This window comes from Cololabis saira, chromosome 7 (genome assembly GCF_033807715.1).
Source record: "Cololabis saira isolate AMF1-May2022 chromosome 7, fColSai1.1, whole genome shotgun sequence".
In the NCBI taxonomy this organism is placed as follows: domain Eukaryota; kingdom Metazoa; phylum Chordata; class Actinopteri; order Beloniformes; family Belonidae; genus Cololabis; species Cololabis saira.
The window spans coordinates 14188264-14259486 of NC_084593.1; the positions used below are offsets into that span (position 1 = coordinate 14188264).

Here is a 71223-nt window from a genome sequence, read left to right on the forward strand (position 1 = left end):
ATCCAACAAGTTACATTTTGCTCATTTGGCTGCCATCTGCACTGTTTAGGTTACGTGACAGCGACAATATCTAATTCATAAACAGGTTGTTTCATGTAACTTTCACATTGTTTGGTTGCAAATCAGTAGACTGCAGACTGATCAAACCAACAGTAGGAGTTATTCAGGATTATAATAAAGCATTTCACAAAAGGACATAAATCTACTCCTGAATGGCAACACATGCACTCCTCTGACAGCACAACCAGTGGATTTAGTAGTTAGTATGAAAGTGAGGTGAAATTTATTGACTGGTCACACACCTCATTGGAGGACATTCTGGTTTCTCAAAGATCCTGCAAAAGAAAACATCAATGACCCATGAATGTGTGAGGAAATTTAATTTTGATTAAAGTAAAATACAAAAAAAACCCCCAACCCCACAACAACAACACTTTATGAGCAAAACAACAAACTTCTGTCTGAGTAATTTCTTATCAGTTTTCTCACTTTTCATCAAGGGTTTGTCTGAAGTTCACTGGATGATCAACTGACCAGTCACTCTTCATGGACAGGCAGCTGGGTTCAGGTTTAGGAGACTTTTGCTTCACCTCTCTGTTCCTGTTGAGGGCATATCCGTGTGTCATTCCAACAAATCACAGGCAGAGAAGTAGGAGATATTCAGGATTATAATGAAGCATTTCACAAAGGACACAAATCTACATCTGAACGGAAACATGCACTCCTCTGACAGCACAACCAGTGGAGGTGGAGGAGCACTTCTCCAACTCCAACCCCCGACGGATGTGCCAGGGCATTCGGGTTATCAGCGACTTCAAGCCCTGACCTGTCTGACCTGCACCTCATAACAACAGTATTTATTAATCTGCACTGTGTTTATTTCACTGCACAAGCACTTCTGGTTAGATGCTAACTGTTGCCCTGTACTTTAACATGTGCAATAATAATAAAGTTGAATCTAATCTAATCTAATTTAGTAGTTTTTGGTCTCTCAAAGATCCTGACAAGAAAACAATCATACATGAATGTGTGAGGAAATTTAATTTTGATTAAAGTAAAATGCAAAATATGTAAAAACAAGAACAACATCGTATGAGCAAAACAACAAACTTCTGTCTCAAAATACTTAAAAAAATAATTAAAAAAATAGTTTTCTCACTTTTCATCGAGGGACTGTCTGAAGTTCACTGGATGATCAACTGACCAGTCACTCCTCATGGACAGGCAGCTGGGTCCAGGTTCAGGTTCAGGTCCAGGTTCAGGTTCAGGTTCAGGTTCAGGTTCAGGTTCAGAATAGTCTGCCGGTAGCTGCTGCTGCTGCTGCTGCTGCTGCTCCGAACTTCAACACAGAGAGTGAATAAAGGTGGACTGAGTTTTGTCCTCTGACATAAGGAACAATCCTGGACAGTGAGAGTCGACTGTCTCACCGCTGACGTTTGTTCGGACTCCCATGTTCCCCACACAAAGTGGGTCCAGAGGAAGGAACTCCCTCCTCTCCGTCCTCAGACTGATTCATCGCTGAGTCCAGCCCGTCACATCAACACAAGCACCTGCTGGGAGAGTTCAGACGTTACTTTTCCTTTTTCCTCTCAGTCACACAACAAACACTCACCACCCTCACTCGAAGACGCCGTTCACGCAAATTCTTTAGTAAAAACACCAACATAAATCCCAATATAACACCTCAAAATGCATCACATTGCAAATCAAAGCACCTTCAAAAGAACTGCAGATCCCAGAGAACATTAGATAAGACGCAAGCCTGCGTTCAACAACAATTAAACCATTAATTTTTGAAGTTATTCAGTTTAAAAACAGCAATGTTTTTAAACATTCATAACAGCAATGTGGCTTTATGTCTGCGTTTATTCAAGAATATTTCTGAAGAGCTCATATGACTTTGCATCAACTTTTTCTGCTCCCACAGACCAGGGAAGGTACATTCATTTGTAAAGCACATTTCATTCACAAACGCAACTCGTTTATTTTCAAAAGACATGAAGATCTAATAAAATTTTTTTTTTTTAAATGAAAAAAAATGCTAAAATTAGACTGACAAAAACAACACAAGAACAGATTAAAATATAAGAGAGAAACACAACGTGAAGGTTCAAAGGTTTATGAGTCTTTGTGCTGTTTGAGTCCATTAAAATGGAGCGTTTCTAGGGTTTGGTATTTTCAGTTTCATTTTTACTGTTAATGCTTAGATCTGCCCTTTAAACATGTCGCTGAAAGCCCAACCCCTTTGCAAGTTTAGCGATAAATACTTTATGAGCCACGATATCAAGTGCTGCACTTGGGTCAGCTGGACTAAAAAGATATAAACTTTATTTGCAGACACTGGGTCCAGAATACAAAACGAAATACAAAGACACAGACATTAAAAACAAGAGAAAGAGATTCACTTGTGCCATTCATATTAGTTAAAAACATACAAACATTTCCTTGTGCCATTCAAATTAGTTAAAAACATACAAACATTTCCTCCAGTGTTTCCAGAAACAGGAGGAGAACCTTGTATTGCTCTGTGTCGTGTCAGTTAAGGCCATAATTAAAACATTCTTTGACTCCTTCAGTCTACACATAAATCTAAACATAAAATTCCTCAGTACAGCATGGAAAGTGGGTACATCACTGGTCACAAACATTTCACTTGCACTTGTCCATCTTAGAAAAATTCTAAAAGCATCGTTGTATGCCACCTGTAGCTTTTTCATTTTAGCACTGGTATAATGGCACCACAAGTGAGCGGTGTATAGCGGAGTGCAATATGTTTTAAACAGTGCTGTTTTAACATTATCTGTACACATGTGAAACTTACGTGCCAGCATATTGGCTTGGCCATATAGTTTACAGCACTGACGCTGCAAATCATCATCGTCACTGAAATCATCCCTGATTATGTGGCCCAGGTATTTAAACTTCTTTACAACCTCTAACACTTCTGCCAAAGAAAAAGAGGGAAAGATAAGCTTCTGATCGTCCTTTGTTTTGCAGATCATGACAACACTCTTTTTAGAATTGAACAATATATCAAATGAAAAACCATATTTAGTACAGACCTGTAGTAGCTGCTGTAGGCCAGCACTGTACGGAGACAGTAAGACTAGATCATCTGCGTAGATCATATGATTGATAAGATGTCCCCCACCATGCAACCTGTTTTACACTCATTGAGCTGTTTGGATAAATCATCCATGTATATGTCATGCTGAGTGTCAGGCTGTGTTTAATCATTTTATTGTTTTGGAATTTTAGTGTAACATTTTATTTGCATGCATGTTTTGTTGCTTTGTCTAGTTATTGTTTGAAATGTAACTTCTGTTTTTGAGTTGGCATGCAATTACCTTTTTGTTTGAGTTGATTAGACACAGCTGAACACAATCAACTGAATCCTGACAGACAGCTGCAGTGGCCAATAAACCACTGCAGGCTGGCCCCCCTAGACCAATGGTGAACGAGGGGAGGGTTTCCTTCCCCTTATATATTCAAGGCAGACATTCAAGCTTAGAGATTTGAACGGACGGACAGAGGCCCATGAGGGACGAGAGTGGAGGAACAAGAGTGGATGGACTGTGGTGGCTGGACGGAGAATGGGCAGAGCTGAGGAGGATGGACGGATGTATGGGGGCCCAGGTGGTTGGGGAGCCCCCGGCGGACTCGGACCGGGGATCCCTGTTGGCGTGGGCCAACAGGGAGGGGGCACTGAGAGGGCACTGGAGGACAGTGAGCCCAGAATGACTGAGACTGTTCATCTTTAACCTTTTAACCTTTTATGGATTGGCCATTGAACAGTTCTATTTTTAGTGACATTTTCCCCACCCCAGATTTTACAACAGTCTTTTGCACAATAAATGTTTGTTGCTGCACCCCTGCTTTTTGTTGTGGGTTACTAAGCGCTGCTCACCCTCGAAAGTATTTAATTGGGGACTTGAACCACCCCTGTGACATATAAATTAAATAATAAAGGCGATAAAATCCCCCCCTGGTGCACGCCATTGGACACCAGAAAGGGTATGGATGTTCTCCTTCCCCACCTAGCCTGCATAGTTTGGTGAGAATACCAAAACAGTAGGATCCTTATAAGATATGAGGGGACACCTCTCTCCTGTAGTTTTAAGAACAGTTTACCGTGGTGAATACGATCAAAGGCACTTGAGGCATCCAGAAAACACATAAATATTGTACTATTATGACTTCTATACTGGCTGACAATTTCCTTAAGTGTATAAATACATAGGTCCGTGCCATGTTTTTTCTTGAAACCAAATTGGTTGTCGGTGGTTGCTGTATACTCTTTAAGCCTGTCCATAAGAATACCCTCTAGTACCTTAGACATAATGCTCGCCAGTGCAATTGGTCTGTAGTTGTGTATGCTGCTTAACTTTCCCGTTTTGTTTTTAACTATTGGTACTAACAATACAGACAGCAGTATTCCGTGCATCACAAGCCCAGAGAAACACATTGCCAGTAGCACAGAAACTCTATGGCTAGCATATTTCAGATGTTCTGCAGTTGTCATGTCATGACCACATGATTTGTTAAAAACTAATTTTTCAATAGCATAGCTCACCTCATCATGTCTGACAATCATTCCATTGCTGTAAGTAATATCACCAAGATTGAAAGCATCACTCTTAACACAATTAAAAATATTTTCATAGTGCCTTCTCCACAGCTCAGCAATCTTATCATCAATACTGGAGTGCATCGGCATCTTACTGTTGTTGAGAACCTTCACCTCCTTCCAGAACTCAACATTGTTTTTCTGTAGCTTTTCAGCCATAGAGTTCGCCCTCATGGCTTGTTCATTTCTTTTAATATACTGCAAAGCGTACTTATATCTAGAATTTTCAGTCTTCTTGCGTTCACACTCAGGGCCATGCCTAGGCTTTCCTGCTAATACCCAACATTTAAAAGCTTCTTTAGCCTCTGCATGCTGTTCTTTGACATATACATTCCAACCTGGTCTCATGTTATCTCGTCTACTCTTTTTTTTTGCAAGTGGATTGCCTCCCCTAACCAAACAATTTACTATATCATCATACATTTTACACAGGTCATTATAATTATATAATATAATTACAATTAATGTTCCCACATGAAATGGCATTAACAGATAGAACCATCTTATTTAAGTATACATCAGTCAGTGCCTTGTACTGCTGTAGATCATTTTCAGACAGGTTTGCCCAGTCCAATTTTGGATTCTGAATAGGGTAATCATAACTGGCTAGCTCAGGTAAACTTTTAACATTTACAGTCACAGAGAATGGTATATGATCACCAGTGGCCAGCCCATATAGGATCTCAATATTCTCTATACTATCGTGAGCATCAGCTGAAGATATACAGTGATCCAACCAGGATGTCGTATGCCACGCTTCACTAATATAAATATAGCTGTTAACTGGCAGCAGCACCTTGGTAGACAGAATAAACTTGTTGTCTTTACAGAATGTAATTAAAAGTTTACCAAATAATGAGTTGCTATCTGAAATGTCAGCATTCCAGTCTCCCAGAACGTATACATGAATATGCATTTGCTTTAATATATGAACTAATAAAAGCAAGCCTATTAAGGTATTCATCCTCATTCTTATAACATTCATAAGGACTGTATACATTTAAAATAATAAAAACATTCTTATTGAGCAGAACGTTAATGCCTATGCACCAATCAACCTCCAACCTAATCACACTGACAAGTGTATCAAGTTTCTTATGCCACCCAGCCGGGAATTCTTCCACGCAGTAATCTAGTGCTTAAGTCCGTTAATAAGATTCCTTTAATAACTTTCTAATTTCTAATATTGTATCCTGCAGAAAGGCCGTTCACTTGGTCAACTAATTTTCTTCAAACTGCTATAAAACACATTTAAACATCTGCTAAGACTGATACAATTATCCAATGGTGAAAGAATATCATTTTTATCCAAGACGTCGTCAAGCAGGAATTTGTACAGCATTTAAAAGGCCACACACGGTTACATATTTACACCTTTTCATAAGAAAAAGCTTAAACTATCAAGTATTTAATAAGTCAAGCTACGGTTCTGCATCGTCCCCGCCTCCTCCACTACAACAGCGCACCAGGTTACAGCTCGACTAAGTGGTGTTAGTGTAGCGTGGTACAAAGTGAAGTTATCCTCCACAACACATTTAATTTGAAAAAGTCGAGCATCTGCACATCGAAACATCGGAACAATAATCATGACCATTACCTTGTATTTCCATACAAGTTGTCTTATCTGGTACATTTAATATCAATTATGTATATATCTTAACAGGTCTGGAATGGATCGCTTCACCGCGTATAGCACAAGGTACTTTTCTCATGACCTCAGTTTTATTTCCCAGTTTTTCCTTTAGCATTATGGGCTGGGTGGTGTTAAAAGCCCTCAAGTTCAAAAAGAGGATCCTGACTGTGCTGCTTTTCGTTTTAAAGTGGACCTATTACGGCATCTGATACCGATTTTAAACAGGCCTTGAATGTCTTAAAAATAAGCTTTTGATTGTTTTTGCTAAAAAATTAGAAATTCAGCCTCTGAGCCATGTCTTTATATTCCCATTCTCTAACCTCATTATCTATGAGGGATTCTGAGTGGGCTATGATAATAAGGCTCTGTGCTGATTGGCTGCCTGACGCGATGACGCGATACACCGCTACGGAAAAATGGCGGAAGCTCCGGCCGGGGGAGTTAGTTGTGGGCGTGGTTTCACACATCGCTCCCGTCGTTACGTAACGACGGGAGCAGAATCTGAACGGCTCGTAGATCCACATCACACTGGATGGCTCATCCGTGCGGCTGTACAGACACTGCAGAATTTGGTTGCTTTCCTCCTTCTCTGAGTTGGCAGGCTGAGAGGAGACCACTTTATATATGTTAAAGCAAGAGAAAACGTGTTTTTCATGATAGGTCCCCTTTAAGGTAGTAGCGGGTTCAGCGAAAGACAGTGGAACACAGACCTAATTATAAACTGTATTTATGTTTAAGTACTCTGGATGCTGTGTATTGTGGTGCACTGAGGTTCACAAAAGGCGGCCTTGAAATATGTACCTCCATTTGCTTGGAACAACCTGCAAAAACCCCTGACTTTGACTGAACTGGTTTCACTGGACATCGGGTCGCCTCGTCCAAGTGTAGAGGCTTTCTTTGATGAGCCTGTGCACTAGGCTCATATCGTTATGTTGCTTTCATTATACACATCTATACGTATCTATTTTGTTTTCTGGCCTCTGTCATACGCCTGACTGAAAAATGTGGTCCATCTAGTTGGTAAACTATACAGTCAGGTTGTTTTGAGGTCTTTTTAGTTTGAGATGCGTTCTCACAAACCAAACAAAACCAACCAAACCAAACCAAACACGAATGATCTGATTCTTAGAATTCCTTTTTTTTTGTTCTTTGGATTTCATGTTTAACTCCTTCAATGTCATGTCTCTGAATGTAAGAGGTATTAGGGACGTAACCAAAAGAAAAGCAGTCTTTGTGATTTGCAGAAGAATGGAGTCAGATTTAATATTACTTCAAGAAACTAATTCTTGTGAATCAGATACAACATTTTGGAAATCCAGTTTATTTTAGTCCAGGGTCGAATCAAAAAGGTTAATTTATTAGATCTACAGCCAAATGGTGAAAGGAAGGTGAGAGGAATACTGGTTACTTTTTGCTCTTGAAAAAACGAAATGTTAAAAGAAAATCCTTAACAGCTCTTAATATTAATGGACCGTTGTCCAAAGTGCCAGATCTAATCAATAAATACATTTCTTAATTTTATGAAAAAACTATCAATCTAATTTCAAAGCAAATAATTGCAATGATTTTCTTTTAATTAGGAAAGACTTAAAATCTCACTGATTCTGACCATTCAGTTACAGAAATCCAAAATGCCTCGTTTTCAGTGACGTTGATGGTTCATCTGCAGAGTTTTACATTCATTTCTGGGAACTCAGCCAAAAGCCATTACTGTATGTACAACTAATGCATTAATAATATGGAGATGGCATCTACAATGAAGCAGGGGATCATATCTCGTATCCCCAAACCCCATAAAGACCCCTTAATAATTAAGACTTAGCGTCCTATAGCTCTCTTAATTGATTATAAGGTTCTGGCCTTAACGTAAGCTAACAGAGCAGAAACCCTCTCTCACTTATAGTGCATCCGTCCTCATCTCTTTCTGTCAATGATTTCACAGCAACAGAAGTTTTCTAGACTTCATTTGGAAAAACAAATCACACAAAGTTAAGAAAGGTGCACTTTCAAATAGTAAAGCAGAAGGAGGTCTTGCAATCTTAGATTATTTTTACACATCAACACCTTTAATGTTAACTAACGTTAAAGAAAATTTAAAAAAATTATAAACTCAGAATTGATCTGGTTTTTCGTAAAAAAATCATATCTTTAATAACATGGGAGGCCTGAAATGTAACATTTCACCTTTTCATCAGCAAGCCCTTCTTAGAAACTGACTTTTGTCCACAATTTTCACCTGACATGCAAAATGTTTCAAGTTTGCAAACTCGATTCCTTATATTACTCATTTTCTGTCAGAACTAAGATCTCTGACTCCCTCAAAGTAAATAATAATAAAAAGAGCAATATGTTTTTCTAATAACAAAGATCTGATTCTAAGAACAAGGCAAGTCAAAGGCAAGGCAAATTTATTTATAAAGCCCATTTCACACGACGAGCATGGACTCAATGTGCTCAAATACATAAACAAAATAACAAACAAAATTACAGGTTTGCAAAAGTGCGATCACTCAGCCAACCTTGTAGAGTTTACTCAAACGCCTGTGCAAAAAGGTACGTTTTTAGTCTGCTTTTGAAAGAGGGTTGTTGGAGCAGACCTTAGTTCCTGCAGCAAGGAGTTCCAGAGAGTGTAGTGGTGACTGAAAGCACCGTGAGAAGATCTAGTGTGAATTCTAGGTATGATGAGAAGACTCTTATTTGATGATCTAAGGGATCTGTCCGGTATGTATTCGGTCAGCATGTCAGCCATGTAGGAGGGAGCTAAGCCATTCATAGATTTAAAGAAGATAAGAAGTACTTTAAAATCTACTCTTTGTTTAAAAGGGAGCCAGTGAAGAGAGGATAAAACAGGAGTGATGTGTTTATACCTCTTGGTTTTTGTTAGAATTCTGGCTGCAGCATTTTGAATAAGCTGGAGTTTATGTAACACTTGCTTTGTTTGTCCTGCAAAAAGTGCATTGCAATAATCTAATCTACTGGAGATAAAAAGTTTGTTGCCATCCAATACTTGATATCTGTAATGCATTGAATGAGGTCATTGACTGGGCGCCAATGATTGGCAGTAACAGATACATATAATTGTGTGTCATCAGCATAAGAATGATATTGAATATTATGATGGACCCAAGTGGTAAATTGAAAAGTAGGGGACCTAGAATTGACCCTTGTGGGACTCGATATTGAATGCTGACCTTATCAGATTCATAGCTGCCAACCGAAAAGAAGTTAGATATGATGAAAACCAGTTAAGAACTGAGGCCTCTGAGGCCCAAACACTGTTCAAGGCGCTGAAGTAGAATGACATGGTCCACAGTATCAAAAGCTGCACTAAAGTCGAGAAGTAACAGAATAGAGACTTTGTTGTTGTCTGTATTAATCTTCAGATCATTGATAACTCTGACGAAGGCAGTTTCTGTACTGTGGTTTTTTTCTAAAACCAGACTGGTAAACATCAATCAGGCTTTTATATGACAGATACCTGTGTAATTGCTGGTAGACAACCTTCTCCAGAATTTTCCTCAGGAATGGAAGGTTTGAAATGGGCCTGTAGTTCTCAACAGCGAATGGATCAAGGTTACTCTTTTTTTATCAATGGTGTTATAATAGCATGTTTGAGACCTGAGGGGAAGATTCCAGACTCTAGGGAGGTATTTACAATTTTGAGTACATCATCACCAATACAGTTAAAAACATATATTTTTTTTTAAATATATTTTTATCCCGGTTTTTTCCCCCCATTATATCACCCAGTGCTCCTACCTACGGTACAGGTCATTGCTATCCTCTATCAACCCCGGATTGCCTTTGTAAAAGGTAATCCAGAGCAGGCTCCTGGCTGGGAGCCAATCAGATTGGGAGACATTTTAATGTAATTGATAGCTCAAGGGCAAAGTGCACACTTTGCAAAATGAAGGCACTTGTTCCTGAAAATAACCAAACATATAGCCTGCCATTAGAGAAAACATCCATTTCGCACATTTATAACAAATAGCATTACGTACACGCGCCAACGGGCATCTTAAAGCTCAAATCCGAGCAGCTTAACAGGGAATGTAGTGCTTACCTTTCACCCATACTGTCTTGCCCCCTACAGCATCCTCTGGGCTCACCGCCACCAGCGCTGTCACACATTAGGTTGGAGGAGAAACCAACTGACGGTGATTTCATGCAGGCTCACAGGTAAAACTGCCACCTGAAGAACTTTGCGCCCGACTGTGTCAGATCAGATCCAACCGCACCCGCATCTGTGAATGATCAACTTGTCTAAGGAAACAGAAGGCTCCTTGTCTGACCCATAAAGTCCAGCTGTGACCTATGGATACATATTCAGTCTAAATTGCGTCTCTACTGGGACCTAAATCCCATTAATCAGCACACAATCAAGAGGAAGAGACACCAAAAAAAAAGACTTGCATGCCAAGCTTAGGGCAAAGATTTCCTGTGGGCTACATAAACTACTCAGTAAATCCATCTAAATTATTACAGATAAGATCACAGTGTAAATGTAAAATAAAAAAAAACTCACGTCTGAGCCACAAAGTCCGTGTTGAAGTCAAACGCTCAAACTCTGTGAACACCTGAAACTCAGGTGGAGGAAAAGGTGAGCTGGAGTCACCAGGGCTCCACCTGCTACAGCTGTCATGCAGGAGAAATGAAATTCCGTTCCACTTGTACTTGGACTTTTGGAATAACAATAAAGTGAACCTTGAACATTGACAGACAGGAGGAGGAGCAGGTCCTTCAACTTTAACTGCTTAAATAACTTCTTACCTGGAGACGTAAACATGCAGGTTTTCTCATACTGTACTTACAAATCACGTCAATCCAACTGCATCTTTATTGACATATGAACTATTGAGTCATTATTTATCTAACACTGTTTGAACCATGTGGACATCACTATTTATGCATATTAGTGTAACATCAATAGAGTTTGAATTGTAAAATGATCATTTCCCTCAATTTTTGTTTCAATTTTACGTTATGACAGTTTGGGAGAGAAAACAGCTTGTTGCAGAAATGTATTTGTCACCGAGTGAAGTGGACTGGACATAATCATTATTCTCTGATATGAAATCAAAGAGAGTCTTTTTCTCTTGAGGTTGAAATGATGATTACCTTTCACACATCAAGTTTAATGTAGGAAAAGTTAAGTTTATTGTAGGAAGATCTTGGATAATAGCCACTTATGAGTTTGTTGACATTTCCACGTGAACCGAAAAAAAAAGTAATTGCGGAACAATTCAGAGTACTAAGTCATGAGATAGCCCTGCGTTGTGGACAATAGAAGCACAGTACATTTAACTTGTGATGAGTTTAAATATAATATAAAGAATATAAAAAACATAGCAACATTTACACAGGCAGATGTAAGACAACAAACAAAGAAAGCATAAAACGTTTGGCATGGATTTCATGCACACATTCATTTTACTTATTTGATCAAGATTTAATTGATTAAATATTACTATTACTGAAATATTACTCAAAAAGGCTGATTTTAATCAAAAGTGAACTTTTCTTTTTACATGCTTGTTAAAGCCTTAAAGTCTTAAAAAAAATGTATTCTGTCCACTACATCAATGCACCATTGCTACCTTGGAACTGTTTTTTCTGGCCCGGAGTCAGTTCTTTGTCAGTGGAAACACAAAGCCCGGTTCCAAACTCAGCACTGGCCCAGAACCAGAACCAGAACCAGAACCAGCCCTGGAACCGGTTTGGTGCAAAAGGGTTAAAAGAGGATCCTTACTGTGCTGCTGCCCGTTTTAAGGTACTAGTGGGCTCAGTGAAGAACACAGTGGAACACAGACCATAATTATAAACTTTATTTATCATAACTACTTGTTGGCGCTACTGCAGACAGATAAAGTCAAAACGTAAGTGACTTGCATTTAACATAGAAACTAATAAGAGACAGTAATGTGTCAGTTATTATAGTCATTGTAAATCCAAAGTAAAATGGATGCAGGATGAATATTTTACAAATCACATATCAAACCTTCAAACATACGTTTAAAAAGCGGAAAATAAGTGGACTGTTTATATTTTGACTTATTTTACAAATGGGTTGACCCCCGCAAGCAATGAGATCAGGTTTGTCCTGAACCATCTGGTCAGCAGTGAAAACTTTTCTAAGACGTAGACTCTTTGTCTCTCTCTACGCAGAGAACACAGTCTGACATAAGAGCCTTCGCTGTGATACCAGACTCCAAAACCAGGATGAAGAGGCTCCGTGAAGGTGGTGTTGAAGGTGTGGAGGTGGATCAGTGTGTCAGAGACGACGCTGTAGAAGGACAGCGTGCCAGCAGGATAGTCCACGTACACGGCCACCCTCTTAGAGATGATGGAGCCGTGGGAGAACAAGGAGGGGGAAAGGATGGATGTTTCCCTTTTATTGTAACCGAGAGAATAACCAGCGTCAGAGCAGTCCAGACTCCAGGAGTGACGGTTCCTTCCGAACAGGAGTGCAGGAGTGCAGAGACTGGTAGGAATGGTAAACTTTATGACCACTTGTCAGACGACTGTGAGATTTTGAGACAACTGAGACACAGAGAACATGTGGGAGTGGAGGGATGTCCATGACGCTGCATTTCAGAGACGTAAAGACAAAATAGCTGCTACACCTGTCTTGAAATACTATGACCAGGAAGAAGAGTTAACACTGCAGTGTAACAATTGATGTTAATGTTGTGTTAAGTTGATGCTGTGTTGAAAAAGAAAAAAAAAGTGTATTTATGTATAATTTAATTGTTGAAATGTGGGTTTTGGAAAACAGTAAGGATAATTTAAGTTGCACAGGAATCCACTGAGGATATTTTGATTTATTTGTTCCAAATGATATTCCTAATTAATATTACTGGATGGTGATGGAAATGCACTTTATTATTTTTAAGACCAAGTGTGATGGTCATATGTGATATATGTTCAAGAAGAGAAGAAAGGACTTAACTTCAAAACAAAGAAGAAAAGATGTAACAATAGGATTGTTGTTCCTAGTTTAAGGTGGCCAGGGGACACATTTGAGTGTGACACTGTATACAAAGTGATGCTGGCATATATACATATATATATATATATATATATATATATATATATATATATATATATATATATATATATATATATATATATATATATACGGATGCTGGTCAGTACGACATGTTTGTAAGACGTTCCTACAATGAAGTTATAAGTAAGCATGGATATTGCTTTAACGGTCCATTCTGTATGGTTTAGTGTGAATACAAACGGAACAGAATGAAACAACCATAGCCATGATTATAAAGTGTAAGGAAGACATAACAAAAACGCCCATAAATACACGTATTAAAGTCCTCTATGATGATTAAAAATCACAAATTGGATGATCATTTACAAAACGTCAAATAATATTGAACAAAATATTCAATTGAAGCATGTTATGGGTTGTTGGGGCTGTAGTAATTATCCTCCGCCAGTAGATGGCAGTATTGAGAAGAGTAAACAGGTCAAGAAGGGTCATTACAGTTGAACTGTTGCATTTATACTTCTGTTAATTTTATTCAGAAGCAACAACGAGGCCAGTTTAGTTATCAGCTTTATTCACTTTAATGTCATAACTGACGTGTTAATCATTCGTCAGATTTTCAGACACACAAATACATTTTAAAAGAGAAAGCAATGGGAAATGCATCTCAGACACAGTTTTGGTGTAAAACTTAAGCAGTATTTCAAATTGCTGATGAAGTTAAAGTTAAAAACGTGTGCAATACCATAAATATTATTGAATGAATACTTAAATGACCCCCAAAGGGAAATATATTGTTGCATTACAAAACTACTAATAAAATTTAGATGCCATGTAATCATAAAAGAAGGCTGTGTTTTTACTGCCCACATTAAGTCTTTCGTAGATTAATGGTCTTTTTTTTTTTCCCCACGGAACAAATTTTTGATGCCGTAACCACTTGAGCAATATTTACCTGCAATTCCAGACAGTCTAGTAAATACTCAATTTGTTCTTTAGTAAAATAGTTATTTCGGTAAGACACTAAACGCTTGTAGCTTTCTTCTAATGCAGCAACTCATTACTTAGTCAATGGTGAAAAAGGTGATACACCCATGATTCTTAGAGCTGAGACTGAATCTGGATTAATTGTGATGTAAATAATGACTACTCCAACATACTGACTGAGCAAATTTCTGTCGTTTTTTTATCTTCAGCTTTATTTCACACTGTTGGCACAGGCATATTCCAAGATAACAATTCAAGGATTCACCAATCCATTATCTATACCCACTTATTCCAATGTGGGGTCAATGGTATCTCCTGCAGATTGTGATTAAAAAAAAACAAAACAAATAAAACTCTGCGTGGAACTAAATGTTGTGAAATGTATTAATGTTTTATATAAGAACATTTTAACAACAAAAATAATTCAGGCAGTAGACATTGAAAATGTTTATTAAAACAATTTCTCTTTTACAAGAATGACAGATCTTTCATGGTTTCCATTTTTTAAATAAAATTAACAAACAATGTTTTTTCTTATTTTACCACTTTTAAAATTCATGGCAGCAAAGTAAGACTGGAAAACTAATCATGGAAAAAGGGACTTGATAAAGAGCCATGACCGTATATTATGCGGTGCATTTGTTTCACCACAACCCCATCATCTCCAAGCAGAAGACGTGTTACAACACTGTTAAAAAACAGTTAAGCAACAGGAAACAGGTGGGTTTTTTCATTCAGTTCATAACAGCTGCTTTCTAGACAAAAACATTCCACTTTTTGTAATATAACAGTAACAAAGGATGCACTGAGAAGTTATTTATTTTCACTTTTTAAAACATTTTTTAACCTTCCTACCTTCTCCCCTTGGCATTTTATTGATCCTGAAGATATTGAATAAAATTGGAGGATAAAATTATACAATCAGTGTAACAATAAAATCTATCTGGCAAATAAAAAACATTTATGATGTGTTAGGTCATCATTATTAATGTCTTAGACCATTGAGAAAACTTAAAAATAAAAGTGAAAGATTGCTTTCAAGAACAGTTATTATTATGAAATTAGCATCAATGTGATGAAGTAATTTAATCTGCCATGACCAGAAAACTCAGACTTAACCAGTGAAGAATTTCTAATTTCTATTTCAAAGTCTCCTATCACTTACACCTCAATGAAGATTTAATTTCAGTTTATTCAAAATATATGCTAAAAAAATAGCATTCCTCTGTTATTTATTTTTTTTTTTACACTAAAGTTGAAAAATGTATATTTAGGAAATGCTATTCCCACTCTACCTAAAACTAAAAGCCATGAGTGTAAACAGAATTTGTATGCAAGAATGAAGAACGAGTCCTCGTTGTTTTGCAGACCAATTTCTTTACTTGCTGGCTCGACAAAACTCTAAAAAGTACTACTTCTTCATAAATACTGTAGAAAGAATGAATTTTTTTGTTTTGATGATTAGCATGTTTTGTCCAACAGCCATTTTTGTTGCAGATGGTTAAGAAATCAGTTGTGAAATGTTTGAATTTATTTTATTTTGTTAGTTTGCCTTCATTCAGACTTGCTGTAGTACTGTACGAAAATGTTACCATTTGATTTATGATTTTGTAGTCACATAGGAAGATTATGAAGGTTTTATTTTATCAGAGCCGAGAACTTTCATATAAATCATAATAATATACACTTTAAGGCTGTTTGAAATGATAAATCGTCTTCCTTTTTTAAACACATTTTTTTTCTATGCCAGTTAAAGCACTTTACAGTACTATTCACTCACACTCACACTCACACAGACACACACAGCATTTTTTCTTCTTTTTAAATACAATGACATGCATCCATCTTCTGTACTTGTTGAGACAGGATCACAAAAAGACAGAAAGTAACCATACACCCCCGAACCTAATCCTAGAGACTATTCAGAATCACCAGTCAACCTGACTTGCATGTTTTTGGATTGTGTGTGGAAGCTGAGGTACCCGGTGAAAACCATCACAGTCATAAGGAGAACATGCAATCTCCAACCCTGGAAACTGGTGCCAGTGCTATTCACCACACCACTGCATTGTCCAGACACACACACACACACACTCACTCACTAACTCAAAACCCATCACAGTCAATGTGGCTTTCAGCATCTTGCCCAAGGACACTTCAGCAGGTGGACATGAGTTAGAACTAATGAACTAAGGGGACAATCTGATTAGATGACGGCTGTTACTCCAGAGCCACCGTGCAAAGGAGATTCTCGCATTCTGGCTCTATGCATACAGCACTTGTGGGGATCTCATTCAGTCAGCATTAATCTGAACTGAGCAGTTGGTGAAAACCAGGGTACAAGACGGCAGCAGTGCAGCCAGTGAGCGACGCAGACTTGGAAAAGGATCATTTGTATCCTGTGTCCTGTCCTCATCATTATCACCTGCTCCTAAACCTTCCTCTCCATCCTGCTGTTCAACGCCACCTCCTTCCCCCTCTTCCACTGGTGGAGTCTGCCGTGGCTGGAAGGTCACATCCAAAAACTCCAGCTGGCGGAGCCCGCGGAGCATCCGACAGCCCCGCGCAATCTGCAGCTCGCTCAGAGTGCAGGCCCAGAGGCACAGGCGCTTCAGGTCCTTCAGGCGGCTGGCGCAGAGCAGGCCCGGCCCCACTTCCTTGCCACCGAGACTCAGTTCTTCTAAGCCGAGCCATCCGGCTCCCAGTCCCAGGGAGGCCATCTGCAACTGGTAGCCTTGTCGCCCCGTGATGCCTATTTCCAGAAACTTGAGCCTGGAAAGACCTTCTACACCAGAGACACCATCTTTGGCTGCACAGCTTCGCAGACCACTGGCTGTTATACGAAAGGTGTCACGTAGCTCCAAGTGACTGAGTTTCTCCCATGATGCCAGAGTCTCCAGGTGCAGGTCTGTGAAAGAGGGGACATTGTTGAGGACTAACCACTCAATAGCAATGCCTGAAGGGGAGTTGAGCCCTTTTCGTTTCTGATCCCTGCCTTGCTGTGGAGTGCCAGCACTGGATGTGGCTTCATGAGCGGGTAAGATCGGCAAGGTCTGGCTGAAAAAACCACGAGGGAGCTCGCAACCACGAAGCTCCAGCACTCGCAAAGATGGAGGCAGGATGTGGCAGTTGGTCAAGCTTCTCAGGTCTGTATGGAGAAGACAGAGCTTGCTCAGACGTGGGCATTTTGTGGACAAAGCTTTGAGCCAAGACTCAGAGAGAAATGTGCCGCCTCGGGCAGAGAGCAGCAAACCCCGCAAGCGAAGGCACCTTAATCCGCAACCGAGGTACTGACGCAGCAAGACCCAAAGAATGCGGGATGTCACCTAGCACACATTGGGCGATCCATGGATGTGTGTTGACGATGAGAGATGGAGGGCAAAAACAGAAACACATCTATTAATAAGCACACAATATGAAATCAGAAGAGGTTTGCAGCTCATTTGTGGACACATTTCATGCAAAGTGGCACATTAAAACGACATTACACAAGGCATTAAAAACAAATACAGAAGAAATATAGAAATTCTGTTCAGAATGTAAGAAAAGACTAAATATACAAGAGTAGTGCTGTTCAGGATTCCTGGTACCCTGAATTTTAAGAATAGTATCTTATATAATAATAATAATATCTTAAGAATAGTTTTAGCTATAAAGCAAGCAAACCAATTTTGGATAATGAAAATATGTTGTCTAAAATATTAAAGTTACTGCATAACAAAAAGCAAAGGCTTTCAGCATCCTGCATACAATTACTGACACTTAATTTGGTTTTACTACTTTTAGTGACAGTGACAGGCTCTGTGGTAAAACCTCCACCTTTGTTTTACTGAAGGCTGTTTTTTTTTTGGGGGGGGGGGTTCACAGAGGCTTAATTTTGTCATTTATGATAATAAATGTAAAATATAAAGAATAAAATTATGTTTTGACACTTCCCTTCTTGTTGCATTTGTGTCCATTTCTGAAAATATTCTGAGCTGATTGATAATTCAGGAGTACCAATGATTCTGATCACCACAACCTCAAAATAAATGAATAAATCAGGAGTTCATTCTTATTCGTACAAGATGGTTTGGGACGTTTAACTGTGTCACAGACTAAGTAAAACAAATATTGTTCTGTATGGACACAGGCCTGAGCCCAAAATTGCACTTGTCAGTACCACTCAAGGTGACAAAACTTGCTTATAATTTTTGAAAATATCTGTCTGTAGATGATATTTTGGTATGATAACCTTCCTGAGTGGCAACTGGAGAGTTTGAGAGACATTATGTGATGATTCTGTACTTGGTTAACCTTCTTAACACTATCTTAAGTACACACAGAACTTGATAGCCCAACTATAATCAGATCTTGACATATTCCCATTAATAATGATGTTAATTTTGTTAACATTATAAACATAACAATAGTGTAGTTTATAAAACTAAGCTGGTTCCTTATCTCATCGTTATGTCCTGTATTTGCATGATAAAGACCAGTTTGTGGCTGTTATAGTTTCATAGGATTGAAGATGAGATTTATAACAAATTTTAGATCTCGTACTCACCACTGCTCTTTGTACACTCGGGTCGGATGGTCTGCTCTGTCCACCCGTAGACTCTATCATTGGCATGTCTTTATTTATAAGGCTATTCTTGGCCTACTTCCACTCTATTTAGGAAATTATGTTTTTCAAAAAAGCACTGGGAGTCATAACCTTCGCTCCCAGGACTTATTTGTATTGTCTGTACCTAGGGTCCGCACTAAACTAGGTAGTAGGGCCTTCAGCTATGCTGCTCCTTATGCATGGAATGAGTTGCAGAAAATTTTAAAATTAAGAGATCTGGTCTCACTTGATGCTTTTAAAGTTCTCCTGAAAGACTTGGAAGCAAGTACATTTAGCTGTAGGTGCTTTGATTGTTGTTGATTTTGACTATATTTGCGATCTGTTTACCGTTTTGTTAAAACTGTTTTAATTGTTATAAATTGTTTTTATGTTATTTGTTTTTGTTACCATGTTGCTGCCTGTCTTGGCCAGGACTCTCTTGTAAAAGAGATTATTAATCTCAACGAGACTTTCTCCTGGTTAAATAAAGGTTAAATAAAAAATAAAATAAAATAGGAGCCTAATGACGCTCTTCTAGTTTAAGGCTCACAATGACCTGCAACAATGATAAAGTATGAGGTATATTATACAGGACTGTCTCAGAAAATTAGAATATTGTTATAAAGTTCTTTATTTTCTGTAATGCAATAAAAAAAAAAAAAATGTCATACATTCTGGATTCATTACAAATCAACTGAAATATTGCAAGTCTTTTATTATTTTAATATTGCTGATCATGGCTTACAGCTTAAGAAAACTCAAATATCCTATCTCAAAAAATTTGAATATTCTGGGAATCTTAATCTTAAACTGTAAGCCATAATCAGCAATATTAAAATAATAAAAGGCTTGCAATATTTCAGTTGATTTGTAATGAATCCAGAATGTATGACATTTTTGCATTACAGAAAATAAAGAACTTTATCACAATATTCAAATTTTCTGAGACAGTCCTGTACATTTCCTGAATCCTAATGGTCCTGTGAGTATTCCAGTTTTTGTATTTTGTGTCTCTGTTGTTCCTAGATGACACAGAGCTAAAAGATAGTATATCATTTAGGCGAAAATTGGGTAAAAATGTGTTGTTTATAGTTTAAAGAGCTGCGGTGACCTCTATGTTGGTCAGAAAGATTCACATCTTAGCTTGAATGAATGCTTAAAAGGTCCCCTTTAAAATGATACCAAAGACAATATTGTGAAACATTGACATTGACATTGTACATGAGTCTAAACCAGGATATGCAGCAGCATCTAAAATGTCATTTTCTGAACTTCATGAGCTGATAACTATGATCAGGAAAGGTTGTCATACCAAAATATCATCTACAGACATGGACATGTTCAAAAATGATAAGCAAGTGTTGTCACATTGACTGGTCTGGCTCATGGACTAACAAATGTAGGAAAACTTCCCCTAAAAACACCACATTTCAAATATCAGCCTTACCCCTTTCCATGCGGTCAAATCCACAGTCCTCCACAACCTCTGGTCTCTAATAAGGCGTTTCCATCTCTTACAGACTCTAGAAAAGCCGTGGAAACAACAAAAAGAGAATAAAACAGTAACAACACAACTGGGATGAAAGGAGTCACAACAAAGAAAACTGTGACTTCTGCTTCAGCAGAGAGAAAACAGCTGGCAAAAACACTGAGAGAGCAGAGTTTCCACGTCCTTACCTTCCCGCTCGGACCAGCTCTTTGACACCCAAGTACGACAAAACATCTATCAGTATGTTTTCGGGGAAGTAGTCGAGGTTACAGGCTTTAAATTCATCCATTTTCGTAAACAAAACTCCCAGAAACCCTCGACACGGACTGATATCAGGTGCGCACACGCGTTGCGCCCAAATCAGTAATCCCCAGGAAACAAACCGCACCCCGGCGGAGAGACACGGGCCGAGCTGGAGCTGGATACTGGACATGCATCAGAAATAGCTCCTGCTAAACATAGTTTATTTATCGCCTCGTTTTTTTTTTCGTGGCTCAGTTAGAAGCCGTGTTGCGACACTGACCACCTCAAGGCTGATTTATGGTTCCGCGTTACACCAACGCAGAGCGGTGCGTGTCGCCGCGTACCCTATGGCGTAGCGTACGCCGTAGGGTACGCGTCGATTTAACGCGGAACCATAATAAAAAAAAAAAAAAGTAAAACTTTATTGAACAAAATTCTGTAGAGTATACAATAAAGGGCACATGAAACAAAACAATCAATTATCTACAGATATATATATATATATATATATATATATATATATATATATATATATATATATATATATATATATATATATATATATATATATATATATATATATATATATATATTTTTAGTTTAGTTTAGTTTATTTCGGTCATGACATCACAAAAAAAGAATAAAAATGACAACAAGAAAACTAATACACTGTTCAAAGAAAACATTACAAAAAATGTCCAATATACAAATACCATCTAGACCTAAAAAGGTGTAGGCTGAAGCAAAGTTTATTATTTGCCTACCCTCAACAAGATTAATTAAAGTAATGAGATGAAAGCAAGAAGTAAGAGAAAAGACTGACAGTAAAACAAATTGCCTCCACGGGGATGACAAAAATTCCTCAAGAAATAAAAAAAAATTAAAAATAAAGGTGCAGTCTACATGTTTCCTTCATCCTTAAAAAATCTAATGAATTCACTAATTAAATAAATACCCAACTCAACATAACAAGCATCACCACTCATTAATTTTATATAAAGAAATCATCCTTCTTTTCAATGTTTTTTTTAAATAAGGTTAAGGTTCTACATAATTTCAAATCCCTATCTAATTTATTCCATACATCCACCGCTGCCACTGTAGTGCATCTCAGTTTGGTGTTTGAATATTCAACATTTGTGGGGGTTGAGAGCAAAAAAAAAAAAAAAAAATTACTTCATTTATGACAAGCTATGGGAAGTGTATTAATAAAAATTAAGAAACAAAGACATCGTTTCATATAAGCTTTTGGCAGTATGATTTTTTTCACCCATCAGTTTAAGAGACGCAAAGTACAGTTTACATTCATTTTTCAGATCTACAATGGAGGGTTTGCTGTTATTCCATTTGCATTTATGTATGTGATATTTACCTAGTAATATAACTATGTTGACCATGTTTGATATATTTCTTGGAAGATTATCCATATAAATTAAGATTTGGTTGGAGTCAAATAATGGGTTGTCAATCCCAGTGTTTAACCAGCTGTAGGTTCCTGCCAGAATCTTAATGAGATTAAAGAGTAGAACAAATGCTCAACCGTTTCCGGCTCTTCTAGGCAAAACCCACGGGGTTCTACTACAAAGTTAAATCTTTTACGCAGAAATTCTGCAGCTGGGGGTATACATTGTTCAAAATCTTAAATTGCATCTCTTTTATTTTTGGGGCTATTGGCCATTTGATAAATTTACAGAATTTATTAGTTATTATTTGTCAGTTCCAATTTTTAATTTGGCTGGTGAGTTAAAATCAAAAAATAATTTGCATTTTAGAGCTTTTCCAATAACCTTGTTATTACATTTCTGGTCACTAATGTGTAATGTGTTTTAGTTCTGGAATTTTGACTGAAACATTTGATTATATGAATGTATTCTGTATCAGCTGTATTAAAGGAAGTGGGATGGCTTTTAGAATACGATGAAATTCTCTGGAAGAGCAATTTATATTATACTTCTCAATAAATGAATGAACCTGAAGGAATTGGCCATTTTAATCCATTAGATCAACAACAAATAAAATCTCTTTCTGATACCATTGTCGATTAAATAAGGTTTTCCTATTGATTGTAATCAATCAATCAATCAATCAATCAATCAATCAATCAATCAATCAATCAATCAATCAATCAATCAATCAATCAATCAATCAATCAATCAATCAATCAATCAATCAATCATTCAAACAATCAATCAATCAATCAATCAATCAATCAATCAATCAATCAATCAAATGTTATTTGTATAGCACCTTTCATCCAGGTACATGAAATACTAAGTGCTTAACATTTTGACTGAAAAATAAGCATAATAAAAACAATTAAAATGAAATAATGATAAAAGTTCAAGAATTAAGGCTAAAAAATAATCAGTCCACAACAATAAAATATAATAATAATAAAAACATTAGAAGAAATAGATAAATAAATAAAACAAATACCTCTAAAAAATGTTAAACAGAGTAAAACTATCAAATTTGATGCTACATAAGCCAGACCAAAGAGATAAGTTTTTGGTCTACGTTTTTAGTCTAATGGTCCTGTTATTCCACAAGGTGGTGGCATGTGGTGTGAAATTGTGTGTAAATATAATTTTCCAGCACTGCAACATTTGTTTATGGAAGTTTGATAATTTGATATAGGCAATTTAGAGATTTCAAAACGCGGAACCAATAATTCAGGCTTTAATATCCGTCAGCCGAGCACTGCCACTGCGCATGCGCTGTTCGTCGGACAAGATGGCGACCAGCAATGGCGGAGGGATGGAGGTGGACGGAGCAGGCGAGTATTTATCTTTTTACTCCATCAACCGTGCGTGACAGCACCATACCAGTGTGGGCAGACTGGCTCACGCGTTGCATATTTATGTCAAGGACCCGTAAATGAAGACTTTGCGGTGTTTTAAAGAGGGGAAATGGCAAAGCCCGCTGACATAAGCGGGTTAATGTTCCCGGCTCTGCTGGGAAACTGTCATCAGTCTCTCTGTCACTTCTCTGCTCTGATCTCTCTCTGGACTCTTTTATTGACTAGTGCTTAAACCCAGACCGTCAGGACAGGCTTTCCTTCAGGAAACACAATTTAAACAGCTCTGTAAATAACAAAACAACCACATAGAAGGATTCCTCCCCTTTTCTGCAGTTTTAACTAATATGCATCAGGGATTGAACCCACATCTTTTATAGTCCATACTTAGTCTTTGTATAAGGCAGGTTTATTTATATAGCACAATGCAACACAAGGTAATTCAAAGTGCTTTACATCAACATTAAAAGCTGCAAGACATAATTTTAATTTTAATTTGACAGTAAATAACAAATAAAATGAAATAAAATTATGAGAAAAGAAGGTAAAATAATAAAAATCACAAGTTGCTGAAACTAAGGGCAGTAGAATACAGGTACACATCTCATTCACGGTTTTTAGAAAGTATTTAATTTAAGGGTACGCTTAAATACCAAATAAATGAAATAAAATGATAAGATTTATGATATATATACATACATATATGTAGTTATGTATGGGTATATATATATATATATATATATATATATATATATATATATATATATATATGTATATATATATATATATATGTATGTATGTATGGTGTGATTATGTAAGTAGATATATACATAGATATAGAGCAGATATAGTATAGTGTAAATAAGTTTATTTACATAAATATTCATATGGGCATACTACAAATATATAGAAATATTCTACTATATGTAAGTATGTATGTATGCATGTACAAGTATGTGTGTGAGAATAATAATAATAATAATAATACTGTTATTTAGCAGTGTGAGTTCAGTGTGTGAATATTTATAAATACAGGTTAAATGATCAGTGAATGGGGGTAGGACTAAATAAGTTTACACTTCTTCCTACTCCTTTTTTGACACATGTAAATCAAGATAACTACTTTTAAAGGATGAAATTCTTTGTTGTTTTCTTTGTTTTGTTTTCTTAAACTTCTCATGAAGTGTTGTTTTTTTTTACATGTTCAAAAATAAAATAAATCAAATCAAATAAAAAAAGAGGTCAAATAATAAAAAGCACAAGTTGTTAAAAAGTAAGGGCAGTAGAGTACAGCTGGTAAGTATTTAATTTAGGAGTACGCTTGAGTAAACAGTAATGTTTTTAACCCTGATTTAAAGGATCTACAGTTGGAGCAGACCTCAGGTCTACAGGAAGTTTGTTCCACCGGTGAGGAGCAGAATAACTGAACGCTGCCTCACCTTGCTTGGTTCTGGTTCTTGGGAACCACAACAAACCAGATCCAGATGAACCTCAGGGGTCTGGGAGCTTCATAGGAACTAACAGATCCAGCATGGATTTTGGTCCAAGACCATTCAGGTCTTTGTAGACCAGCAGTAAGATTTTAAACTCTATCCTTTGACTCGCTGGAAGCCAGTGTAGTGATTTCATGACCGATGTAATGTGGTCCAGTTTCCTGGTGTTTGTAAGGACTCTGGCGGCAGAGTTCTGGATCAGCTGCAGCTGCCTGATAGATTTCTTGGTCAGGCCTGTAAAGATGCCATTGCAATAATCCCACCTACTGAAAATGAATGCATGAATAAGTTTTTCCATGTCTTGTTTAGACAGAATCCCCTTAATTCTAGCAATGTTTTGCAATGTCTAGCAATGTATAAAGCTTCATAGATTTGGGATTTGGGTTAGTAATTTGTGCCTTATTAAACAATAAACACTGAAAACACAGCCATGTGGCAGGGTTACAGGGGGGGCTGTGTAACACATGAACAGATCAATTAATTTATTTTTATGTTTATATGAATGTGAATGACTCTTCTAATAAATAACATGAATCTTCTCTGACAGCTTTCAGTTGTTTGTTGGAGCTGGTGTTTGCAGCGCTGTTAAAGCTGGTTTTGCGTGTGTGTGTGTGTTTGCAGCCAGCCCCAGTGTCATGGCCTCAGGGGTCACTGGGAGCGTTTCTGTGGCCTTACACCCTCTGGTCATCCTCAACATATCTGACCACTGGATACGCATCCGCTCGCAGGAGGGCCGGCCCATGCAGGGTACCAAATAATAATATCCTGATACCAAATGCACTCAGATCAGTTATTCTTCAGGCAAACAGCTAATACTGACTTTGATGGCTAATTAATTCACATTCTCCAAAAAAGGCAGTTCATTCATTGAATGCATTTTTATTTAGTTAACTTTTTTTTGTGGTCATTCTCAAGTTGAAGGCAATTATAGCAAACAACAAATTAACAAGGCAACTTAGTAAATCAAAAGCTGCAACATTATATTACGATGTTAATCATGCGTTTTCTCTTCTCAGTGATTGGAGCTCTGATTGGGAAACAGGAGGGTAGAAACATTGAAGTGATGAACTCCTTTGAACTGATGTCTCACACCTTAGAAGATAAAATACACATCGACAAGGAGTACTACTACACCAAGGAGGAACAATGTAAGCTTTCTTTAATAATCCACGATAGACATACTTTTGCATTTTGCTTAATATCTACGGTAAAATGCACATCTACTCGTCACGGTAACCTGCACTTATGACTGTGGTAACGGAAAATGCACCAGTTGATCTGTAGATGATCAGAATTGGATCATTTTTGGCTGATAAGCTCTGACCACTTTCAGCTAGCGATGGTTTTCAGTGATGTCTGAGGATAATGGCTGATATATTTTTGTTCAGTATATGCATCATTTGCACAGCCTTGATTTTAATCCTATTTATTTTTTAGTTTTAAGGGGAGGGGACAGTAAATACAGCAGCCTAGAAGCTTATAATACTGAGAGCCCCTCAGCACATCATGCGCATCTTTTAAGCAATTTGTGGACGCTTTTTTCTATTTTTGTTAAGTTTTTAGTAATAACATGATTGAATGCTTCAGAATGGTCATTCAGAGGGACTGAGTGTTAATCTGACTTTTTGTGGCCTTATATACAGGACTGTCTCAGAAAATTAGAATATTGTGATAAAGTTCTTTATTTTCTGTAATGCAATTTAAAAAAAAAAAAAATGTCATACATTCTGGATTCATTACAAATCAACTGAAATATTACAAGCCTTTTATTATTTTAATATTGCTGATTATGGCTTACAGTATTAAGATTAAGATTCCCAGAATATTCTAATTTTTTGAGATAGGATATTTGAGTTTTCTTAAGCTGTAAGCCATGATCAGCAATACTAAAATAATAAAAGGCTTGCAATATTTCAGTTGATTTGTAATGAATCCAGAATGTATGACATTTTTGTTTTTGTAATTGCATTACAGAAAATCACAATATTCTAATTTTCTGAGACAGTCCTGTAAATGAAGTGACGGGATATATCTGATTGACCAAGAGAGGGTCAAAATGATATAAATATATTAATATATAAAAATAATGGTCTGTTATTGTTAATTAATAAAGTTGTTTTGTGCAGTTTTCTGTTAAATGTTGTGCTGTATTTTAGTTAAACAGGTCTTCAAAGAGATGGAGTTCTTAGGCTGGTACACCACCGGTGGTCCTCCCGACCAGTCAGACATCCACGTCCACAAACAGGTACGACCCAATTTCCAGTGTAAACCAGTATTACCAGCTAATAGCAGCGATCTCAGCTGGTCGGAGACACTCGAGCTTTGAAAATTCAATGAACCCTTACCTTAAACGTGGCAAAGAATTGACCGATTTTGCTTAGTTTTGGTCAAAGAGGATGCAGTTTCCTACAAGATTTCAAAATGTCATCTTAAAGGTTTTTTCAGTGTGAGCGACCACTAAAAAGTGTATTTCCTTTCTGTCAGGTGTGCGAGATCATTGAGAGCCCTCTCTTCCTCAAGCTCAACCCAATGACCAAACACACTGACGTGAGTTCACCTGCGTTTTCACATTCAAAAATTATCAACCAATTCACGGTGGTGTATATGATTAACGGTTCCTGACAGTGTTCTCATCCTCAGCTTCCTGTTAGCGTTTTTGAATCTGTGATTGATATCATCAGTGGCGAGGTAGCATTTACAGTTAAATCCGAACCTTTCCAGCAGCAGAAACCTATTTTTCTGTGGTTTAACATTTTTCTCTCTTTATGTAGGCCACCATGTTGTTTGCTGAGCTGACATACACTCTTGCCACAGAGGAAGCAGAGAGAATTGGTGTTGATCACGTAGCTCGAATGACGGCCACTGGCACCGGAGAAAACTCTACTGGTAAGAAGGGAGGCCAATAATGCTGTAAATTTAAACAAAACATTTAAACATCTGGCTGTTATTCGCTAAGATCGTGGTAAAATATCTTTTCAAATCACCAAACTATGAATTTATGGACCACCACTCTAATGTCTGAGCCAAATCCTTACTCTAGTTTTGTCTGATTTGAATATTTTATTTTAAAATAAGCCTGGTACTGGACGTCGTCTTTCCAAATGAAACCAGTTTGGTTTGTGTTTTTTGTCTCTTTTTTTGTGCTTCAGTGGCAGAACATCTCATAGCTCAGCACAGTGCGATAAAGATGCTTCACAGCCGGGTGAAGATCATTCTACAGTACGTCAAAGCCGTGGAAACAGGTGAGACGAGTCATTTATGAGCTAGTGAAGCCGAAGAATGCGAAAATAATTCTGAAAAGCAGCTGTTTGTAAATCAGACGTTTCATCTCCTCGTCCGTTTGACAAACTCTGACACACCTTCATAATTACAAATTCCTGCTTGATTGTGCTCTGACAGCGTCGCTTCCCCCCCCCCCCCTTTTTTGCATTTCTGTTCATTTCTGTCTCCTGTGTTGGTGTTTCCCAGGAGAGGTGCCATTTAACCACGAGATCCTTCGAGAAGCAAACGCGCTGTGTCACAGACTGCCGGTCCTCAGCACCATCAAATTCAAAACTGACTTTTATGATGTAAGAAAACTTTCTTTTCACTCAAAAAAAGAATTAATATCATAGATGTAGTTTTTTTTGTTGTTAAAATGTGATTCATCTCTTAATATTTTGCTCTACTAAAGAATTAAGTTAATCTAAGTTCATTTGGGCTTGCCCTTATTGTTATTGCACTTTATTGAAAAAAAGTGTAATGCACACAGAGGGAGGGATGTTTGGATGATACTACAGTCAAAGAAGGACACTTGGACTATTTTAAGAACAAGGCTGTTCACTGGTTATTACAAAATGCATCAAACCTACTTGCGACTTTGGGGTATAATTCTGCTTTTCCCCCTTTTCTTCAGTGTGTGTGATTATCAGAGGTGTATAATCCAGGTGCCATAAAGTACAAATCCAGTCCAGCAGTTGTTCCAACCAAATACTAAACCAGCTCCTCTGCAGGTAAATGGTAGGTCCTTAGTGAAAACACCTGTTCTAAATGTACAGGCTGATCCAGAAACGCAGCAGGGTTTTTACTTTATGGCTTCTGGATTAAACACCTCTGGGAAAAAAAACAACCAATTCCCATGTTGCAAACAGCAGAAATTGCTGTAGCATTGTCTTCACATGCTTCTTCAGAGGGTTGGAACAACTGCTGGACAGGATTTTTACTTTATGGCACCTGGATTATACACATTTATGTGCTATTGATGGATCAGCAAAAACCCAAAGATCCACATAGCTGCCTCAAACACATCTTCAATTCAGGCCTTTCTTCTTCAGCCCAACACCATGAAACACATCCATGCAGCGTCCGTCTGGTGCCTAGTTTGGCACACGGCTGGCTGGTTCTGTTTTGGGGGGTTTTTCTTCATTTTTTACTAATCAGCTGAGTAATTACAGCAGATGGGAGCCTTAAAGAGTCAGGAGCCAAAATGTTTATTATTTTTATTTTTTCCGTACAAAGCAGCTGACGAATGGTGTAGCACCAGTTTATGACAAAAGCATAATGTTCATAAATCGGTAAACAATCTATACATCTAGTTGATTTAGAAATAAAACTATAAGTGTTTTAAAGTATAATTAAAGACCTCTGATGGGACATTTAGGAAGCCAATTATTACTCGGATATAAATAAATAGGATATTTGTCAGAAACGGTTCTGCTGTCAGGCTCCAGGTTGATGTTAATGTGACAGGTTTAGCTTGAATGTGGAGATTTTGGGCAGGATGTATCACCACTACATGAAGTTCATTGATGATTACTTCAGCTTTCTGTTTTCTTACTTTCTGTAAATATATATATATATATATATATATATATATACCGTATTTTCTGGACTATAAGCCGCACTCGTATATAAGCCGCATCCACTCTATTTTTAAAGAAACAATAAAAAAAAGATATACAAGCCGCACCTGTATATAAGCCGCATCTGCTCTATTTAAAAAAAAAAAAAGATATGCAAGCCGCAGATATTTCTGTTGTTAGATTATATTTTTACTACATGTACAGAAGGATTCTGAACTGTAAATCATGTACATGTTTGTACCTAAATAGATCCTTTCCTAACAGTGTCTTTTAACACGGCAGCAACTTTGCTGATTAAAACGGGACAGAACCAAGAGAAAATAACCGGTATTTATTTATCCATTTATCTGTTTGAAATCTGCTTCTACTTCTATCTGCTAAAGAAGAAGTAGTGTATTCTTCTTTGCATTTATTTTGTCTTAGTTTTTATTTTAATTCCGGTTAGAGCGCCCCGAGTGGTGGAAGAAAAATCCACAGAATAGCCGCACCTTTGTATAAGCTGCATGGTTGAAAACCTATGAAAAAAGTAGCGGCTTATAGTCCAGAAAATACGGTGTGTGTGTATATATATATATATATATATATATATATATATATATATATACACACACACACACACAGGACTTTCTCAGAAAATTAGAATATTGTTATAAAGTTCTTTATTTTCTGTAATGCAATTTAAAAGAAAAAAAAAAGTCATACATTCTGGATTCATTACAAATCAACTGAAATATTGCAAGCCTTTTATTATTTTAATATTGCTGATTATGGCTTACAGTTTAAGATTAAGATTCCCAGAATATTCTAATTTTTTGAGATAGGATATTTGAGTTTTCTTAAGCTGTAAGCCATGATCAGCAATATTAAAATAATAAAAGGCTTGCAATATTTCAGTTGATTTGTAATGAATCCAGAATGTATGACATTTTTGCATTACAGAAAATAAAGGACTATCACAATATTCTAATTTTCTGAGACAGTCCTGTTTACACACACACACACACACACACACACATTTCATTATTCATTTTGATTTTGAGGGAGCCACAAAGATGAATGAAAATAACATTCAGTACTTTTAATCGGCGATTATACTGTTTCTAGTCAGAATGTGTTGTCTCACTCCAAGTCTCCATGTTGTTTTTCCTGCAGCAATGCAACGACGTCGGCCTCATGGCCTACTTAGGCACCATCACCAAGACCTGCAACAGCATGAACCAGTTTATCAACAAGTTCAACGTCCTGTACGACAGGCAGGGCATCGGCCGCAGGATGAGAGGACTCTTCTTTTGAGCCGGCAGAGGCAAACACACACACCATAGTTTCTTTTTCCTCTGTCCTTCTTTTTGTTTGTTTGTATTTTGATCAGCAAAATAAAACTCTTTAAGGCCACAGCAGCTTTTTCAGCCATTTTACCATTTACAACCACAAGTGTATCCAAAAGCACTTAATCACACAAGTCAGAGATGTGTGTGTGTGTGTGTGTGTGCGTGTGTGTGTGGAGTCTCTTCACGCTCTCTTGGGTCTGCACAGCAGTGAATCCACTGTACACAAACATGATCTCACTTTACCCCGTTCCTTTTATTGTTTCATGTTTCTGTATGTAATAAATGATGGGTTTTTTTTTCATGAGACTTTGAGTCTTCTTCTTTCTAAACATTAGTTGTTATAATAGTTCTGTTACAGAACGCAGAGGGACGTCAGTACCGCACTTTTAAATGAGCTCGTGAAACTTTTGCTGCGTGGAGCTGCAGTTTTATTGTCGGGGCCTGAGAGCGTTCACAGCTAACTCTTCTTTTGAAGTTGTGTTCCTGCGGAGCGGCTTCAGGGCTCCAGCGTCTGAAGCGCAAAACAGGAGTCAGCATTTATTTGCTTATTAAATGTACAGCAGAAACCCAGACATAATGATCCCCCCGGCAGTGAGTTGGCACTTTCACAAGTCTCTTACCTGCCACGTGGCACTGCAGGGAACAAACGTTCAGCTTTCAAAGCATTCAAAGTCCAAATTCAATTTATTTTTTGTCTCATTTTGTCTTTATTCAAAAATAATTAGCATGAAAGGGCCGTGTTGACTGAAAACTGCTTTGTTACATGCTGATAAATACATACAATGTCTTTGATTATAGCAACTTGGTAATGCTCTTGTACATGTTTTACACGCCGACTGCAGAACCTGGATGGATGTTTTCAGTCGGTGTGCTGCAGCACTTCCTTGCTGATATATGTACATAGATACACACAACGCACAGGTCATTTGAACCATATCTGCGTGTGCTGTGGTTTTGGCTCCTAATCCTAATCTTTGATTAACCACCCAAACCAGAGAAAACAACGTATCAGTTACAATCACTAACCCTAGATCAAATGAATCTAGATGAAATTAATGATTAAACTCATGGACTTAAATCTGAATGCACTGGATTAGCTGATCTTTCAAATTTTAAGAGGGAACTGCAGTTTTAAAAGTGCCTTACCCCCTCGGTGTGTCCGATGCTGCTGTAGTATCTGTAATAAGCCTGGAAGTCTGGGTTTGCTCTGTAAACTGTCAGCTTTCAAAGCATTTAAAGTCCAAATTCAATCCATCAAATGGTGATTTATTTATATTTTGTCTTTATTCAAAAATAATTAGCATGAAATGGCCGTGTTTGACTGAAAACAACTTTGTTACATGCTGATAAATACATAGCTACAATGTCTTATGCTCTTGTACATGATGATTTAAGCCTGATTTATGGTTCCGCGTTAAATCGACGGTGTAGCCTACGTGCGTAAGTTGCGCATCGCCGCGTACCCTACGCACGTAGGCTCTGCGTCGGTGTAACGCGGAACCATAAATCAGCCTTGACTGGATGGATGTCTGCAGCCTCACTGACTCTCCTCCGCGGCCTCTTCGGCAGGATCGGCCGGCTGCGGGTACTGGAAGCGGACGGGGTCGTACAGCTCGTCCCGGGGGTCGTACGGGTACGGGTGGTAGTAGGGGTACGGGTACATGGTCAGTTTCTTCTCCTTGGGAGCAGGAGGAGGTGCAGGTTCCTCCACAGGTTCCTCCTCCTTCTCCTCCTCTTCAGGGGGAGGTGGAGGAGGCGGCGGCAGCACCAGCTTCCCCTTCACCGGCTGGGGCGGGTGGTCGATCAGGCAGTCCGGGTCCCAGTAGGGGTCGCAGTCGTACTCCATGCCCTTGAAGGCGCGGACGGGGGCCGGGGGAGACTTCTTGACGAGGACCGGGGGAGGTGGGGCCATCTTCTTGGGAGGAGGTGGGGCTGATTTAAACATGGGGGGAGGAGGTGGGGCTGATTTAAACATGGGAGGAGGGGGCTGCTTGTGCACCAGCAGCGGGGCCGGCGTGGCCTTCTGCGGGGTGCAGTGCGGGTGGTAGCGGGGGTCGCACAGCACCGGCACGGCCCCGGTGGGCAGGTACACGATGTGGGGCTTGCACAGGGGATCCTTGCTGTTGCACAGGAACAACACGTCCGCCTGGGAGATGACTGGGACGGGAGGGAGAGGGGGGAGAGTGGGCCTGGGGACGCCCTTCATCGGGACGGGAGGAGGAGGATGATGGAGGGGGGTTTTGCACCGCTTGTCCTTTGCTGGGTCACACTTGAGCACCGGTGGCACGCCCAGTTTGCTCTGGTAATACGAGGCGTTGGGGCCGTAGGTTTGCTCCAGGTAGCGCATCTGCTGGTACAGCATCCGCAGCTTGTCGATCTCGTACAGCTGGAGAGGAGAAAGAAAAATGAAACAATCCACAAGCGTTGGACTATCAACCACCAGAGGTGTCAAAAGTATTCACATTCATTACTCGGGTAGAAGTATAGATAGTAGACCAGGGGAGCAACCCAAAATGTTGAAAGAGCCATATTGGACCAAAAACACAAAAAAACAAATGTCTGGAGCCGCAAAAAATGAAAAGTCTTGTATCAGCTTTAGAATGAAGGCAACACATGCTGCATGTATCTATATTAGTTATAACTGGGGGAATATTTTTTTTTACATTATGCACTTCAAGAAAAAAGTCGAAATGTCGAGAAAAAAGTCGAAATGTCGAGAAAAAAGTTGAAATTTTGAGAAAAAACTCGAAATGTCAAGATTAATGTTTAAGTACAATCTTGAGACAAAAGTCGAAATATCGAGAAAAAAGTCGATATGTCGAGAGAAAAGTCAAAATTTCGAGAAAAAAGTTGAAATGTCGAGATTAAAAAAGGAAAGGAAAAAGGAAGAAAAAAGAGAAAAAGAAAAAAAAGGAAAAAAAAGAAAAAAAGGTCAAACATTTTTGAAAAAGCTCCAGGAGCCACTAGGGCGGCGCAAAAGAGCCGTATGCGGCTCTGGAGCCGCGGGTTGCTGATCCCTGTACTAGAGTTTAAAAATACTCCTGTAGAAGTTGAAGTATCAACTCAAGTTTTTTAATCAAGTAAAAGTATAAAAGTACTGGTTTCAAAACTACTTAAAGTATAAAAGTAAAAGTAATGTAAGGGGGAAAAAGGCCATTAAGGACAAAAGCCATTGAAAATGAATGTATCTTAGTATAATGCAAATATTAAAGAACCATACATGTGTACTATTGAGCATTAACATGTGTTTCAGAGAGCAGCAGATATGATGACTAGTTGCCTATAAGTATTGTAATGGTGCAAAAAGTCAAACTTCAGAGGCATGTTATCATTTATCCTAACCTTTATTGGAATGTACATCCAAGTTTAGTTGCAGGAATCTGAGGGAACGGATGTAAGAACAAAACTGGACAAGAACATCTGAAACAACCACAACCAAATTCACTCTATCCGGATGGAGCAATTTAACTGGATAGTTTTTTTTAAAGGCCGAAATGAAATAGAGTAACGAGGCTGTTTTTAAAATGTAAAGAGTAAAAAGTACAGATAATTGCGTGAAAATGTAAGGAGTAAAAGTAAAAAGTCGTCTGAAAAATAATTATTCCAGTGAAGTATAGATAACCAAAATTTCTACTTAAGTAAGGTAACAAAGTATTTGTACTTCGTTACTTGACACCTCTGCCAACCACAAACTTCCACCTTAAAAGGCCGTAAAAACCATTCCTATAAAGCAGAGGTGTTCAACTGGTTTTGTCCCAGGGACCAACATTATAACCAAGAAGCAACTCGGGGACCACTGCTTTTGGGGATGTTTGTTTTATTTTGCACCTTGCTTTTAAATAAGTGTATGGGCCTATATAGGCTATTTCTTTGCATCAGTGTATATTTTTATTTGCACCTTTTGCTATAAAAAAAAAACCGTCAATCAAAAATGAACAATAGGAAGCCAAGAGCGCTTATAATATTACAAAGTTCACTCTCACTCATTTGACATCATTCGGATGGGTAAATTATTCACAAAAATGAATAGGAAATGAAAAATAAATTGAGTTTAGAGAATAAATATAGATTTTTTAAATTATTGTTTTCCATTTACAATTTCACGGACCACCTGCAATACCGCCACGGACCACCAGGGGGACGCGGACCACCGGTTGACAATTCCTGCTATAAGGGATTTTTTTTTTCAACACTGCAAAAACTCAAAATCTTACCAGGAATTTTTGTCTTATTTCTAGTTAAAATGTCTCATTTTTAGTAAAAAAAAACCTCATTACACTTAAAACAAGAGTCATCACCAGAAAAATAACTTATTTGACAATTTTCACCTTTTTCAAGTACATTTTCACTTGAAATAAATACAAAAATCCGCCAGTGGGACAAGATTTATCTTCTCATTACAAGCAAAAGAAATCTTGTTCCACTGGCAGATTTTTCTACTTATTTTAAGTGAAAATCTACTTGAAACAGGTGAAAATAGTTTTTTCCAGTGATGAGTCTTGTTTTAAGTGTAAGTTTCAACTAGAAATAAGACAAATATTCTGTTAAGATTTTGAGTTTTTGCAGTGAATTGAAAACTTAAATCCATAAAGATGGTGAGGATTCTATAGATATATGTACATAGATACACACAACGCACAGGTCATTTGAACCATATCTGTGTGTGTGTGTGTGTGTGTGTGTGTGTGTGGTTTTAGCTCCTAATCCTAATCTTTAATTAACCACCCAAACCAGAGAAAAACACATATCAGTTACAATCACTAACCCTAGATCAACTGAATCTAGATCAAATTAATGATTAAACTCATGGACTTAAATCTGAATGCACTGGATTAGCTGATCTTTCAAATGTTGAGAGGGAACTGCAGTTTTAAAAGTGTCTCACCCCCTCGGTGTGTCCGATGCTGCTGTAGTATCTGTAATAAGCCTGGAAGTCTGGGTTTGCTCGGTACCACCTGGGGTCGGCGTTACGCTTCGGCCTGGAGTGAGTCAAGAAGTCGTTTGCTCTCTCTGAGTGGACGCTGACTTCGCTCACAGGGACCATCTCTTCTGCAAGAACAGATAAAACACAATTACTTTGGAAAAAAAAAAGGGCTTTAGGTGCTGAACTGAAAAGAGGTTTGAGATCTGCACTGACCGTCCTGCAAGATGGTATTCAACAAAGATTTGCCCTGGAGAAGGCCTGGAAGAGAAGAAGATACTTTTGGTGGATGTTTTGCTGCTATTAGTTAAAAGATGCAAAATAAAAGAAATTACAACTGACCTGGAAGAAACATGAGGCAGCAAAGCGGCCCCAGCAGACATAATGAAGAAATCATTTTGAACCCCTGCAATCCAGAAGCATTTCATGATTTAACAAAAAAAAAAAAAAGCTTTGTTTCATCAAGTTACAGCCTATGTTGAGAGATTTTTGGGGAAAATATTTTTTTTTCTAGGAAAACAGAGGAGAAAAGTTACATTCTGAACATCTTGGTATTGTGATTTCGATTTCCATGTGAAATTTGAGGCCCTCTTTCAAAAAAAGTTGAATAAAATTGAAATTCTGAGTCAAATTAAACAGATTTGCAGGCAAATATGCAAAAGTTTAACTAGAAACATGTACATCTGTGGGGTTCTCTATTGTGCATCCAGATACAGATCTCATAGGAAATGCAGCTCCACGTTAACAAAACACACACACAAATCCAAACATGTTGAACTTACCCGGGTCAAGAGGCGCTATACGCTGGTCCAAGAGGCCATGTGGCCTAAATACACATCCCTGCATCAGTCACCCGATATACACCATCTACTGGCCAATAGGATTTCACCACCTTTGAGAGCAAACTGTAATCTCCACCCATCTTTTCATATTGTTTAAAGTTGAGCCTCCAACACCAATTAGGAATAAAAGGCCCCTGGACCTAAGCCATAAAGAAAAAACTTCAAATGGAAACTCCCCATTAAGTCTGGGAGGAAAGGATCACCTGCTGGGACGACTGCAACTGTGGGGAAAAATGCTGCCTACTTACAATATATCTGCCACAAAAGCAGCTTACAAGAAAAAAAAAGGAATCACAGACGACCCACATGGCTGCTAACATACATTTATAAAGAGTTTTTACAGATTTGTAAAAAAACGTCAGATCCTACAAGTGCTTATTTTTGCTCCAAGAACACCTGCTTTTCTCAGCTTTAAGACTTACTGCAGATGTCATATTTTGTCTTGACATGTTCACTATTAAATTTGACACTTAAAATTAGGCGCCACATTCTTGCAGAAAGCCGTCCCGCTCAAACATACATGTCATACATTTGTTGTGCGTTTGTCATCTGAATTTTTTCTCCAATAGTCATGGAAGGTTTTGCACGATGCAAATCATCTAAAAATGCACCAGTTGAGTCACGTTTAACCACTTTGAAACTTTGTTGGTCAGATTGATCATAAACATTCAATAGACAAAGATGACCCAGTAACTGCGCTTAAACAATTTTCATTTTTGCTGCAAAAAGTATTGGTTTGTACGTACACTACAGCTTTATTAATTTTTCTAAATATCCACTCAAGTCTTACGTGATAAACTTTAGTTTGAGTCAGAAACTGCTGCAAAGACAACAATTTGCATTCCCCCTTTAAAAGGTCAGATTATGACAATTGCAAGTTGCACCCTATAAGTTATTTTGATGAGCAGACGACACGGCCGGATCGCTGAGAAACCAGGTGGTGATGGATGATTGCAGAGCTCGTACTTCCACATACAGAAATGAGTCAAGGAGAACGTGACACGTAGCTTTTCAACCATTTATTATAACTCTGTTCTACTACAAAGCCCAGCATTTATTTCATTTGCATTAAAGTGTAAAATATACAGAGATTCTGAATAGCAACTGGAGGCTTTAAGCACTTAACTGTAGATAATAACATAATATCAAGTTTTGGCAATACATATTTACAATTTCCTTGTGAACAGGGAACTTAAAAGGCTACGGGTCGCTGACAGGATGGGTTCTTGCATCATAGCGACAACAAACACTTGTTTTACAAAATGCTGCATGGAGATAAACAAGAGCCCCATTCCTCGTCTGACAGAAAGCCCTCGGGGGCTGAAGACGCGTCCACGGCTGCTCAGACGAAGGTGATGCGGCTGCGCGCCTGGTTGATCTGCCACACGTTCAGCTCCTCGTACTCCTCCAGCGCCTCCTCGAACTGGGCGGGCGTGAAGCCGCGGGAGACGCAGCGCTGCTCGGCCTCGGCCATGCGGACCACGCCGCCCGTGCCGCCGCCCGACGCCAGCTCTCGCACCAGAGAGAAGATGACGTCCGCCGGACGCTGAGTCCTGCGGGAGGAGGAGGCGGATTTAGACACAGCTGGTTCAAATGGGATCTGATCTCATGCAGCTCCTCACACACTCCCAATCCTACTCAAATACAGTAATCCCTCGTTTTTCGCGGGGATTACGTTATTATATACCGTATTTTCTGGACTATAAGCCGCTACTTCTTTCATAGGTTTTGAACCATGCAGCTAATACAAAGGTGCGGCTATTCTGTGGATTTTTCTTCCACCGCTCGGGGCGCTCTAACCGGAATTACAATCAAAACTAAGACAAAATAAATGCAAAGAAGAATACACTACTACTTCTTTAGCAGATAGAAGTAGGTAGAAGCAGATTTCAAACAGATAAATAAATACCGGTTATTTTCTCTTGGTTCTGTCCCGTTTTAATCAGCAAAGTTGCTGCCGTGTTAAAAGACACTGTTAGGAAAGGATCTATTTAGGTACAAACATGTACATCATTTACAGTTCAAAATCCTTCTGTACATGTAGTAATTATCTAATCTAACAAATATCTGTGGCTTGCATATTTTATTTATTTTTTTAACTAGAGTGGATGCGGCTTGTATATCTTTTTTTAATAATTCTTTTAGAAATAGCGTGTGCGTGTGCGGCTTATATGCAGGTAGGGCTTATAGTCCAGAAAATACGGTATATATAATTATTATACAAGGCTTCAGATTGCGGATATCAGCCCTGCCGCGACCCGAGTAACTGGATTTGAACAGGAGGAAATGACTGTTTAGGCCGTCTATAAAAAGGCAAACCAACATCTACACTTCTTAAGGAAGTTGTCATCTTTTCACATTGGTAAAAAGCTGCTCACCATGTTCTATAGATGTTTTATTGAATCTATAATCTCTTTTAGCTTAGTGCCCTGGCCAGTGAGCTAATTGCAGAGCCACAACTCAACTTATCTCGTCTTTAATGGGCACCTACAGAGACTAGCTGATCCATCTCAGATGAAACATCTCACCCACTACACGGCCAATTCCAGTATCTCCCTTCTGGCCGGAGATTTAAAATGCCTTTGTGCAAAACTAAAAAGCTATAAATGTAGTTTTGTCGCCTTAGCTACCAATGCCCTAAATAGGACATGATTTCCCATCCTCCATCTAGGTCTATTTATTTATTTATCTATTGTATTTCTTATTCAATCTGGAGCATTTGTTTTGTTTGTCCATCAATGTTTTGTTATTCTCCTGTTTGTCTTGTGTCACTGTACGGTGTTGTAAGTACTTTTTACCTGCAAACAAATCTACCTTTGGGTATCAATAAAGTTACCTTACATTATGAAAAATGATTATGAAAAAAAAAATACAATAAGTACCGTAGGACAGATTATGACTGGCTCGTATTTCACTGCTGCTGCATCCTGACTCGCTCTGTAGCGTCTTTTTCTTCTAAAGTCCGTGGTGCAGGTGTGTTTTTCCGAGAGAAGAAAATAGTTATTGGTAGTTGTCGCTCTTTTTTTTCTTCTGGGCAAAATGATTCTTATAAACCGACATGCCACCATGGATTATATCTTAGGACTGTAATGAACGCTTCCTCGAAGGCTCCCGTTCTTGAGCTGCTGAAGCTCATTGGCCGTTCTCAGCTTGTTGCTAAGCAACCAACGTTAATGACACAGGAAGTGAAGAAGTGGGGAGACTATTTAGCCAATCAGAATGCAGAACACGATGCACAAAGCAAATCCGTGAAGCAGCGAGACGTGAAAGGTGAGCCGCGTTACAGCGAGGGATTACTGTACAAGACAAGAGTCATTTCCAAATCATCCCATAACTCTAATGAAGCCCAAACCTCGTGGTGCTGGACTTGTCGGCCTGCAGCGAATCCTTTGACATCTCCATCAGCCTCATGGCCTCGTTGACGTCCTCCTTCTCCACGGCGTCCATCATGCGGAGTCGGCCCTGGAGGAGGCAGAGCGGACAGGCGGGCGATGAGACGCAGGTCAGAGGTTAAACACGTAAAACATCTAACTGAAGGCACGTCGACGACGGCTGCGCTGTGCCGGCACTGTCAGACCGAGACAAGTGCAATGCCCTCTGGGATGGTCGGCAATTGCCCAAGTCTCCGCCTCTCAACACCAGCTAGTCTCTCTACAGTTGGGTGGGAAATGATGCTCGAAAAACAGATGATTTCTTGAATGTGAAAGATAATGACGACAGCGCTGACCATGGTCAGTTTTGCATGGGTTTGCACAGCGGCTCCTGATGCACATAGGCTGACTGCCCACCCAGCAAAGCTGGCCAGGGCCAGGAAACCCCCACAAGCTGCTCCTGCATGGATGTGAAGGTACGAAGCAGACGGGCTCCTCCAAAAACATACAATAAACACATTGGCGAAGCGTGAGCACGACCGCTGGGCTCACCTCATCACAGGCGGAAAAAAGCAACGGTACAATGAATTGAAAGGGTTTAACAAGTGCAAAGATTTGATGTTGGGACTTCATGAAGGCCTACGATCTTTTGTTTTATTGCCGCCCACTTGAAATTAAACAGTGATTGGTCGATTTGTCCGTCACTCTCCACACCAAAACACATAACTTGAACTTCCCCGGGATTCGTGAAGTCCTGACCAATGAATGAGCAGCTAACCGGTCCTTAATAGAGACAGACCATTCTGATTGGATAACAGGTTTTCAGGACATGAACTTGACAGTAAACTTAATTTTAGAACATGGATGAGAAAATCTGTTAAATATATTGTATTAAATTAAATGATAGAAATTCCAAATGTTTTTTTTTAATTGAATACTTCATTTTAATATTGCTGATCATGGCTTACAGCTTAAGAAAACTCAAATATCCTATCTCAAAAAAAATTTGAATATTCTGGGAATCTTAAATCTTAAACTGTAAGCCATAATCAGCAATATTAAAATAATAAAAGGCTTGCAATATTTCAGTTGATTTGTAATGAATCCAGAATGTATGACTTTTTTTTTTTTTTTTTTTTTAAATTGCATTACAGAAAATAAAGAACATTATCACAATATTCTAATTTTCTGTGACAGTCCTGTACAGCAACAAACTGACATGCAGCTCTGAACTCCTGCAGACGCGGCTGCGCCCTCTTGTGGACGTTTGCGAGCTGCACGTTGCTACTTGTTTACCAGAAGTGCTGGTTTTGCAGTAGGTGGATGAAAACTACCTGCACAAACAGCACTTTTGATAACCAGAGGCAGAGACGCTGCAAGGCCGTAACAAACTCTGGAGATAATTCAAGTTAAAGTTAGTTATGTGTAATCATTGACAATAAATGACTGTGTGCAGGTTTTGACATGTTTGTGCATTATTGTCCAGCGTAGGAAAGAAGTGCTCACATTGCGGTAGACCTGGTTATCGTCACTACCTGCACTGTAAGCACTTTATCGCACACTGGTCGGTTGATGAGGGATCCTATTTCACACTTGAGTGGGACCAAAACATCAAAGCCATTTCGAATAATCTTTATTTATGTCAAGTGGAACTTATGAAGAAAAAACACACCGACTTTTTCCTCCAAGTCTAAAGAGGAATAACCAGGTTGTAACAAAAGAACAGAATGTTAATTGGTCAGAGTGTTCTTACCAGAGCGGTGGAGAGGCGGAGGATGGAGAGGAGGGTTCGCGCCGACGTAAACGTGGTGTCTTTGCTGACTCGAGCCTCTTTTCTCATTTCCACATAAGCAGCAGTGATGTAATCCGCCAGGGACTCGGGCACAACGGGCTGCTTCTTCTTACAGAACGCGATGTAACGCCTGAAGGAAACAAAGCATTTACAGTCATGTTGGAGGGCAATATCATGTAAAGCTTAATTATTTGCCTGCACCAAAAATAACATCTAGTTTTAATGGAATTAGATAGGGATTTGAAATTATGTAGAACATTAACCTTATTTAAAAAAAAAAACATTGAAAAGAAGGATGATTTCTTTATATCAAATTAATGAGTGGTGACGCTTGCTATGTTGAATTGGGTATTTATTTAATTGGTGATTTAATTTGATTTTTTAAGGATGAAGGTAACATGTAGACTGCACCTTTATTTGTAATTTTTTTTTTATTTCTTGAGGAATTTTTGTTATCCCCATGGAGGAAATTTGTTTTACTGGCAGTCTTTCCTCTTACTTCTTGCTTTTATTTTTAATTATTTTTTTTAATTAATCTTTTTGAGGGTAGGCAAATAATAAGCTTTGCTTCAGCCTACACCTTTTTCGGTCTAGATGGTATTTGTATATTGGAAACTTTTTTGTAATGTTTTCTTTGAACAGTGTATTCGTTTTCTTGTTGTCATTTTTATTCTTTTTTTTGTGATATCATGACCGAAATAAACTAAACTAAACTAAAATAAACGAAACTAAGTGAAATGATGACAGTGACCTCATCAGCTTCATGTCGATGGGGGTGAAGTGGGTGGGCGGCTGCCGCAGGTGCTGGTGCACGTAGGTGATGTGCTGCGCCAGCCGCAGGTCGGCGTCGGCGTCCGGCTTGTCCTGGATCAGCCACAGCAGGTCGAACCGGGAGAGCAGCGCCGCCGGCAGCTGGATGTTCTGCTCGATGCTCTTCTTGGGGTTGTAGCGGCCGTACGCGGGGTTGGCCGCGGCCAGGATGGAGCAGCGGGCGTTGAGGGAGGTCATGATGCCGGCCTGTGGAACAGAGGTGGAAAATGCACTTTAATCATTTTTGTTTTCAACTTGTATTTGGGGCTAAGAATCGTGTCTCACATATTTATGGTAATTAGTGTTGTACCGATCGATCACGGCATTTTCAAAACATCGGTATCGGCCAAAAAAGTATCGGGACATACCTAGTTATTAATGTTCTTAATATACATTAAATCGCTTTATATATCGTTGCGTTTAACGTCACTTCCGGCCATCCGGCCGAAGTGACGAAGTAAGTGAAACTAAAATGGTTTACATGTTTGAATTGTGAAATGTTATATATGTTCATGTTGCATTAAGCTGCCGTTATTCATTTCGTGCCATTCAGAATGTTGCACTAAGATTAAGCCAAAAGGTATTTTAATTTTCTTTTTAATTAGTATTGTTCCGATCACGGCATTTTCAAAACAATCAGTATCGGCCAAAAAAAGTATCGGGACATACCTAGTTATTAATGTTTTTAATCGTTTTATATATATCGTTGCATTTAATGTCACTTCCGGACGGAAGTTAGCGAAACTAACATGGTTTACATGTTTGAATTGTGAAATTTTATATACAGGTATGTTCATGTTGCATTAAGCTGCTGCTATTCATTTCATGCCATTCAGAATTTTGCATTAAGGTTAAGCTAAAAAGTATTTTAATTTTCTTGTGTTTGTGAGTTTGACTGGATGTCATTCGACTACCTCTTTTGAAGTTAAATTCATTTATTTTTGTCTATTTTCGCCATTTACCCCACATATACAGTGTTCTGTTTTGACCATTAGGTGTCACTGTTCCCATATTGGTTATTATGGTTTGAGATTATTAGTTAAAAACCAAGTGTTTTCCTGTCCTTTTTAATAGCTTTTATTTAGTAAAGTGTAAGAGTGCATTTCTCTGCATTATAAAAGAAAATCAATTTAAATCAGTCAGTGCTGTGTTGCATTGATGAGGGAGCAGAAAGTGCAGAAAGGGTCCAGAAGGCTGCTAGATGTGTTTTTGTCTTCTGCGGAAGCAAATAAATGCAGGAAAACAACCCCTGACTCATCGTTATTCACACCAGATCCAAACCTGTTACACCCGGAGAAGAGAAAAGCATTCAGACGTGGGTGATGACTCTGATCAGGGTTGTGGTACTTGTGAATACCTTGGCGATGGAGATGGTCTGCTGCTCCATCACCTCATGGATGGCTGTTCGGTCGGCGTCGGCCATCTTATCAAACTCGTCGATGCAGCAGATGCCCTGGTCCGCCAGCACCAGCGCTCCGCCCTCCAGCGTCATCTCCCCCGTCAGCGGGTCCCGCATCACGGCTGCAGTCAGACCCACGCCCGACGACCCCCGGCCCGTCGTGTACTGGCCTGAACACCAGACGGGGAACAACTTTTAAAAAACGGCCCGTCATAACAACCTGTAATCTATCGTTTGAAATAAAAACGTAGTTTTTAAAACTACGTAGAATTAAAACAATGTCCAAACATTAACCAGTTTAAAAACAAATACAAAAACATGATTTTCAAGAGGTACAAAGAGGAAGGAGTTTAGCGGCTTTTAGGGGCCTGATATAACAATATTGGGTGAACGGGTAGATTTGTTTATATTATTTTTATGCTTTTTTACTTCTGGTCTTTTATGCGTCTTGATTTTATTCCCTTTGTGATTATTTCATGAAAAGTGCTCTACAAATAAAATGTATTATTATATTCATGTACAGAAATGGGCAGCTAATTATATGTATGCATGTGTATAATATAATTATATATATATATATATATATATATATATATATATATATATATATATATATATATATATAAAGCAGATGCAGTTAATAGAGACAGTATAGTGTAAATAAGTATATTTATATAAATATTTATATGGGCATGCGTGTACAAATATATAGAAATATTCAACCATGTGTATGTATGTATAGGTATGTGTGTGAGTATAATTACAGTATATAATAGTTATTTAGTAGTGTGAGTACAGTTTGAGTATTTATAAATACAAGTTAAATGATTAGTGAATGCGGGGTAGGATTAAATAAGTTTACACTTCTTCCTGCTCTTTTTTTTGCACTTGTAAATTAAGATATCAAGTGCTAAAGGATTAAATTCTTTGTTTTGTTTTCTTAAACTTCTCTTGAAGTGTTGTTTTTCTTTTACATGTAATAAAATAAATCAAATTCATAAAACCAAGAGGTCCAATTCAGATCTAGATCTTAACACATTTCTTTCTCGTTAATAGTCAAAAGCTGACAACATCATCAAAAGTTAATATCCTACTGCTGGAGGCCGTACTATAAAGAAAAATGTGTAAACTCGATGCCGGACTCACTTCGAGGAGCCAGACGGTCGATGTAGGACAGCAGCTGGGACTTGGCGACTCCTGGGTCTCCCATCAAGCAGATATTTATGTTGCCTTCGGGGAAGAGTCAAAAAACAGGAAGTGTGAAGTTATTACAGCATTTTATGGGGGCTAATACCGGTTCAGAAACCCCACACAGAAACTAATTGGGACTTAAAGTCAGCACAAAACGGATACGCAGTCATCAAAGCAAGCATGGGTTTTATTAAATCAACTGTGTACCAACTGAATAAACCAAATTCAGGGGAGTGTGTGTTTGTGCTCACCTCTGATTTTCATGCCTTTGGGAGCTTGTTGAACTCCACCAACCAGCAGCAGGAGAAGAGCCTTCTTCACATCTTCGTGTCCGTAGATCTCCGGTGCGATTGAGCCGGCGAGTTTCTCATAAAACCCTTCCTCTAAAAACATAACGCAGCTTTAGTTAGCGATTTAGGGCTCCGAATGAGTTCCAACGATCCCCGTGACCGATCCTGACCTGTGATGCTGCGCAGCTCCTCGTCCGTCAGCTCCTCGTTACCCAGCTCGTCGTCTTCCGTCTTGTTCATGAGTGTGATGGCGTGAGCCTCCAGGTACGTTTCTGACAGGAGTCCCTACAGATATGGCATTCGGTTACAAAACACTAATAAACTCTCCAAGTTCAAGCTGGAATATCTCAGTCGTTCAAGTAACTTGGTAAAAACTAGGAAAGTACCTGGACGGCCTGAGTGTAGCCTGAGCGGAGCAGAGGGAGGAAGACTCCGGTGATGGCGACGTGGTCTCCTGGCTGAGCGTGACGCGTGTTTTCCCCGCGGGCGTACACCGTCATGCTCCTGGGAATGTTGCCCACCGGCACCTGGTCACTCTGTAGAGCAGCAGACAAAACTTCTGAGCAAAACCGAAGCTTGGTATAATAGCTGGAAATAGGCCTGTGTTGAAAAGATCGATTCTCCGGTTTTAAATCGATTCTCATATTAATTCCTAAAAATCGATTCATATGTCTAAAGATCGATTTAAAAAAAGTGTATATATATTTATTGTTTTGATTTTTTTCATCATTACATTACAACTTTTGGTACTTTTTTGTTTTTGCCCAAAAAAGGAATATTTTGTTGGACACGAGAATAACTGGTGCCATGCTTTTGTCTTTAAATATGTTTAAAGGTATGAAAACATTAAAGTTTTCAGTTATAATTGCATAAATTGTCTATATTTCTTTGCTTTATATACTATCTTGGGGTTACATTTGCATAAATGTTAAACCAAATTCTCATAAATGGGGAAAAAATAAAACCCATTTCATCCGTCTCCGTTTCCTCCCTGGATCTGTTTGGTAATTCTGACCCACGATGTTTCTGAAAGCAGTTCTATCAGCATTCTGGGAGCTGATTGGTCCTTACAGCATCATTAGCTGCCAATACTTGCTGTTGAATCTCAATATAATACTAGTATTCATATGTTGCATAACTAGACAGTCATATAATTCATGCAACAGCTGAAAAAAACAGTTTTATTAACAGTAACCCAAATCAATATCGGATCGAATCAAATCTTGATAATCGATTCTGAATCTTAAGAATCGATTCTTGATATTTGAATCGATCCCCAGCCCTAGCTGGAAACAAGTAGAGCTAAAAGAAGGTTTTCCCATTTGCGTGTGCTTCCTTACTTGTTCCTGAATACGCAGCTCTTGAAACTTGACAAACTTGGAGCCTCTGGACTGCAGGTAGAGTCGACCTCCAGACTTGTTGGTGACGCACTCTTGGCTGGGACACATGATGAGCGGCATGAAGGAGGGAGACTGGATCTGAGGAGACACGTCACGCGTTAGTGATGCATTCAGTTCTCTACAGAGGATGTAAAGCAGTGGTCACCAACCCTGGTCCTCCAGATCTACTGATGTTTCCTGGCCTCAGCACACCTGATTCTAATTAACGGCCCTTATTAGCTCGTTATCAAGGTCTGGACAGTTCAGTTGTTGATACGGCTCCTTGTATCACGGTGTGCTGAGTAGGGGTGGAACAATATATCATGCCACGAAATTTCGCGATACAAAAACGTCATGATACGTGTCGTGGACCTGACAAACTAGCGCGATATTGGGTTATTAATATGAATATATTGTGTTTACTAGCAACATCCCATTGGTGCAGCGGGATCACGTCACGACCGCGCCTCGACCCGCGGACCAAAATCTTACTACGCTCAGAAGAAACTAGAACCGTTTTGTAGTCCAGATCAAGGGACTCTTGGGGGTTTTAAGCACCAAACTTTTACTTATAAAAGGTGAGCATGAATCAATCTTCATGATGTAAAGATTGTGTCGTCCCCAAAGGTGGGAGGATGAAACGATAACGGGGTTCACCTTACGACCTCAGGCTGGAGCAGGTGAAGCTCTTAGCTCTGGCAGAAGATAAATAACAGTTATGTTGCATTTTGAGTTCGGGACTTTTCATAGTTTATTTTCTTTTATTTATTTATTAAATTTTAGTTGTTAAATTTCTGGTCATACATGAGAAACTTCAGTTTGTGGCAAAATATTTTTACTTGTATGAAACTAAAGATGGTCCCAGTCTGGCCCTCGGCAGGAGGGTCCCCCCTTATGATCCAGGTCCTGCTCAAGGTTTCTTCCCTCCTAAAGGAGAGTTTTTCTTGCCACTGTTTGGCTTAAGGTTTTTCTCCCACTAGGGGAGTTTTTACCTGCCATTGTTTATGTAATAACTGCTCGGGGATCATGTTCTGGGTCTCTGGAAAGCACCTAGAGACAACTTTTGTTGTATTAGACGCTATATAAATAAGATTGAATTGAATAGATGCATAATGCAAACCTGACATTTACTTTTAGTTCAGTTTGTGGAAAATGGTTGGCCTGGCTTGGCATTTAAAACTTAAACAGTTATAAAGCAATACAAACTATAACAATAGGGCAAATGCACAGCATTGTTTTGTATTTTGTGTCTTTCAAATAAAAGACCATTTTTTCCAGTCATATGTTCCTCATTTAAAAGGAGCATGAGGCAGGATTTATGAAAAAAATTTGTATACGTTTTAAGTTTTCTAGTAATAATGTCAGATGAAGCGTTCCAAATCAAAAATAATGAGCCCTCTAGTGTATCTCTCCGTTGCCTTGAACAGGCTGTGTGCTGCAAAATGTGCTGCAATTGTGGGGCCGAATTTCCCGCGCTGTCCTGCAGATGTGACGTCACATGACGCTGCATGTGCGTTCTCCCCGTTCTCCCGTGTCGGCTTCGCTGTTGGCTGCAGTACCCCCAACGGCCGTCGTGGTGAAGGGTGGCGCTAGAGAGTCTCATTTCTTAAAAAAGGAGCCTCATGCTTCTTTAAGGTTGTTAAAAAAATACTGCTATAATATCGTAATCTCAATATTGTGTATCGTATCGTGAGATTAGTGTATCGTTACACCCCTAGTGCTGAAGCAGGGCAGCATCTAAAACATGCAGGACAGTAGATCTCGAGGACCAGGGTTGAAGACCACCGACTAAAGGTTTAACTTAATCAATCTTAGTTAAATAAAAGCGTACTGGTTGGTAGGTCTCTGCACCACACTGGTCACACGTGTACGTGGCCACGGCCATCATGGGCTTGACTTCGGTGGCTCGGGTCACGATGCCTCGCGCCGTGACCAGGTGGCCGATGCTGTCGGCCCGAATGTCTCGCACCACTTTGGGCTTGGAGGTGCCGGGAGGTTTAAAGTAGAGTTCACTGCGGACACAAGACACCGTTAATGGGGGAGGTATTCATACGCAAAACTAAAATTCCACTCAATATTTTCTACTTACAATCTCCTCATGAGTTCGGGCGGGTACTGGTTACGGGCGTCTCTGGTGTCTGCCGGGTCACGGACTCGTTGTTCCATCATCAGCCGGTGCTCAATGTAAACGTCCAGAGAGTCCTTGGCCACAACCTGAGCACAAACAATATTCAATGTACTTATATGAGCAGAGGTATCAAAAGGTGCAAAGTATTGAGGTGAATAAATGACTGACTGGCAGGAGCCACGTACATCTCTCTCTTTGTATTCTGGCAGCAGCTCGTGGACGGCGTCAGCAAAAAGGCCCGTGTAGCGTTTGGCGTTCTCGCAGACGCTCTCCACCAGCTTGGGGTCTTCTTCAGCCAGATCGTCCAGATCAACGAAGAAGGAGACCTGCTCCCTGTGGGCCAACGCCACCTGCAAACACACGGCTGATTAGACTGGCTGCAAAATCTGGTACGGTTAATCTTTTCTGAGTAGAGAGTGTTTAATAACCGACTATCTCATTTAATGCTCATTTTTCTGCCTCTTTCTGCCGTTTGTTTCCTTTAGTTTTACTGCTTTTTTTGTTAAATGTTTTTAAATGTGTTCTGCTGTTTTTATTTTTTTTTATGTGTTGTGTACGGCGAGCTTGACTGCCAAGAAAGGCGCCTTTAAATAAAATGTATTATTACTATTATAACATCTCTATGATTCTTTAAACTTGGGTGGGCCTTTTCAGTGAATTCAGTAATAAACGCTGATAGGAATGCAGTCTGATAAACATTTTACAAACAATTAGAGCGTACTCTCACGTAGGCCTGTGTTGAAAAAAATTGATTTTCTGATTCTAAATCGATTCTCATATTAATTCCTAAAGATCGATTTTTATTTTTTAAATTTTATTTCTTTATTTTTTTTTTTACATCATTTAAGTCAAACATGCGCGTGGTGTGGAACTATCAAACAATGAACATGGCGTTGAAGAGCAGCCGCAGCATTAACAAAACTCCTGAACTAAACTAAATGAACTTTTCTTTAGAGAAAATTCTGGACATTTCAGGTTAAATTTCTAAATGTTATATTAGTTAGTATGAAGTTCATATTATCTATATTTACTATTTGGTTTATCTGTTATCGGACACGGTTTGTCATGAAATACCTAAAAAATGCCTGGTGCTTCATGGCAATATGTGTGTCTGGTGACAGAATAAATCAGACAAGCTAAAATAATGTGTTTACTGCTTGAGCTGTTGCAATTTTTCTTTTTTTGCACTTTAAATGGATATTTAAAAGGCCTATTTGAGTTATTTATTTCTTAGTTATTTCACAATAATTATTGTGAAATTATCATTTCACTAGTTATTTTACAGTCATATAATTCAGGCAACACTAACCCAAATCAATATCGAATCGAATGGTGATAATCGATTCTGAATCTTAAGAATCGGAATCGAATTGATTCTTGACATTTGAATCAATACCCAGCCCTACTCTCACGCGTATGAATAACTAATTCCGTTTCCAGCTTCAGCACAACAATACAAAACACCACATGAAGAGCTTTTGATGCATTTTAGCTTCAACAATACAATTCATAAATCCATTTAAAAATATGTAAAAAGACAATATAATATGAAAAAAAAGGTCTATTCAACAGACCAAACCAGCATCAATAACCACAGTTTAGTTTGATGATGCAAAACAATTAATCCACCACAACATGCATCTTTTGGAAGTTAAATTTGCAGTGTATAATAATACATTTTATTTGTAGAGCACTTTTCGTGAATAATTTCAAAGTGCTTACATAAACAAGGGGGAAAAAAAAATCAAGACACATAAAAGACTAGAAGTAAAAAAGGATAAAAATAATAAAAACATCTAAAAAAGACCAGGGAAAGCCTTCCTGCATTCACTATACTCACAAGCTGTACTCCATATTTGAACACTTTCTTTCCATTGTCATCCTCTGTGTAAAACTCTTGCAGGAACCTTTTGCACTTTTCTGAAAAAAACAAAAACAAACACCCACAACATTAATTTACAACAGGAAAACAGGCCTCATCCAGCAGACACTAGGTGGAGATTGTTAGCTATTCACAGGGAATTCTGTTGAATTAGTTATATTTGAGCACTGATTTTCAAAAAGAAAAGCTGTTTTCCAGTTAAAGCCGTGGAAAAGCAGCAGGATTACCCCCAGCAGGCTGAACACTGGGAGTAATGTGTTGTCCTGCGACGACCCCCTTTGTTGAGTAACATGGCATCCTGTAATCTCGATGAGTCACTATTGCCCACAGTAAAGCTCAAATCGGCCACTACTGCTCTACAACAAGCACATTCCGCTCGAGTGTAACCGCTTCATGTAGTTTTAGAGTGAAATCACTGGTATTAAAACAGCGAATACTCTCAGGGAAAGTATGTAAATACAACAGTCACGCTCAGTTTTTTTTTTTTTTTTTTTAGAAATATTCCTCACTTCTCCAAAAAGCCACAACTACTAGTAATATTTAATTCTATGGTGCGAGGAACGGAAATAATATCCACAATGTGAGTAATTTACTCCACTTACTCTGAGGCTGAAGCGGAAAAAGCGCAGCTCTGGTAGGTTATTTCCCTGTTTTCGAGGATGTTATTGTAAACAAAGCAGCACATGGCTTTCTGCGCCCTGCCACTCACATATCCCTCCGCGGCGGCTCCGCGCGCAAAAATAGTCCCGGTTGTTGTTTTCAAAGCATCGCCAGCCATCTTCTTCTAACACGAGCCGAGTTGTGTTCAATGACCCACCGCCAAAACCAGACACCCATCTGTTTGATTGCTAACATGGGATGTTTATGGAGGTTACAAAACTGCAAAGTGAAACTTCTAAAGCCTGAATTATGGTTCCGTGTTAAAATCGACGCAGAGCCTACGGCGTAGGGTACGCGTCGACGCGCAACCGTACGGTGTGCGTCGACGCATACCCTACGCCGTAGGCTCTGCGTCGATGAGACTTAGTTTAATTTAGAGATCACACGAAATATTTACTTTCAGTCTACCTAATACACATCCTACCTGCTTTTTTGCAATGTTTTTTTCTTTCCCGTACTGCACTACTTTTATTTTTCCATTCCAATGTATATAGTACTTATATTTCGTAATTATATATTTTTTTACCCCTTCCCTGCATGTGTACTGCTGCTAACCCTCCTTTGATTGGTTTTTAAATGATTTTAAATTATTCTTCTTATCCCTAAAAAAAAATAGACTCAAACAAAATGGCTAAAAAGATTTGTGACGATATATCTTGTTTTCTGCTTTTTTGATGCCTCAGTCCTTGATCCTCTTTTTGGCCCTTTTGGTTGCCTGATTTTAAATATTGTGATACTTTTATAGTTTGTACTTTATAAAAACCCCTGTTTGTCTTTTATTTCAATATATAGTTAATTGTTTTTTTTCTATATAGCTCTATATTTGACCGCATGTCATATTATGTCTACAATCATCCTTACGAGATGATGTTTAATTACTGTTCTATGTTGTTTTATTGTGTTCAATAAAGAAAAAAACCTTTATAATAAACACATCCAGAGGTTACTCTGGGTTTATAATAAAAACTGAGTGAAATTGTAAAAAAAAAAAAAAAAAAAAAAAAAAAAAAAAGTGTACTGCTGCTGCACAAAGTGAATTTCCCCATTGAGGGAAAAATAAAGGATAATCTTATCTTTACAAAAAAAAAATACAGATACAATATAGATTGTATGCATGTTACAATAATACACCTGTTCAAGGAGAGTTAAGTGGCCATTGGGAGAGTTTGACAGACATTTACAATTTGTTAAAGCGTGTTTTGTGAGGTTGGTAAAGCTGGTGCCCAAGATATTGTGAATACTAATTTTGTTTTTTTTTCCAGGGGTGCTCAAACTATCAGAAATATATGAGTTTAAACAAAATTACTGTTGAGTACGAGTCAATTTTAGTTAAAGTTTGGGTTAACTACCGCAAGAGAGGGTATTTAACCCAAACCCCTAACTTTTTAAGTCCCAAACTCCAGACACTTTGGCTTTTTATAAAAGGCAATTTAAATAAAAAGGAAACTATTCCACCATGCAGAAAAAAAAGATAAACCTATTGTTTTTATACGGCTGATTTATGGTTCCGCGTTACACCAACGCAGAGCCTACGGCGTACGGTACGCGGCGACGCGTGCCCTACGCCGTACCCTACGGCGTAGTTTCTGCGTCGATTTAACTCATTGTGAAGAAAAAGTTGTACGAGTTGGGTTTTTTTTTAATTCACGCGAAGCATTGAAATAAATGCGATATAATCTCGATCAGAATAATAAAAGTACACGGCTAAACGTGGTGAATCGGAGTTTTGAGCGGTTTTAGCTGCACATGTGCTCCTTTGTTTCGGGTCCATCCGGGTCACTGCAGTCACAAGCTCCAGTTTACTACAAACTACAAGCATTCAGGGAAGTTTCTGCAACTTTAAGTGTTTTAAGAGCAATCCTTGCAAGTCCCAAAGTAATTAACCAAAATCTTAACATTGAAACAAGAAGCCCAGTATTTTGGGCCAACCTGTTGCTGCCATGCTGTTGAGAATTGAGGTGAATCTTTACCTTTCTCTTCCGCGTAATCCCTCGGAGCCATGGCTACTCAGGTCGGAGGCCTTGATTCCCACTTTAAAAAAAAATACGAGCCAAAAAAGTGCAGTTTATATTCACGATTAGGGATCTTTCAATAGAGATGTGAATTCATTCACATGCAGCGTTCACTTCTCCCGGTTTGTGGTGGACGAAGTGGCGCGACTCTGACATCTCCAGCAGCCAATCAGGGCGCGACTCCGACATCCCCGGCAGCCAATCAGAGCGCGTCTTTCAGCAAAAAGGGGCGGGACCTCGCGGTGGCGCGAAAATTGCGGGAGATTAGGTGTCACGTGACCACGAAAACTTCCGCCATATTCGTAAGGAATGGCGCGAAACCTGTGACGACTGGATTCTGTTTACAACCGAAATGTCATCAGGGGGGACGCGGTGGAAATGAATATTCATTTCCTTGTTTTAAAGCAAATAAATAACACACACCAAAGACAATTCTATATATATATATATATATATATATATATATATATATATATATATATATATATATATATATATATATATATATATATATATATATACATGGGATGGTGGATTTTATCATATGGGACAGATAATTTGTGCTGATTACAAATAATATAATATATTACAAATAATAGCACTGACCAAAACAGGAATGACATAGCAGCAGTTAAATGCAGCCTTCTGTAAGCTTTAAATATCCACTGGGCTTACATCAAATACATCAAAACACAACAATAAAAAACAGTTTTCTCAACTTATCAATATGACTCTGTCCTTCACAGGATAAGTAAAATGGATCACTGCAAAAACTCAAAATCTTAACAAGAATATTTGTCTTATTTCAAGTTAAAATGTCTCATTTTAGTAAAAAGAAATCTCATTACACTTAAAACAAGACTCATCACTGGAAAAAACAACAATTTTCACCTGTTTCAAGTAAATTTTCACTTAAAATAAGTACAAAAATCTGCTAGTGGAACAAGATTTTTTCGCTTGTAATAAGAAGATAAATCTTGTCCCACTGGCAGATTTTACTACTTATTTCAGTGGAAAATTTACTTTAAACAGGTGAAAATGGTCAAATAAGTTATTTTTATGGTGTTATTTTTCAGGTGATGACTCTAAATGTTGAAATAGCAGTAAAATCACATTCATTGATGAAATGACATAAGGGATGGAAAGGGGGGATGGCATTTTTACAGGGGGGATGATTTGGACCGTTTTTATTTCAGGGGGGGATGCCATCCCCTCATCTCGAGTACTGTATATATATATATATATATATATATATATATATATATATATATATATATATATAGATTTTAAAGCTAGGATCAAGGTCTATCTGACTACTGAATGCACATGTTCTTTTATCAAACATTGAGTGATTATACTGTAGTGATGTGATTGCCAAACTGTTTTAGCTGTTTTTTATGTCTCTTTTGTTGATGTTGTTCAATGTTGTTCAATGTGTAACTGATGTGGACCTATTGTGCTGCCTTCTTGGCCAGGACCCCCTTGCAAAAGAGATTTTAATCTCAATGGGATTATTCCTGGATAAATAAAGGTTAAAAAAAAAAAAAAAAAAATATGCAGTTTTACTGAGAACAGAAATAAGGAAAGTCATGCACAAAACATGACCAGGTTTATACTGTAGCACCTGTGTATCATTTTAATGCAACTTAATTTCTACAGCCTTTTATTAGTGTAAACTGAGTAGCATATCTGTGCTCTTGAATCTCGCTCTATTTGGGTGCATAATTACATTTTAAAGACCTATATTGCAGAATCTAGTCCCTGTCAAGGATTACTAAGAAGTGATGCCTCTAAATATAATATATAAATATAAAAATTTGGCCCATGGCAAATTAACCTATTGCAACCAAAGGTTTTTCTGTCCCGATTTCTATAATTCAAGGTTAAAAATATATGCAAAAAATATATCATGTGTTGTGAAATCCTTTATAAGAGACTTATGATACTATAAGTATTAAAATCACATCAAGTCATGATGGTTTAAGCATTTTTTAATGAACATTTCAGGAACAATTAGTTGATGGAAACAAAACAGGTAGCACCAAAAATGATGCAAAATACCCAAAAAGTTAATTCAAAATCAGAAATGAAGTATATTTTTAGTTAACTGTCAGCTGACAACAATCTAACCGAACATAGCATTTATTTTTGACGTCTTCCACATTTTCAGAACATCAACGTTCCCAATACGTCATTCTAACAGATATTGATGATGTCATCAAAATCAAACAACATGGCATAATACAACAAATCTCAGGCAGAAAACAGAAAAACGAAGAGATTGTAACACTATTCAGTGGAACGGGTGGGACATACATTCATGTCACTTGGGTTGGGAAACTAATGAAATTGTAGAAGTGCTGGCGAGATGGTCGATCCCCAACTGACCTCAGGAGTCAAACAGCTCATCCAGGAACGTAGCTGAAGTGTGGCGAGTGGATGGCTGCGAAAACAGAGACGAGAGAGCTTCAACTTTCCAGGAAAACAGTTCTTAAACTTAATTTAGTTTCTTATAAATATATATAAAAAAAAGAGAGATTGCACGGGCTGCACTACCACTAGAGGAAGTGTAAAATGCTCATACTTATGTTTTATCTTCATTTCACTCATCAATAATAGTGTGAATCCTGCCAATATTGTTTATAGTCTTATGCTGCCCTCAGACGGGATTAAAATTATCTGGGACGTCTGTGTTTTTAATCCTGCCCGAATGCGCCACGTATGTGATTTGTAAAGTGGAAATTACCTACCCTATTTCAGCAAACACCGAGGTCATTAGATCATTTTAATCCCGTCTGAATGCACACCAGTAATTTGGTGATTTGCTGACTGGAATCTTTATTTAAAAAAATCCTCTGCTTTTTTTGCTGTAATTTTGACAATTGCGGTCCACAGTGAGATATTATATTACGTCAGCCTTTATCCACCCCATATAATGTGATGATCGGATATTTTTAGCTGATAAACACACAGAAATTAATCAACATTAAGGTTCACACGGATACATATGGAACAAGTCCAGATCAGCAGAATGAGACGGAGACAGGAGTGGCTGCATCATGCAGTAAGAAACTTTTTACTTATTTTTTTAATCTTTCATCATGCTCAAAGCCTCCCCAACACCACAAAACCTTTAGGGCTTCGATGACAACTCTGGACCCGGTTACGTTTACCGTTAAATTTTACTGTTACCGTTATCATGGCAGCTTAAAACAGACTGATGCGCCATTTTCCAATTTATTCACCGGAGTGTCTGATCTGATGCTATTGACTAAATCTTCAAATGTAACGTTAAATAAAAGGTCAGCGTTTAATAAAATGCAATGCCTCGACGTCACTTCCGGGATCAATTTCTGTAGATTACAGTAAAACGGACTTCACTTATCCAGCGCAAACGCACAGAACTAATTACAGATGTCGGGGTGTAATTTCAGAATCAGCGCAGGTCCAGGGGTAATTTAAGTCCAGTGCGGAAAGGACATAAGACTAGAATCTCTATCTGAATTATACCATCAATGAATCTGTACTCTACTCCACAAACAAACGTATAATTGACCCTTTCTGACTGCTGTAGCTCAGATGAACTGGTGTTTTTTTAACTGCAATAGGACAGATTGTACAGCATAGAGAACGACAGCCACATAGAAACATTTCACGTTATTACCAGTGTGTATCCAGTGTCTGAGTCACTTTCGTAATCTTCAATCTCTGGTTCGTCTCCACCTGAAACATTTTCTTTGTCTCCCTCTGAAAAGTCCTCCTCAATCAGAGAGAGCCTAAGCAGCACACACAGATTCATTAAATATGAATATACCTATTCCTACCTGAAAGCTGGTTCCACTAAACAAGGCATACGTAGTATATTCAGATATTAACATGGAAAATAATAGTTTGTGAAGGACTTTTCTACTTTAAGACAAGTCTTACATATTGAGCTCAGAGTCCAGATCCTCCATCTCCTCCGGGGTTGTAGTCTGGGTGGTAGACAACCTGTTTCTTTTGGCAGGCTTCACTTTTCGACTCAGTGGGCTTGAGAACAGCACAAGGTACATTTTTTACACACTGAATGTATCTGCATTTACATTCACAAGTTAAAACATGATGCAAATTTACAGTTTGAAACTTTATTTCACCAGCAAAGCTTGTAGGTCTCAGTGATTCGGTTGATTTAAAAGCCAACTGTTCTTTTGATTGGTAACATTTGCAATTAACACAGAACACAGACCGACTTCCTGCTGGTTGGTAAAGGGACAGGAAGAAAGACTGACGATGTGTTGATGATAAATGCAACTCACGCCGAGGAGAACTCATCCTCCGACTCCAGCCCAGTTAAACTGGTACCAGTATCGGCCTCCCTGGCTACTTGTTTACTGGAGGCTGGCTGCTTCTTTGGCTGCTTGTTTGGCGGCTTGTTTGGCTGCTTGTTCCGCTGCTTGTTTGGCTGCTTGGCTGGCTGTTTCAGGATGGTGGAGGTGAGCCGTGGGGTGTGCAGTTGGCTGTGGACACTGCTGGTCTCCAACCCGGGCCATCTGATGATGCTGTCGGCTGAACCTGGAGGATTTTAAAGGGGACCTATTATGACATCTAAAACCTATTTTAAACAGGCCTTGAATGTCTTAAAAACAAGCTTTTGATTGTTTTTGCTAAATAAATTAGAAATTCAGCCTCTGAGCCATGTCTTTATCTTCCCATTCTCTAACCTCATTATCTATGCGGGATTCTGAGTGGGCGGGGCTATGATAATGAGGCTCTGTGCTGATTGGCTGCCTAAACGACGTGATACACCGCTATGAAAAAATGGCAGAAGCTCCGGCCGGCAGAGTTAGTTGTGGGCGTGGTTTCACGCATCGGAGGCCAACTGATGCAAATTGCATTTTGGTTACGTAACGACGGGAGCAGAATCTGAACGGCTCGTAGAAGCCACATGACACTGGACGGCTCATCCGGGCGGCTGTACAGACACTGCAGAATTTGGTTGCTTTCCTCCTTCTCTGAGTTGGCAGGCTGAGGAGAGACCACTTTACAGGACTGTCTCAGAAAATTAGAATATTGTGATTTTCTGTAATGCAATTACAAAAACAAAAATGTCATACATTCTGGATTTATTACAAATCAACTGAAATATTGCAAGCCTTTTTATTATTTTAATATTGCTGATCATGGCTTACAGCTTAAGAAAACTCAAATATCCTATCTAAAAAAATTGGAATATTTTGGGGAATCTTAATCTTAAACTGTAAACCATAATCAGCAATATTAAAATAATAAAAGGCTTGCAATATTTCAGTTGATTTGTAATGAATCCAGAATGTATGACATTTTTGTTTTTTTAATTGCATTACAGAAAATAAAGAACTTTATCACAATATAGTCCTGTATATATGTTAAAGAAAGAGAAAACCTGTTTTTCATAATAGGTCCCCTTTAAGGTTTTTGTGAAGTCAACTCCAACAATAAATAAATATAATATTGTTAATTTCAACAACAGATAAATAAGGCCAGCTATATATATGCTAAGCAATAATATCAATATCAAAATAAACACTGGTTAAAGGGGTTCAGAGTTGCATCACTGCCAATGGAAAATTCTGACCTTGGACAGCTGGTTTGAGATGATGAACATTTTAAAGATGTCAAATTAATACAAATCATACATGATGGGTACTTTCTACACTTTTTTCATGATTCAATGAGGAAAAATTTGAAAAAAAAGTACCAAAGGAAAATCAAAAGTAAGAGAAGATCAGAATTTAAGCCAAGTATGGGCAATTCTGGTTCTCAAGGGCCGGCGTCCTGCATATTTTAGATGTTTCCCCTTCTTTAAAACACATGATTCCAATTAACAGTCATCCTCATGTCATAAAGGTCTGCACTAGTCTGTTAATGACACAGTCATTTGGAAGGAGGGAAACATCTAAAACGAGCAGGGTTACGGCCCCCTGAGGCCCAGGATGGCCCACCACTGATTTAAGTAAAAGAAGTCTGATTGTTAATATGCAACATGTATCTTTAGTGTTTGGTGTACTCCGTGTTTCACCCTGAGCAGCAGTCTTCTTGCGTTTGGATACAGGAGTATGTATGGAGGAAAGTGCGTCGCCTCCCGTCTCCGGCTCCCGAGGCTTTGCAGAGGAGCGAGACTCTAGAGAAGCTCGGTACAGTCTGACGGCTGGACAGGAGAGGGCAGCAGCGGGACACTCGGACTTCATGAACCCGGCTCTGGGAGGGGAGAAAAGAGCAGCAGGAGATGAGGACAAAGACCAAGGAAACCTTTGTTAATTCACTGAATTCGATCATTACTTAAAATAATTCAAATAAAAAAATACTGACTGTTACGTGATGTGACAAGATTGAGATTTTTTTTTTTTCTACAAAATCTGTAATTGCTAGCTACTAGTTTGGATAATAGGAGCAGTTATTGTAAAACATATACATTGTAATATATCATTAACCTTAAACATTAACCAGTTTAAAAACAAATATAAAAATATGATTTTCAAGAGGTACAAAGAGGAAGGAGTTTAACGGCTTTTAGGGGCCTGATATAACACTATTGGGTGAATGGGAGATTTGTAGATTTGTTTATATTTATGTCCATATATATATATATATATATGTGTGTGTGTAAGTAGATATACATATATATATATACAAGGATATAGAGCAGATGCAGTTAAAGCAGCACTATGTAACTTTTCCACCTTAATATCATATTTCCAGAGTCATTGTGATGGTACATCAACTTCCAACAGGTTTAATGAACCTCTGTCATGGTCTGGGGGAGTCTGTATCGCCTTCACTGGCACTATATAACTTTGAGCTTTGACTGCTTTACGGCATACGTCACTTCCCCCTCCTTCCCGATTCGCAGTCGATACGAAAATGGGCGGGGCGTGGAGCTCAGAGCTCCGCAGAAGCTGGTAACCCGTTGCTGTGTTGTGGCTGCAGCAGCTCCACACAACAGACGTGGGGAAAAGACCCTAATGGTTTAACTTTTCACTGTTTTCCTGCTTGGAGGCAGAACCACGCAGGCCAAGTATCTGATATAACAAAGTAAAAGAGTGAAAGAGTCGTCGGCTCGCTTGGATCGCGGCTGTAACGACCAAACATAACGTTCCACACAGTATCACTAACTAACACGCACACACGGGGGTCGGATCAAAACACGGGTTTTATTCCCCACTTCGCCAGCTAAACGCAGTTGCTGGCCAGCTCTCTGCGATGCAATTAACCCCAATCTTCAGATAAAACTAGTTTGTTGAGGAAAAAATATTAACTCTTATTTGTAGCTGCAGAGGAAAAAAATAATCTCACGAGGAAAACAAAAATATTGCTCACGCCTCGGAGCCTCTTCAGCATAATATAGCAGTAAAAACCAAAGCAGCTGCCAAACACTCCTAAACAAGGTAGCCGGAGACGGTCGTTCTGCAGAACTGCGGCAGTAAATCCTTTCTAAAGAGTGCAGCTCCGACGAGGAGCTCCATTCTTTAGTAGGGATTTCATATGGATCCAGACCGTTAATAATCATTATTTTCTCCATAAACCGCTCCCTGGCTTCCTTGTTTAAGGTATCATGGTAAATTCCAGTTCCTTTCCAGCAGTTTAACATCTTTTTTTTTGTGTTCCGTCTGTTCACTTGGTGAAACAGAAAAGGGTCCCGTCTTCATTCGCTATCAAAACAAATGCACGCGACGGGACAGGAGTTTTCCGGCAGTACGTGCTGGTGCTCATGGGAAATGTAGTGTTCTTTCTGGTGAAGCACTACCGCTTTTGTCCAAAGGAGCCGCCAAACTCAACACAAGCTGAAAGTCACGTTGTGCTGCTTTAATAGAGACAGTATAGTGTAAATAAGTATATTTATATAAATATTTATATGGGCATGTGTGTACAAATATATAGAAATATTAAACTATGTGTATGTATGTATAGATATGTGTGTGAGTATAATTACAGTATATAATAATAATAATAATAATAATAATAATAATAATAATAATAATAATAATAATAATAATAATAATAATGTTATTTAGCAGTGTGAGTACAGTGCGTGAGCATTCATAAATACGGGTTAAATGATTAGTGAATGGGGGTAGGATTAAATAAGTTTAGACTTCTTCCTACTCCTTTTTGCACATGTAAATTAAGATATCAAGTGTTAAAGTTTTAAATTCTTTGTTTTGTTGTTTTGTTTTCTTATCCTCTCTTGAATTGTTGTTTTTTACATGTGCAAAATAAATCAAATCAAATCATCCTGTTCCTTAGGTATTAACCAAGAAAACCCCTGGAATACTGGCACTGGATTCAGGCAACTACAAGGTTATGTAGCGATGGCAGCATTTGCTCTGTAAGTGTAATTTGATTTAATAAATGTCTAAAACCATATAATACCATGCAAGAAGAAAACCTGCATTCACTGAAAAAGAAAAAAAAAGGTTTGCTTGGCTATAGAAGAGGTCGTTTATTCTTGAAACTCACAGTACCACTCGGTCCTGCTGAAGCAACTTGAAGCTGAACTCGCTGAGGATTTCCAAGAACGGCACGTAGGGATGCTGCTCCTCTCCCTCCTCTCCCTCCGCTGAGCGTCGAAATGCAAAACGTATACTGTCCCTGATGGCAAAAAACCCATACAAACTATATAATTGCAAAAAAACTGTGCAGTGTATTGTACTAATCTTTATTCACATTCCTCAGATTTAACGGTATGTTTCCAAGTCTCAGTTCCAATCATGAAGATAATCTTCGTTTTCCATTATATAATCAGAGCTATAGATTCTCCAAAATCCCCGAATTAAGTGGCATTCATAGCTGGTGTGTTACGTGGAAGAGAAGTGCGTCTTACTGACATGTGCAGAGCCACTATCGGTTTACGAACACGGTGAAGATCGATGCCGAAGCTCATAGCGAACTTCTTGGCCAACTCTCTGATCTCAGTGGGGTCCTGATGGCTCCGGTCCTCCGTGAGCATTTCAGAGAACAACTAAACACACACACACACACACACACACACACACACACACACACACACACACACACACACACACACACACACACACACACACACACACACACACACACACACACACACACACACACACACACACACACACACACACACACACACACACACCACTTTACATGAACACCAGTTTCACTCATTGAAGCTAAAAGTTATTTTTAATTAAAACAAATGCATATCTGTAATAAAAAAAACAAACCCAAAACAAAACAGGTAATAAACCAATTGTTTAAAATCTTAAAGTGGGGAAAAAAATGTGTGAATGCCATAACTTAAAAAAATGTTCGTTAGTAAAAAGAAGTGTATAATAAATCTGTTCCTTCCACAAAGCATATATCTTGTAGTAATTAAAGTTCATACATTCATGGCACCAAGCCAAAAAACTTTGTGGATAATGTAATCAATGTGTGTGATTCTATGATTCATTTCTCAATACTTTGTGATATGGATCCGCAGATAAACAGATGTCATTTTAGAGGCTGTTTTATTTTGGTTACTTAACATATGTCCTCAAAGGTTAAGTTCCTATTTTACTCCAAATGCTTTCGATACCAAGCCTTCTTCCAAGACATCTTTATTTCTCATTCTTTTTTATTAATTTAACCAAAATGCTTTATTTTGATGTTTCTAGACATAACTGGAATGCAACACATATAAGTGATATTTGTGTTTGAATCAGTTAGAACTTTACTCATTTATATATATTATATATATACTGACAGGTGTGCTAAACACAGTTTTCTTTCCCACATCCACCTACAGACTTAGTTTTGTTCATAAATTGTAAATTGTGCAGTGAAATTCAGAGAGAAACCACATAAACAAAGTTGTCAATGGGGAAAACAAACTTGATAGTCCAGTTGACCAACATATTTTGAAAAGCTTTTCATAAAATGTTATTCACAAAAGATATATTGTATCACTCATAATGCTCTGGTAACTTGCTTTTCCATTTGTATTTCTAGTATTGATCTGTAGCAATCATTTCATGTGCATTTTCCATAAAACTGGTTGTGAAATAGAGAGGGAGAAAATAATTATTGAATGTTATCTAGAAAAAAAAAGACATTTAAGCTTTTCAAAATGACTTGTTACTTCATGATTCCTTTACCTTATCAAATTCAAACTTGTTCTTCATTTAATTTGACAAAAAGGCTAATGTTCTCTGGAGGCTTTTATTGTGAAAGTCATACTTGTATACTGTATGCAACAGAATGGGTCAAGTTGAATGAATCATGTGGGACAGCTGAAGGATAACAATGTCACTCTGACAAACAGCTACTCCGTTAAAACAAAATGTTAACAGCAACATTATTTCATTAAGATGATTGCTAACGGAGCTGATATTAATGACTTCTACACCAAAACCACACTTCCTTTAAGAAAAAGGAAGTGTCCAGCCTCCCTCTCTCTGTATCCGTGTTGCCGCGGTTACATCTCATAGTTTGAAAAATTCTTCAGTAAAAAACTCAATCTGTCAAAAGAAATAATGCCGGTAAAAATTGTAAACAAGTGCACACCTGCTGTAATGTGAGGCAGAGAGTCTTGGCACTCAGTACAGGGTTGATGAGCTTACTCCTGCTCAAAGTCTCCTTGATGATGTCACCATAGTCTTTAAAGAACTGAAGGAAAGCAAACAAGGACAATAAAAAGAAAAAAAAATCAATTTAATTAGCAGCCCAGACTAAACAGCAGAAAACTTTAAATAATCCACTCTGTCCTCGTCATCTGTGCTGCTTTTAGCTGCAGGTTTCTCTGACTCATCCTCAACCTTGCTGGTTGCAAAACAGAATGCATCACCCTCCTCCACTCTAACACATCCTCTCCATTATTAATATTTTTAATTAACTGTTTCATCTCATGAAAGATTGCAACAGTAACCAATTTTTAAACACACTTATGCACACATGTGTCTTTAAAATAATGGGCAAATAAAACTTTTGTTAACCTTGCTGTAGTGCTTGAACACAGTAGTGGCAGCAGAAAGGTCCAACACCCCGAACATTACTAGTTTACAGTAGCCAGCCAGTTGGTTGCGCCTTCTCTGAAGTAACGTAATCTTCATCTTAACCTCATGTTCATCTAAAATGGAAAACCAACATTGGGAAAGAGAGCAGATGGAGAAATAACTGGCCCAAGTTTTGTTTAGATATACAGAGAACGAGAGATGAAGTGTTTGTAAAGCACAAGCAAACATAACGCAAGCAAAGCGATCAAAGAGATTGAGCATCTGAGTCAACACAAAGACTCTTGAATATTAGTTACAGAGAAATACTAAATTAAGGCAAAATTAAGAATTGAGTATTTTGTAAAATCTATATCAGAAACACAGTCGAGCCATTTACAAAAATAACGACAAAACTACTTTAATCCTTCAATTTACTAAAGAATGATATCAGTTAACAGTTTGTCAACACTGACTGAAACTGCTTCAGTAAAGTTTCACAGCTCCTGTAAACAGCAGGTGTTTAAATATTATTTTCAGAAATACCAGTCCACTCGGCCTCCTCGGTCTCGGCGAAGACGTTGTCCAGAACGAAAGCGGCCAGCTCGGAGCGCAGAGAGTCGGCGGGCAGGTGGACCAGCGCCTGCAGGGCGGGATCGGTGCTGACTGACGACACGCTGTACAACAGCAGCAAGTCACACAAAAGCTCAAACGCCTGTCGATGGAAGGACAAAAACAGTTTTGACTTTTGCTGTGGAAAAGTCAATTCTGTAGAAACTAATATTGATGTCAAGATTAATAATAATAACTTCTCATCTTGTTTTAGACAATTGTTTGAGAATCTTAAGAGGACAATGCATCACTGATCATGAGACATTTGCAACAGGAAATGTCTCAAAATGTCTACAGTGGAATAAACATAAGTATTAAAACACCATCCAAATAGACCTATAGACCAGAATAACCTCTGATGATGATGACCCACTTCTCAGGAGATGCAAAAATGCTTTCATATTAAATAAAAAACTCTGAGGAATGCAGCTCAAACATGGAGCTGCTTCTGTGATTCATGTTACTTGAAGGACCATTCTTACAGTCTAAAGCACTAAAACTCATGGATCTAGTCGCATTTCAATCTGCACGAGTAATGTTAAAAAAAATAATTCGCTACCGGATAACATTCAGAAATTATTCATTGGGAGGGAAGGGGGTTATAATTTAAGGGGTAACCTAAACTTCAAATCTTTATTTGTGCGTACAACAAAAAGAGGTTTTTGTGTATCAGTTTGTGGAATTAAACTGTGGAATGGTTTGAATTTGGAGTTAAAAGAATGTACAAACATAAAACAATTTAAGACCCCGTCCACACGTAGCCGGATATCTGCGGATATCTGCTAAACCGGAGATATTTTCCTACGTTTTGACCTGTCATCCACACGAAAACGCAAATAAACGAAGGTTTAAAAAAACTCCGGGCAAAGTGAAGATTTTTGAAAACTCTGTTTATGTAGATGCGTGTAGACACACAAGCGGAGTTTTGCGTTTTCGAACGTCACATTATGCGCCAAAACAAAAACAAATCTGCTCTGACGTGCGCCTTTTGTTTACTACAGAACTACAGATGATCCGGCATCTGTTCTCCAAGCTATTAAATAAATGGTCTCTGGTCTTGACCGGCCGCTTACTGCGTTACACCGACACAGAGCCTACGTCGTAGGGTACGCGGCGACGCGCACCCTACGCTGTACCCTACGGCGTACCCTACGGCGTAGGCTACGGCGTATGGCTGCGTCGATAACGCGGCAGCTCCGTGGCGGGACACGGGGGGAAGCGGAGCCGCGGAGGTGCAGCTTCCCCGGGAGCCGCAGATTATCTACAGGTTTGAAATGCTTATGAATGTGGTCAAAAAACGCAGATCTTCGGTTACGTTTGGAAGGGTTTTTTTTTAAAAAACGATGTAATGTGGATGCAAATTTTTTTATAAACGGAGGGGGGAAATATTCGGTTTTAAAAATACGGGTCTTAGAAGAAATATATATAATATATTCTGCTATTTTGTCATGTTGTCCTTGTATGTTTATATACTTAGATATACGTATTATATTTATATCATAGTTACATTATATTTATGATAGAGCTTACATTTTGTATTAAATAGGTTATTTTTGTAAAAATGATATATATTTATACAAATTAGTGTATAGTATAAAAAGTAAAGAGATATATAATTTATGTTTAGTTGTGGAAAGGGGGTGGAATTAAATAAGTTTATACTTCCCCCCACTCCTTTTCGAACATGAAATGTGTTTTGATGTTGTTTTTTTTTAATGTGGTGGAATGCCCACCTGTATTTGTTTTCTTATCTTTTTTCTTGTTCTTAATACATGTTCGAAATAAACAAAAACGAACAAACGGACGACTAATTATGTAATACATAGTTATTTGCATTTTTTTTTTAATCCCCGATTTTTTACCCATTTCATCACCCAGTGCTCATACCTAGACGGTCCTTGGCATTGTTCCCCTCTGCCAACCCAAGGAGGGCCCTACACTGAGCTCAGGTCTCCTTCTTATCCTGAGGAGTGATGGACCGCTTCTTTTCACCAGACAGGATGAGGATTCTCTGGCCGGACGTAGCGCGTGGAAGGATCACGTTATTCCGGCCGGATCCTCCCCACCCCATCTGGCGCCCCGGTTGGCCAGAGGGGGCATGTGTAGCCCAGGACTGTGTGCATGTTTTTGTGAGGGTAGCTCCAATTAGCTACCCAAGGGAACACGGGGAGAACATGCAAACTCCACACAGAAAGATCCTTTCGCCAACCCCACCCAGGGTGTGGGCACTTAAGTCATGGGAGAACTAACACGCACTTCAGCGCCCACAGCGTCCCCGGCGGGAATTGAACCCAGGACCCTCTTGCTGTGAGACGGCCGCACTACCTGCTGCGCCATGCCCCCCAGTTATTTGCATTTTATAATCATTGTGCTCCTTCTTGTTTACATTTGCAGAAGAATAATGTATGTTGTCCACTTTTGTCGTGAAATCTGTTAGCACCTTGCCCTGAGCTACAACAAGAAACAGATATGCATCGTTGCACGCTGGGACTGGACGACAGTTGGCAACGAAGTGTAACTGATATGACATTCTAACATTCGTTCCTTTGCACTATTTTTTTATCTTATATTTTTTTTATCTTTTTATCTCCACTGCAATGTATATACTGTCCATATTTTGTAATTATATATATTTTTTACTTTTTTACCTTTTTACCCCCTTCCCCGCATGCGTGTGTGTGTGTATGTTAAGTGTACTGCTGCTAACACGTGGGGGAGTAATAAAGGACTATCTTATCTTATCTTATCTTATCTTATCTTACCAGCGGATAAAGATAGGTTTTAAGTAAATTCTCTGGACATCAGACAAGTCGACAGTCCTCTAAGCATAGTTTGTCTCCTGGTAATGTCATTGATAAGTTTAATGTCACTGAAGGTGACAGCTGTCAGAAACGTTCAATTTAGTTTTGAACTTTGACCGTTTCTAAATTCTGGCCTCAGTTGTGCTTCATGACGCCCACTGACAAATGACAAGAAGTTTTTATGGCAATTGTCAAGCCTCTCACCGAGTAAATAGGGTTTTTTTTTTGAAGATGGCATTGCTACACTCTTAGTTAAAGTGAATTAAATCTCTTATTGTAAGAAAACACTCACCTCATCTCTGACCTCAGCCTCCTCCATGGACAGACATATCTGAGAGAGTCTGCAGAACGAACCCACCGCTTTCATCAGACGCTTCAGATCCGCCTGAGGGACAACGTGAGTGACAGAGGGACAAAAACAGAGCCAAAGAACTTGATTTTAAATAAGTAAATGGTTGAAAATGTTTAAGAACATAAGCATTGTGTGTGATGTTTTTAAATAACATAATAATTAAATGCTGTGTAATTTGAGTGTTGTAGGTGTTAAATGTACCATCTGGTTGGCAGTGACACACAGGAAACAACCTATTCAATTCACAGGTATTTTTTAAGAGATAAATGTGTTAATTATTAGACATGAGTGTTTCTTCACATACAAGTTTAATCCATGTATATGTCCCAGAAGGAGAAACCTAAAAGTTTGAGCGATGTTACAAAACAAAATCGTAGAAAATGTAATTATAAGCAGCTATTAATGAAAAAAGGAGAAAAACAAATGTACTAATGACATGACAGAAGGGAATGTGAGGAGACAGGAGTTTAATTTTAAACCCAATAACAAACAGAACACCAATAAATAAATGCAAACAGTAAGAAGAAGCATGAACCTGTGACAAATGAATATCTGTGCGTCACTCTGGGCTCAGACGCAGTGTGACAGATTGTTGCGTTATTCTCCTGCTGGTGACGCAGCTGGTGAATTGTTGGACACAGACAACACAGAGCAGAAAGGCTCCACAAACACTCAGGACGGACACCAACACAGACACGACGGGCTGCTGGGGATGTGAGAGACATCATCAAAGCACTGACTATGTGGACTGGCTGACACAGCCATGTTAGAGACAAACCCTAACCAAAAAGGTCAAACATTTTAAAGGTTTAATGAATAAGAAGAGGAACAAGAACCTTGGATGGTTGGGAGTTGACTGCATTTACTTTGGCCCACATCAGGTGAAAAGCTGCAAACTTCAGAGCCGAAACGATGAGCTGAAATTATCCAAGTGAAATTTAGTTTCGTTAGTGATTTACTATTATGTGCAAAATATATTATTTGACTCCTCCAAAACAACTCATAATGAAAAACAACAACAAAACTCATACACATAAACACACATGACACAAAAGCTAAAAATTAATTCGTTTTTAGCTCACTTATAGGCATTTCAAGATAATAAAATTACATAATATATATAAAGTTTTACCCTCCTTCCTCTTTCTTTTCATTTCCGCAAAAGTAAAATCCTAATCAATTCACAACCATCCCCCTTAAATGATCAAATTTGGCCATAAACCTCAGTGTGAATCTCCAGAGAGTCAGTCCTGCTCTTCAGCAATTTAAGGCATGAGTCAAACAGATTCCAGTCATTCAGGTCCTTAGCACTGGAAAACAAACACACCCAGCATCAACAAACAGTCTTTGTATTTTAAAAGGTGCAATTACAACTGTGGTCACGAGTAGAAATAAAGACTTACCTGCTCAGGACAGCAATCCTTTTTAAGGCAATCGCTGCCATGTATACTTCATCGTCATCTGCGGCACCCTAAGTTATATAAACACACAATGAAACACTAAGAGGAGATTCCTGAGATGCTCAGACTTACAAAAATAGGTGTACAAACAACTAGTTATGCACCGAATGTTCGGTAACCGAAATTGTTCTGCCGAAAATAGCAAAACATACTTTCGGTGTTCGGTGGAATAAGTGGGGAAAAAACCAAACAATTAATAACGCCGTGTTTAGATGACGCAATCAAACAGCGAACAGCGTGGAGTGAGGGGCGTGCGGTGTTAAATGGCAGCATGTCAGATCATTACTTGGATGTGGGGAAAAAGCAGAGGAAACGAGAAATGATCCAGGCTGAGTTGGATTTGGGAAAGCTGCGTGGTGATGGAGACGGTTACGGGACGCACAGCGCAGAAGATGGGGGAGAGAGTGCAGAGAAAAGGGCCCGTACTACCGATGCGCTAGAGAACCCTCACTGTCTGATATGACGAGATCCTCCAAGAAAATAACCTAGATTTTTACAATTATTATACAAGGCTTCAAATTACGGAGATCAGCCCCGCCCCGCCGCGACCTGATTAACTGGATTTGAACGGAAGAAAATGAAAAAGGATTATGAGAAAAAATACAATAAGTACAGTAAGACAAATTGTGACTGGCAGGTAGGGGTGGGCGATATGACCTAAAATTAATATCACGGTATTTTTCATCTTTTGAACGGTGACGGTATAATATCACGGTATTTTTTGGTACGTTTTGGGAGGAGTAGCCTGTCCTGTCCCTTTATGTGAATAAGGTTAATATTTTTATAATATAATAAGTAAATGGTAGGTATCCTTATCAAAAAGAGACATGGGAGAGTATTATGCATTCTCAACATACTTATTTGGCAAAAAACCTAAAGATCTTACACATTATATATATATATATATATATATATATATATATATATATATATATATATATATATATATATATATATATATAATATTATATTTATTTTTATTATATTATATTTTAAATATTTTGTAAACCTGTCTTAAAATGTAATACTGGACCTCGGTTGGGCTGGTTGGACAGCGGGTGGTGGAAGATTTCCCTTAATTTTATTCTCTTATTCTCTAATTTTCTTCTAAAGCCGCGGTACAGGTGTGTTTTTTCGAGAGAAGAACATGGTTATGGGTCACTCTCTTTCTTTTGGGCAAAAAGATTCTTTTAAACCGACATTCATTAATTTTTTCTCCATCTTGAAGTCGGTGGCTGGTATTCCGGCAGGTTGAAACAGCGCTCTGCGCTCCGCTGCCGTCAAAGACCCGCCCAGCTCTGCTTCTGATTGGCTAGAGTTAGTTTGGT

General features: G+C 38.6%; 6 protein-coding genes across 6 annotated transcripts in view; 1 reads left to right on the plus strand and 5 right to left on the minus strand.

The window, feature by feature from the left end:
• The window catches only part of LOC133446767 (NLR family CARD domain-containing protein 3-like), a 10978-nt gene extending 10180 nt beyond the window's left edge, over nucleotides 1–798 (minus strand). Inside the window, exons 1-2 of the mRNA XM_061724843.1 lie at nucleotides 490–798; nucleotides 303–335 (exon numbers count right to left, since the gene is read on the minus strand). Coding sequence (XP_061580827.1) covers nucleotides 303–335; nucleotides 490–626 — 170 coding nt within the window. The 5' untranslated portion in view covers nucleotides 627–798. The remainder of the gene's footprint in view (nucleotides 1–302; nucleotides 336–489) is intronic.
• Nucleotides 799–14733: 13935 nt separating this feature from the next.
• On the minus strand, nucleotides 14734–20931 carry LOC133446776 (F-box/LRR-repeat protein 12-like). Its single transcript, XM_061724850.1, has 3 exons — nucleotides 20519–20931; nucleotides 20289–20364; nucleotides 14734–17579 (listed from the first exon to the last, which is right to left on the minus strand). The coding sequence occupies exons 1-3, from the start codon at nucleotides 20761–20763 to the stop codon at nucleotides 16548–16550; spliced, it is 1353 nt and encodes a 450-aa protein (XP_061580834.1). The 5' UTR covers nucleotides 20764–20931; the 3' UTR covers nucleotides 14734–16547.
• Nucleotides 20932–25450: 4519 nt separating this feature from the next.
• On the plus strand, nucleotides 25451–31336 carry cops6 (COP9 signalosome subunit 6). The gene is made up of 9 exons (XM_061726158.1): nucleotides 25451–25610; nucleotides 25880–26011; nucleotides 27020–27108; nucleotides 27348–27410; nucleotides 27489–27551; nucleotides 27635–27749; nucleotides 28013–28105; nucleotides 28332–28432; nucleotides 30857–31336. The coding sequence occupies exons 1-9, from the start codon at nucleotides 25499–25501 to the stop codon at nucleotides 30995–30997; spliced, it is 909 nt and encodes a 302-aa protein (XP_061582142.1). The 5' UTR covers nucleotides 25451–25498; the 3' UTR covers nucleotides 30998–31336.
• Nucleotides 31337–31710: 374 nt separating this feature from the next.
• On the minus strand, nucleotides 31711–36818 carry LOC133447469 (uncharacterized). The gene is made up of 5 exons (XM_061726159.1): nucleotides 36736–36818; nucleotides 36296–36359; nucleotides 36170–36214; nucleotides 35918–36081; nucleotides 31711–33418 (listed from the first exon to the last, which is right to left on the minus strand). Exons 2-5 carry the CDS (start codon nucleotides 36348–36350, stop codon nucleotides 32570–32572), a joined length of 1113 nt encoding a protein of 370 aa, XP_061582143.1. The 5' UTR covers nucleotides 36351–36359; nucleotides 36736–36818; the 3' UTR covers nucleotides 31711–32569.
• A 985-nt stretch (nucleotides 36819–37803) lies between these two features.
• Nucleotides 37804–53844, minus strand: mcm7 (minichromosome maintenance complex component 7). Its single transcript, XM_061726160.1, has 15 exons — nucleotides 53668–53844; nucleotides 50996–51075; nucleotides 49341–49505; nucleotides 49117–49241; nucleotides 48859–49039; nucleotides 46989–47126; nucleotides 46035–46184; nucleotides 45819–45933; nucleotides 45610–45741; nucleotides 45314–45397; nucleotides 44126–44337; nucleotides 42710–42975; nucleotides 41920–42088; nucleotides 40148–40257; nucleotides 37804–38348 (listed from the first exon to the last, which is right to left on the minus strand). The coding sequence occupies exons 1-15, from the start codon at nucleotides 53696–53698 to the stop codon at nucleotides 38138–38140; spliced, it is 2169 nt and encodes a 722-aa protein (XP_061582144.1). The 5' UTR covers nucleotides 53699–53844; the 3' UTR covers nucleotides 37804–38137.
• Nucleotides 53845–56098: 2254 nt separating this feature from the next.
• LOC133447336 (cohesin subunit SA-2) overlaps nucleotides 56099–71223 on the minus strand; it is a 40530-nt gene continuing 25405 nt past the window's right edge. Inside the window, exons 18-31 of the mRNA XM_061726009.1 lie at nucleotides 69839–69906; nucleotides 69658–69745; nucleotides 69272–69352; nucleotides 68376–68468; nucleotides 65217–65385; nucleotides 64674–64807; nucleotides 64246–64347; nucleotides 62553–62686; nucleotides 62185–62316; nucleotides 59747–59925; nucleotides 58005–58260; nucleotides 57637–57738; nucleotides 57374–57485; nucleotides 56099–56152 (exon numbers count right to left, since the gene is read on the minus strand). Of these exons, the coding sequence (XP_061581993.1) occupies nucleotides 56099–56152; nucleotides 57374–57485; nucleotides 57637–57738; nucleotides 58005–58260; nucleotides 59747–59925; nucleotides 62185–62316; nucleotides 62553–62686; nucleotides 64246–64347; nucleotides 64674–64807; nucleotides 65217–65385; nucleotides 68376–68468; nucleotides 69272–69352; nucleotides 69658–69745; nucleotides 69839–69906 (1704 nt within the window). The remainder of the gene's footprint in view (nucleotides 56153–57373; nucleotides 57486–57636; nucleotides 57739–58004; nucleotides 58261–59746; nucleotides 59926–62184; nucleotides 62317–62552; nucleotides 62687–64245; nucleotides 64348–64673; nucleotides 64808–65216; nucleotides 65386–68375; nucleotides 68469–69271; nucleotides 69353–69657; nucleotides 69746–69838; nucleotides 69907–71223) is intronic.

Coding starts and splice junctions, on each gene's coding strand:
- LOC133446776 (XM_061724850.1), bottom strand. CDS start 20,763: ATGTCCAGTATCCAGCTCCAGCTCGGCCCGTGTCTCTCCGCCGGGGTG. Junction 20,365..20,518: donor GAGCTGGTCCGAGCGGGAAG/GTAAGGACGTGG, acceptor CGGCTTTTCTAG/AGTCTGTAAGAGATGGAAAC. Junction 17,580..20,288: donor ATTTGACCGCATGGAAAGGG/GTAAGGCTGATA, acceptor AATGTGTGCTAG/GTGACATCCCGCATTCTTTG.
- cops6 (XM_061726158.1), top strand. CDS start 25,499: ATGGCCTCAGGGGTCACTGGGAGCGTTTCTGTGGCCTTACACCCTCTG. Junction 25,611..25,879: donor GGAGGGCCGGCCCATGCAGG/GTACCAAATAAT, acceptor TTCTCTTCTCAG/TGATTGGAGCTCTGATTGGG. Junction 28,433..30,856: donor TCAAAACTGACTTTTATGAT/GTAAGAAAACTT, acceptor TTTTTCCTGCAG/CAATGCAACGACGTCGGCCT.
- LOC133447469 (XM_061726159.1), bottom strand. CDS start 36,350: ATGATTTCTTCATTATGTCTGCTGGGGCCGCTTTGCTGCCTCATGTTT. Junction 36,082..36,169: donor GAATACCATCTTGCAGGACG/GTCAGTGCAGAT, acceptor CTGTTCTTGCAG/AAGAGATGGTCCCTGTGAGC. Junction 33,419..35,917: donor GCATCGGACACACCGAGGGG/GTGAGACACTTT, acceptor TCTCCTCTCCAG/CTGTACGAGATCGACAAGCT.
- mcm7 (XM_061726160.1), bottom strand. CDS start 53,698: ATGGCTCCGAGGGATTACGCGGAAGAGAAAG. Junction 51,076..53,667: donor GGATTACGCGGAAGAGAAAG/GTAAAGATTCAC, acceptor TGTTTTTTTCAG/AAAAGTGCAAAAGGTTCCTG. Junction 46,185..46,988: donor AGCTGCGTATTCAGGAACAA/GTAAGGAAGCAC, acceptor GCTGCTCTACAG/AGTGACCAGGTGCCGGTGGG.